General features: G+C 36.9%; 3 protein-coding genes and 1 pseudogene across 5 annotated transcripts; 2 read left to right on the top strand and 2 right to left on the bottom strand.

Annotated features, from left to right (window-relative positions):
* Positions 1-968: 968 nt before the first annotated feature.
* Positions 969-2,010, top strand: LOC145596870 (uncharacterized; annotated as a pseudogene).
* A 1,230-nt stretch (positions 2,011-3,240) lies between these two features.
* On the bottom strand, positions 3,241-10,363 carry LOC145596869 (cation/H(+) antiporter 20-like). Its single transcript, XM_081653059.1, has 6 exons — positions 10,187-10,363; positions 9,032-10,060; positions 4,712-5,680; positions 4,159-4,253; positions 3,791-3,798; positions 3,241-3,509 (listed from the first exon to the last, which is right to left on the bottom strand). Exons 1-6 carry the CDS (start codon positions 10,361-10,363, stop codon positions 3,241-3,243), a joined length of 2,547 nt encoding a protein of 848 aa, XP_081509185.1.
* Positions 10,364-44,200: 33,837 nt separating this feature from the next.
* LOC145599012 (uncharacterized) lies at positions 44,201-57,290 on the top strand. Its single transcript, XM_081655423.1, has 8 exons — positions 44,201-44,646; positions 46,562-46,773; positions 47,203-47,484; positions 49,142-49,264; positions 51,254-51,404; positions 52,529-52,743; positions 55,514-55,550; positions 56,862-57,290. The coding sequence occupies exons 1-8, from the start codon at positions 44,277-44,279 to the stop codon at positions 56,975-56,977; spliced, it is 1,506 nt and encodes a 501-aa protein (XP_081511549.1). The 5' UTR covers positions 44,201-44,276; the 3' UTR covers positions 56,978-57,290.
* Positions 57,291-61,653: 4,363 nt separating this feature from the next.
* LOC145597617 (clathrin interactor EPSIN 2-like) lies at positions 61,654-71,470 on the bottom strand. 3 transcript variants are annotated; one of them, XM_081653824.1, is made up of 16 exons: positions 71,241-71,470; positions 70,985-71,020; positions 69,359-69,427; positions 68,973-69,024; positions 68,669-68,748; positions 68,493-68,571; positions 67,611-67,694; positions 67,347-67,492; positions 65,665-66,006; positions 65,545-65,583; positions 65,289-65,384; positions 64,988-65,208; positions 64,314-64,498; positions 62,996-63,347; positions 62,582-62,935; positions 61,654-62,485 (listed from the first exon to the last, which is right to left on the bottom strand). In XM_081653824.1, exons 3-16 carry the CDS (start codon positions 69,397-69,399, stop codon positions 62,049-62,051), a joined length of 2,508 nt encoding a protein of 835 aa, XP_081509950.1. In that variant the 5' UTR covers positions 69,400-69,427; positions 70,985-71,020; positions 71,241-71,470; the 3' UTR covers positions 61,654-62,048. The 3 variants fall into 3 exon arrangements, with proteins under 3 accessions (XP_081509950.1, XP_081509949.1, XP_081509951.1); XM_081653823.1 differs by having other exon boundaries at positions 62,582-63,347; XM_081653825.1 differs by lacking the exons at positions 68,669-68,748; positions 68,973-69,024; positions 69,359-69,427; positions 70,985-71,020; positions 71,241-71,470 and having other exon boundaries at positions 62,582-63,347; positions 67,611-67,684.
* Between the last annotated feature and the right edge of the window lie 619 nt (positions 71,471-72,089).

Below are 72,089 nucleotides of genomic sequence, written 5' to 3'. Positions count from 1 at the left end.
GGGTCGTCATTGTTTGGTGCTAGATATGACAAATGATTTTTGGGCTAGTTAAATAGTCCAAAACCCAATAATGGGTCTCTTACTTGTTTAACCCAATACCCTTGTTGTGTGACCTCATAGGATCCATTCTATTGGGCTTTGGACTATTTAACTGGCCCAAAGATCATTTGTCATATCTAGCACCAAACAGTGACGACCTAAAAGAACGAATTTATTATCTCCATAATAGTGATGCTCGATATATCTAGTAATTTGAGTGTTTGGAAAAATGGTGCTCAACCACTATGTGCTGAAGAGTATTTTAACATGAAGCATTCTCAAGCAAGAAATGTATGTCATAGAAAGATGTTTTGGATTGCTGAAAATGAGGTGGGGTATTCTACGAAACACAACTTGGTATCGTCGTATGTAGGATTATTTTGGGTTGTTTTGGTACATAACTTCATTCGAACCTATATGAATGTCGATCCTATGGAGCATTGGATTGAAATTATATGCAAGAAGATGTTGGTGAAAGTATTGAGGTTATGGAGACTAGCACAATATGGAATTCATTTAGACATGACCTAGCAACTAAGATGTATGCCTCTTGGTTGCAATCCAGGGCTGATTAAGTAGTTGTCTTGGTTTTAATAATCTTCCCTCGTACAACTTGTATTATGAATTTTTTTTTTTTTTTTTTTTTTTTTTTTTTTTTTTTTAAGAATACTATTACTATTAATTTTACCATGACATGATCATACCAGAGCATGGTCAATGTTGTGTACAATTTTATTAATTATATAGATATATATCTATATCTACTGTTTTTGTTTTTATGATATTTATTATTTTGAATGAGTTTTGCATACTTGCTAACTATGAAGTTATATATGTCATTACTTATTATATACTTAAAGATCACAAAAATTTTGTATATATGTCTCCTATAATATGTGTGCTGGCCTAGAGAGAGTACATGCTTTCAAATGAGTCAATGTACTAGTCAAGAGAGCTTCATGAAAAGTGTTGGAAGCAACTCTACCAGAAACTTGTCGAGATGGTCATTACATGAGGATAGTGCACTTGTTAATGCCCTGAATGATCTAGTCGATCTTGGTGGACGGAAAACTGACAACAATCAATTTAAAAATGGTGCTTATGCTAAGCTTGAAGCTCTTATGAAAGGAAAATTCCTTGGTTGTGACAAAAAATCTAAGCCTTATATTGAGTCTCGAGTTAAGCTTTTGAGAAAGCAATACGATGCTAATACTAAAATGCTTAGCCCTAGTGCAAGTGGATTTGGGTGGAATGATGAGGGAAAGTTTGTCACATGCTCGCAAACTGTTTGGGATGAATGGATTAAGGTAATTATTAAAACTATTGTCCTATATTATTTGTCTAATATCATTAAAAAAAAAAACGTGATGACTGAACTTTGTTATATCTTTCTACTTGGCAGAGCCATAAGAATGCTGCAGGGTTACACAACAAACCTTTTCCATTTTATGATGACCTAGGAAAGATTTTTGGCGAAGACAGAGCAGTGGGAAATGAAGCTGAAAGTGTGTTTGATGTGCTTGAGGAGATGGCCTTGAGCAAGAAGAGAGAGGTGGAGAAGAACAAGAAGTCCATTGTAATGAAGAGGAATCTAGTCCAACTTCTGAATATAGTACTACTGGAACTCCACCATCAGCAACGCGATCTACTACCAAGACAAAGAGAGCAAGGACATAAACTATTGAAGCCTTATAAGACTTTTCGACCAAGCTTGCAATAATTAGTGACGTGATAGAAGGTGCAAGTGTACATATTGGTCGTCTTGCTAGTTGTTTTTAACATGAATCTAATTTTGTAGAGAGAAGAATGAAAGTGACAAGTGAAATTATGAAAATATAGGGATTATCTCCAAATGGTGTACTTACGGTCTCAAAGAAGATTGCTTTTAATCCTCTAGAAGTGGATTTCTTTTTCAGCCTTCTAGACGACTACAAATATGCTTATGTCCAAGGTTTGTTGATTCCCGATTAAAAGGTATTTTTGCAAGTATACTATGAAGAAGAGACTGGTACCTAAGCTAAAAGGATCATATGAGCTGCTCTTCAAGTCTCTTAATTAGCAGGACTACTATTGTTACTTTTTGTGATGATACACTAAAATACGACACCAATATATATATGTGTCGGTTAATTAACTATTGTTGCTTTGCCGATTATTATAATATTTTGTGCAGCTTACTGTGATTTAAAATAGCAAGGTTAAATGTAAATTTTTGTAATGCTCGTAACCTGACATTTTATGGCTTTCATGAGATTAACTCTTTTGTAAAGTATAGTGTATCTTTTGTAAGGGGAGGAAGGAAGAAACAATACTTCATGGCTCATCTTTTTAATTTGATACTAATGCATGCAAGTTAAAAAGTGATGTTTATTTTTACGCTTATGTGGACTAGTAGAGCATGTAGTTTCCATATGATTGAGCTTTGATACAGTGGATTAGATTAGTGGAGCATGAAACTGCCATGAATGAATGTAAAAAAAAAATAAAAAAAAAATAATAATAATAAAAAATAAAAAAAAAGGTAGTTAAACTCTTGTTAAAGAAAAAATTAAGAGTTCATTGTTTGTGGCAAGTTTCAAAAAAAAAAGGAATGTATTATAACTTTGATAAAAGGTAGTTAAGGTTGTTAAAATACATGGGAAATGTAGCAAGTGAACCAAACAAGATATGGGAAGCAAAATCCTAGGAAGTTAAAATTCCCAAGTATCAACCAAACAACTTTAAGCTAATTCCTAGGAATTTCATGTAGTAATTAAATTCTCATGTATTACAAATTCATTTGGGAAATAACTTCCCATTGCAACATAGTATATTTCATACTTCTTCCGTTTTTTACCATTTGACTTTTACACTATTCACATACTACACTTTGACTCGCTTTTGTGATTTATAGATACGATAAAATATAATCATGTGAGATCTTGTTTGGATCATCTTTATGTATATTTTATTATATCCACTTTTTGTAATTTTATAATGTTCATAATTAAAGTCATTAAGTGTTAAAAACATGTGTTGGCAAGAATGATAATAGAAAGGTGTCAACTAAAAAAAAAAACAGAGGAACTATTATAATTATTATATTTAAAAATACATGAAGTGAACAAACACATATTTTGTACAATGCACAGTACAACACTTAACCGTATTACAAAATCTATTTACCATGTTGTAGAGTGAAGACTTTGTGCAAAAAGATCATCAAACTTGGTTAGCAGCATCTTGGTCATTAGCATCACCATCAATTACTTTATCAACAGGCATCTCTTCTACATGTGCCGAAGCATGTTGTTGGATTACCAACACAGATGACACAATGCCATTGTTAGTTGATGATAAGATGTCCCCTATAGGCCCTAACTCGGCATGCTCCGCTTGGCGGTCTGCTAATTCAGCCACCATTGTCGAAGGAAAACGACCTTTGCCTACAACTATAAGGTCGTACTCACCACTCCGACCTAGTGTCAACACTAGGGATGTCAGTGGGGCGGGTCAAGTAGGAGACCCGCCCCATCCCCGCCCCAGTGGGGCGGGGATGGGTCTCGGTTTGGCGGGTGGTGGGGCGGGGATGGGGATAAAAACCATACCCGCCATGGGTGATGGGGCGGGGGTGGATTTTAAGTTGTACCCGCCCCATCCCCGCCCCGCCCCACCCGCCCCACTTCATACCCGCCCCATCCCCACCTCATACCCACAACTATATATCTTTTAAAGCAAAATTACATACTTTTATACTATTATAAATAATTACTTGAAATACTAGTACAATATTAATCTACTTTGTATGACACTTATATTATAACACAAAAATGTGTGTAGAATGTTTTATTTTATAATTCGTATTAATTATGTAAGATTTTTTATTTGAGATACGGAGATTAGGTGGATCTTGGGTGGGGATTAGGCGGGTCTTTGGTGGGGATAAGGTGGGGATGGATATCCAAGTGGGGGGTGGGGCGGGGATGGTTTTGGAGTTGTACCCGGTGGGGCGGGGATGGGGATGAAAATTGGACCCGCCGTGGGGATGGGGATGGGGATGGGGATGAAAATATTAGGTGGGGATGGGGATGGGAAGGCCAACATCCGCCCCGCCCCGCCCCATTGACATCCCTAGTCAACACTGCTTCCTCTATGTTGGTAGCTTGTTTTTGTATAAATTCCATTGTTTCACCCCATTTGTTGCGGAAATTTTCCACCATTGTCTCATCGAGTGCCTACATCACATAATCAAAACTGTCAAAATATTTAAATGAACTTATCCGTTCAATATCATTGCTAGTTTCCCATTTTTGGTTTATGTTTTCAAATCATATAATTTTATATATAGGGCGTTTTATGTGAGGGCTAGTCATGCGTTGTGGCCAACTAACACACACCAAAACCCTGACTGATCGAGTAACCCTTAATCAAGTAACCCCTGATCGATCGAGTAAACCCTGCCTGATTGAGAGATCCTTTAATTTAATAACCTAACACACACATATGAAACTTAGTGTTTTACTTGTATTTTAAACATAAATTAGTTATGCTTGTACTGATCATGTTACTTTCAAAATCTGATAGCTGAAAAGTGAAAACTGTTTGACTCCAACATAGTTCTGCTTGAAGTTAGTTTCAAAAGAGCTGAAAATTGAAAACAAAAAACGGTAACAAAAGAGATTAGGAAGCTCACCATCTCTTCGGTTCGATTCATGGCAGCAACAGAGAATGTATAATTACTATCACTACACTTTTCAGGGGATGGCATTAGCTTGACATTGCTAGCATCCATTTCTTGGCTCTCAACAAACCTTATAATCGTAACTCGAATTTCAGGATGGTCCATCATTCTAGCCCCAAGCTCCAAAGCCTCTCGATCATCAGCCCCTCCAAAGAATATAACACAAACTCTAAGCTGCCTTTGCGATGTTGAATCATCCTGAACTCCACGACCCGCCCCAAAACCCCGGTCCACGAAAACCGAAACCGTGCAAGGAGCATTCTTCAGCAACCTTTGGTTAACACCTCTCCACCCATGCCCTAAATTCTCCACCAATTTCATCTCTCCACTTTCTTCATCCTTCCTCCACATCTTATGAAACGGCATTATGATCATCATCACTCTCTTTCCTTCTGCTACATGGCGAATATCTTCGTGCATCGTCGAAATGGCTGATATATTTGTCACAGGGCGAACCATAACCCGGCCTAACTGAGCGTAGGTCTCAAAAGCCGAAGCAACACGGTCATGTACCTCAACTTGACTACGACGTCGAGTTGGGTCAATGAATGGGAAACCATTACGACGAAGGCGGTGGACCATGAGAATCGAAGAGGAACGTTCAGTGAGCTCTATAAGGTGCATAATGTAGAGTTTAAGATTGTTCTTTGAGGCCGTGCTTCGGGTTGATTCGATGAGGTTGATGAGGCCGGATACGTTCCCTGGACCATGAGCGCAGGCCAAGACTCTGAACTGTTCTTTCAAAGCCGAGGTTGCCGGTGTAGTGCTAGAGTCCATGTGTACAGAGGCATCAGGTTGAAGCTTCCTCTTTTGGGTTCCGAAACTGTCTGGCTTGAATATTGCCATTACTATTGGTGTTGTTATAAAGGTTGTGAAGAGTGCCATTAGAACTAAAATTGCAAACATCTCATCATTGAGAACCTGAAGTCACAGGAAAAAAATAAATAAATGGAGTAATTATTAGTTGGTAATAATAGCATAAAAAAAAAATAATAAACTAAAAATAAAAATTAAAGAAAAAAAAAAGAGAGAAAAAATTGTCATATTATTAGAGTATGATTTATAATAGCTGGTAATAGTAGCAAAAAACCTACAAAAATGAGAGAAAAAAATGTCTTATTATTAGAGTATGATCTTATTAGAGTATGATCTTAAAGTAAATTTGAATGATAATAGATGTTACTTATGTTATATGTATAAGTTTCACCATGAAAAAAAATAAATAAATAAACAACAACAACAACATCATTTTATAATTGATGTACCATGTTTAGTATTGGTTATGTAAGAATTTTCATTCTTCTATTCTTCTATAGTTATTCTAAATATGAACGTTACTTCTTACCTAATGTATTAGGGTCTGTTCACATTTATTTAATTTCAGTTCAGCTCCAATGAGTTCAGTTCAGTTCAGTTCAGTAAATGTGAACAGGCCCTTACTTTGTACTGAAAATTAATACTTTCTACCTTTGTTTACTATATTCAATTTTAATCATAAGTATAACATTATGCAATTCATCTCAAAATTTATACATTATGAGAAAATCTATGTTAAGAAGGAAGTAATTAATTATTGTTTGAATTGAGAGTTGACTACATGGTTAAAGCTAAGACATTTAACCATGTATATATATGTCACTATTATACTTAATGTAATTTAGTTTATAATACTTCCTCCATTTGGCTAAAATTTAAACACTTGTCAAGCCATAATCACAACATCACTCCTCTGGGGTGTCAAATCACAAGGAAGATTTGTTAGTGTTGTGAACTCCACTTCTAGGCAAATAATACTACATTGAATCTATAGTATTTAACCAACCATATACATACTCAGATCCCTTAGCTTCACAATGAAATTAAATATCACATTAGATTATTAAGTTTGACTTTGAATATTTTAAAATCATCCTTTGATATTTCTATTAATAGAAAGTACATGTACAAGTCTACAATGTGACATAACCGGCCATTATGTAGATAAATAAATAAATAGTTGCTTATTACTTGGAAATGAGGAAATGTACTAAACAATTTTTAAATAGTTCAACTTGGATGCTTAAACTAGGATTCTTAACCTATTATTTATTGCAAATTGCTAAGTCATTAGATTATCATTGTTAATGTTATTTGCATCAATTATTGGATGTATTATAAGACGCCAGTGGCTGCATCAGACTAATAAGATAGCAACTTTCAAGATTATTCTTACTAATATTAGGATTAAAAATTGATCTATGAACGTTAAAACGTTAGAGGACAATGTCAATGAAAAATACAACGTTAACGTAAGCCATTAATAAAAGAAACAAACTATTTTAATTTAAAGTGAAGATCATAAGGATCTTTTGAGCTTATGATTCATTACGTGTCAAATATTAACTCGTGAAAAAGTTAGGATGTTTTCCGTCATCGTAAATTGTATCCACATCTTCTAGTTTAAATGGCACTCAATAATTTGCTAGCTTGTCGTTAATTTATTTATCAAACATGTAATGTTTACCAATTCAAAGTTGTAATTATGAAGTACTTGAATTACTTATTTAACAGTCTAAACTTTAAAATAATCTAAGCAACGATTCTCTAATACTATCCTATCATACATATATTTCAATTTCTAATAAGGTCCAAATATGAAAAAATGTGAAAGATTATAAGTTTTTTATTTTTTTATTTTAATATATATATTTTTTTTTTCGAAAGAAATTCTCAGCGAGCAAGATTATAAGTTGGATTCAAAAATGGTTTATTTTTAGCCAAATGGCATAATATAATCTTTTGAAAAGGACAAAGCAATAACTATCTTACGAAAAGAAACTAGTGAGTAGCTCGCGCGTTGCACCGCATTGCTATTGTTGTAATCGTGTAATCGATAAAATTTTATTAAAGGCTTTTTAAAATTGTAATTGTCGTTGTCAAACTATATTGTTTTTTTTATAGTATATTTTATTTTAATTGAACTTCGCGGTTTGCACTTATATACTTCATCCGTTAACTATTTTTGCATCATATACTATAAATGGATGCTAACTATTATGTGCAACAAATGTTTTTTTTTCCTTTTTAGGTTATCATTTCTCTCTATCCCTCTCCTCGGCACATGCACCCAACTTTTTCTCTCTCCATTTTACACTCACAAACAAATTTTGCCTAGGAATCCGCAAACACTCCCTTTGTTGCAAATAATAGTTAACGGACAAAGTATTTTGTACATATTAATAATTTAACATACTTGATAATTTGGCGAAATTGTTATCTTTGTTATAGGGGGTTGAGGGTTCGCTTTTCCTTATCCTTATATTGGGAAGGTGACGTGGTGCAACAAAAAAGAAAATACGTGGCACATCGACGTTTTTAGGAACGCCTTTTATTATATATTATAGATATAATGTACATAACTACATATATAGTAAATATTCTTAGCAAAATTTGAAATTTTTTTTTTGTAATTAATACACTTTTACGCTAATTAATGCATTATTTTAAACACTTATATACTACTCCGTATTATTAACAATTACAAGTAGTAAATATAAAAATACAAAGTATATTATAAATCAAGATGAATGTAAAATAATCACACATACTAGCTAGTATAATTTTTGTTAAATAAAAATTATTGGAATTAGTCATCAACGTATCATGTGTAATAGAGATAATTATTAAAAGTCAATCAAAATGTTCCTAGCTTAGTAGTTGACGCAAATTTGGTTTATGGTTCCATAATTTTAAACTTATACTACGTATAAAACAGAGGTATTATATGTTACATTGGATATAAAAGTGATCAATATCATGCTGGTTTTGTCACCCATTAGATGAGTACAGTAATTCTCAAGCAAGTTGCTAGAATACAACCTTATTATTAGCATTGCTTACTCAACTATATACATCATACATGTGAGCAAAGATACCAAATTGAAGTAATAATTTCTATAATATTTCCTGTTGTCCATTTTATTAGCTTAACTTATAAATTAATGAAGGTGGGAAATAATAAAATGCTAACATTTATGAACATTCTACGGAGTAATTTCTAAGCTTAATTAGGTTGGCATCATGGCATGCAAACATAAACTCAATTGAACGTGCAAATTAAAGAAAATTGATTAAACACTACTGTACTAAAATTGCAATAATAAACAATATACTACCTCCGTTACATATTATTTGCAGCGATTTGACATAAAGTAGAGAGGGAAAGTGTCTAATCGTTGCAAATAATATGTAACGGATGTAGTATTAAATTAGTAGAGTAAGGTACAAACTAACCTTTTTTTCTTTCCCGATATTGAGGACAATGAGCTCCACCAGACCTTTTGTGTTCATCAACACACCAAGGACTAACGCATCCCTAGCCTTCATTTTACAAAACTTAGCCACCACGAAGGTCCCAAAAATCTTGCCGAAGCACGCGACCGCGATCACCAACACGAGTAACCCCCACGCGACGGCCCCTTGGATCTTTGTGACGTCGGTCTTTAGACCGCTAGAGGCAAAATATAGTGGCAACAATAAGCCTGAAACAAAATCCTCAATTCTCTCTAGTAGTTTCTCGGCAAAATCACCTTCTTTAGGGATAATCAAACCGAAAATGAATGCTCCAAATATGGAATGAATGCCTATAAAGTCGGTCATAAACCCGGCCACGAGTACACCGGCTAGGGTTATAGTGATATAAAGCTCGTCCACCACACCCTGCTCTGCGGAGCAACGTCGGACCATCCAGGCCATTAGTGGCTTAATAGCCAAGAACATAAATGCTACGAACCCAACCCCGGCTAGCAACACCCACAACGAGACCAACGGGCTGCTTTTATGGCCACCTGCCTCGCCGTTGCCTGCTAGAGCAACAGCAAGAGCAAGGAGGATCCATGCAGCTACATCGTTAAAAGCTGCCGCTGCCATAGCTGTTTCCCCTACCTTGGTTGTCAAGAGTTTGAGTTCAGCCAAAATACGGGCTAACACTGGAAAGGCGGTGATAGAGAGTGAAACTCCCATGAACACAAGGAACGGACCATAACCAGCTCGGTCAGCTCCTTCGATGGTGCGGCGGAGTATAACAGCTACCGCCGCACCACCGATAAACGGTAGGCTTATTCCGGCTAGAGCAATGGTGAAGGCCTCACGGCCGCTACGGCGAATAGAGCCTAGGTCCAACTCAAGGCCTACTAGGAATAGGAAGAAAAGAAGACCAATGCTAGCAACTGATTCTAAAATTGGTGTGCTCCATTTTGGAAAGATTTTATCCATGTATTGTTGGTTCCTACCAAATGCTGATGGTCCCAGCAATATACCTCCCTATTTAATGTTAAATAAATCATTATTAAACAAAAATAAAATAATTAAAAACATTTTATACAACAAACATATGAATCTTAATAGATAATCATTTGAGGCATTGTATGATTTATTCCGAGTACATACCACAATTTCAGCAATGACTTTGGGTTGACGGAGAGGCTTGAAGGCGAAGGCGAGAAGGCGGGTTACAACGAGGATTAACGTGGTTTGTATAATGAGTAAGGGAAAGGCAGTTTGAAGGGCGTTATCACCTTGCAAAATGCCATCAGAGGCAGTTTTGATGGCTGTTATGTTTAGCATTGTTGCTTTAATTTGATTGCTAAAAGACTATGTAGGAAAAGTTTGATGTATTAAATATGATCTTTAGACATTCAATACTTCGTGTATATATAAGGTTTTGTGCTTCTCTGGGACTTTGAAATCACAATCACGCTAGAATATGTCACTCTCTCCGTCCATAGGACTTCTAAATTTAGGAAATGGAGCAAAGTTGCAATTGAATACGATAAAAAATACTCGTAATTATTTATAACTAGGTTAGATCCCGTGCACGGTAATTTCAATATTTATTATTAGTTTAATACAATTATTTTACTATAAAAAATAATATCAAACTCTAAAATAGGATGAAAGTTCGGTAATTACAATTTTTTTGAATCTTTAAAGAAAACAGAGGAAGAAATGCATGCACGACTAATAAAAATAATCATGGATTACATTACAAAGTTATAGATAATATTACATTATTGTATTATATGACTTTATATGACTTTGTTTCCGTCATAAAATAAATAAATATATAAATCTTTGTTGAATGTGTAAAAATGAATATACTTGCCAAATAGAAAAGAAATATTATTGTAAAGTAAGTACTACATTAAATACTTCTCTAAAAAGCTTTGAAAAAAAAAAAAAAAGAACTTTTGGAGGGAAAATTTTTAACCAGGTTATGACAAGTGTCATTTCTGGTTTCGCCTTTAGTATAGGTATATATTGATAATTAATATAATGTGAGAATTATTCATTTTTTTTAACATAAAACAGACAAATATACTAACCTCCATCATTTTTTTTAGTTGACACGTATTTCTTTTTAGCAAGTTTGTTTTTAGTTGATACGTTTCCCGTCTCTTTTGGGTAAACTTTCCTCCTTGTTTTTTTTAGTGTACTCTATTTGCTTTATCACTCTCTGACGTCTCTCTCCTCTTCTTAATATGTGTGCTTAAAATTTTCCTTTTGGGTAAATTTTCTACTTAGCTTGATTTTTTTAGTGTACTAGCTCCATTTGCTTTATCATTCTCTCTCATCTCTCTCCTTTCCTTAATATGTGTGCTTAAATTGAATGCGTCAATTAAATAAAAACGGGAAAAGTATTAATTAAAGGCTATAGCATCAAACATCAAGCTATCTACAAACTGATCGAAAATTGATGTAGTATATATATATATATATATATATATATATATATATATATATATATATTAAATTTAGAACATGTGAGTAAAAATTTAGAACATATGAGTAAGAATTTAGAACATATCATAAAATTTCAGAACACATGATTTAAAATTTTGAACACGTGAGTAATAATTTAGAACTTCTACGTGAGTAATAATTTAGAACATTTGATTTTGGATTTACAATGCGTGATTAAAAATTTGAAAAGCTTGATTTGAAATTTAGAAAATTTGAATAAATTTTAGAACATCTGATTTAAGATTTAGAACATGTGAATAAAAATTAAGAACATCAGATTTCAAATTTAAAACATATGAGTAACATTTAGAACATGTGAGTAAAAGTTTGGAACATACTAGTAATACTTCAGAACATATGATTAAAAAATTTAGAACATACGAAGTATAAAGTTAAAATTTAGAACAAATAATTTAAGATTTAGAACATGTGAGTAATGATTCAAAACATCTGATTTAACTCATTTAAGATTTAGAACACGTATATTAAAATTTAGAACATCTAGTTTAAAATTTAGAACATACGAGTAAAAATTTAGAACATTATAAAGGGATGCGTTCCTTGGATGGTTTTAATGGTCAGTATGTTTTCTGTATTTTGTGACAATTATTCATTGACTAATAAATTTAGATCTTTGTTAATAATTTCTTTTGCATTTTAATTTTAATATTGAGTTTAATTTGACTACGGAGTACTATTTTTACTGCTCCAAAACATACTACTACAAAACATATAAAATATTAAGTATATATAGATGTTCAGATTGGTTTCGAAATATATAAATATATATATAGATGTTAAGACATGTAAAATATATACTCTATCTTACAAATTTTGAATAAAAGTGTAGTCATCCGTATACATTTTTACTACTCCAAATTTATACTCTACCTACATATATGTTATCCACTTATCTATCTTACAAAGTTTGAATAAAAGTGTAGGAAAAATGATGTAGAGTGCATATATTTTAAATTCCAGAGTAATTTTTGTATACATCCGATATACAGTAATTGGGGGTCATTTTTATCAAATTTAGGATCACTTTACAAATTTTTAGGTAACTTTTATCAATAAATTAAAGTATAAATAATTCGTCACTTTTATTTATGTCAGAGTAACCTTTATTTATATTAGGGTAACTTTTGCTCATTTTAGGGTAACTGTATAACGGATATGCAATATTTATTGTACATATCACATATGATTATTTAAAAGTTTATGTTAATTGATAAGTATGTAAAGTCTTCTTATCTTAATCAACTAAATTAATGTCATCCGTACATTTCTTAAATCGTTGTACTATGATTCAAGGAATATATATATATATACAATATATAATAATGATAATAGTCTTAAGTATGTATATGATGACTAATTGATGATCAATATCATTCATCATAATCAATTCATTATGCATGATGCATACAATATACAAGTACTATCTTCTTTACAAGCTAAATAAACTAATGGTTGCGTACTTATTTACTTATTAGTTGATGGTTATAATTGTTATAAGACATAGTTTAAGTAATAAGTTCCCGTCAAAAAAAAAAAAAGTAATAAGTTGTTTAGTTATCAATTTATTTTATCAGAATAGTGTGAAATTTATATAGGTTTTTATCATTTTGTTATTGAAAATTAGATGTGTAGAAAAATTGAGTGAAGGCCCTAACTTTTTTATTGGTTGTGAAGGAAATTAATAAAGAGGCCGGCTTAGGGCCTGTTCTCTTACGTTAAAGAGGCCGGCTTAGGGCCTGTTCTCTTACATTGAAATTCAGTTCAATTCAGTTCAGCTTAGTTCAGTTCAGTTCATTTCAGTTCAGTTCAGTTCACTTCAGTTCAGCTCCTAATTTATTTCTCTTATAAAATATTCAGTTCAGTTCAGTTCAACTCAGTTCAGTTCAATTCAGTTCAATTGAGTTCAGTCAATGAGTACAGACCCTTAGCCTAATGTTATAGAATTTAATTATGTATATATACATATATATATATATATATATATATATATATATATATAAAGGAGAGTTTTTTTCCGAGTTTTTTGAGAACCACGTAGGATCTAATTTTTTTAGCGCGCCAAGTAAGATAATAAATTTTAGTGTTAGTCAATTAAATAAGAGATTATTAATTTCTTTTAGAATTAAATAATTCAAATACCACGTAAGCAAAATTGACGAATGAGATTTTTAAGTTTAAATTAATTATACAAGTATATAAAATATGATCTTTTGATAGTAGGAATTTTATCTAAACATATAACAAATTTTAGCACATAACTACAAAAAAACAAACATATTTTTATAAAAAAATCAAGTAAACTGTGCATCGCACGGGCTTCATCTAGTAAAACTTAATTAGATGATATGAGGATTATTAAGGTATAAATTATATATTGTACATTCTTTCAAAAAACTTCAAATTACAAGTATATAACTTATTGTTTCCCTCAAAAAAAAAAAGTATACTTACTTACAGTAACATAACTTTAGAGGATAAAGGGTTTTTTTTTCATATCTTTAATACAGGAAAGATACAAGAAAATGTTGCATGTCAATTTATTTAATTTGTGAGGCATAAAAGAGGAAATAGGTGGAAAAAGAAATGTAACAAAATATTACGTAGAATACTTTAAAGCAAAAGGTGCAATAACTAACAAACATTAAAGGAAAAACAAACAAACAAACAAACATTAAAGAATGAATTTTGGGGTGGGAATACCCTTATCTTTCTCCCTACACTAAAATTAATGGACCTAATCGCTAATACTGATTAGGTTGACCTTTTAAAGATTTCAACTATGTCCGATCGTTCTTGTTACCTAAAAAAAAAATAGGAAAGAATCCTTAACAATAGAAAAAGCCCTACATATAATTTGAGTAATTGATTTTTTGTAATTTTGGTTTAGTCTAAATTTCACCAACCATTTACTGCTTGCATTGCTTCATATTCTTTAGATTCTATTCCACTTAAATGATAAGTAGTACAACAATACATAATTGATAATTCAACCAATCTAATTAGTTGACATGCATTGATTTTGACATAATTCAAATAAGTTACTATTATTTTGACTTTTTGTTATGATTAAGATTATGCTTAAGAAATATATACTTATGTTGGATTTTGTTGATATATCTCAATGTAATATTTTCATGTACCAACTCATTTTACTATTTTGATTATTCTTGTTAATTAAAGCTAATCTTAGGCAATGTATTGATAATTGAAATGGCACATTAACAAACATCATAAAGAATTAAGAACGATGTGTAAACTTTTTGTTTACATCAGGTTCATTTGTAATTTACTCACTTTCTTGGGTTAAAGATGCCTCAACAATGCAAGTATGACTCACTTTTGGGTTAAAGATGTTTCAACAAGTAATCCCCATATTACTTATACCTCTACTAATTAATTTATCTATTACACTCACCCAACTTTTTACATATTACTTAGCTTTCTGAGAAAAAAGGTTAGCTTTCTAACAAAAAAACGAGTATATGACAATTGTGTCAAACTTTCAAAAACAGAGGAAACTTACATTCCGAAACAAAGTCAACAACTCAATAATGTCTTTCATAATCGTGTTTGTATCTACTTATAAGTGCAATTAACAGATGGAAAATAAAGAATAAGAAAGTAGCAAAGACAACTTCCATATAAATATGCATGAGGGTATTTTAGTCATGCACTAATCTATCTTTTAATCATACAACGTAACAATCATTTTCAGACAGCATAATCATACGATAATATGAAAATTTTGTATGGGATGATATCTAGGCAGGACCGATATCTTGTAGAAGCACGTGACCAAACCCTGAGTAATTGTGAAAAGGCGCCGATATGAACCAGAAAGCAGACATATCGGCCTGTCGGAATTCGGCACGTGGCAGCAGAAGCTTGACACTTGGCGCAGGAGGCTTTGCATGGATGAGAGCCACCTGTCAAGTTGGATCATTATAAATAGTAGGTAAGACCTCATTAATGAGGACATTAATAACTCTCTCTCTCTCTACTTTTTCTCTCATACTTATCTTCTCAAACACTTTCTGACTTTATCATCGGAGTGGTTATCCCCGGATCACCCCGGGGTTAGCTAACTTCTTCTCATTGTGTAGGTTCTCAGCTTGCCGATAGGAGTATCAGGATCTCAAGTCCGAGTTCTTGGGGAATCAAATCCAGACAGAAACAGTTTGGCGCTAGAAGAAGGGTGCTTTGATCACTTCTATCGCCTAAGAACCTCACACACAGAAAAAAAAATATAAATATAACAATAACAATCATGGCCGGAAACAATGAAACACCAGTGACAAGAAAAGTAGTAAATCAATCAGTAGAACAGCCTCAGGTGGAGATAGTGGATGAAACCCATACCTTAGAGGGTAACCAGTTTCACATGCCGATAACCTCCCCTACAGGTGGAGGGGAGGCAGAGGATCCCATGGCGGCATTCACACCAGATGAATTGGAGACAGCAGCAAGGGTGATGAGTGCAATGAGTAGGAAGAGAAAGGAGGCTGAGGCGGCACAGGCTGAAAGGGGGGCCGCTCAGGCCGATAGAGGAACACCGCACCGTAACCAGGAAGAGCAACATAATCAGTTGATGAACTCGCCTAGGAGATCCCGATATGAGTCGCCAATAAGATCGCACACAATGTCACGGCGGGTTGAACAATCCTCAAGTCACATCGTAAGTACGAGAACCCAACAGCAGAGAAGTTCGCAAGTAGATGGGCAGGCAGTGCGAACAGTGGTGCAATTAAGGGCATCTCCTTTTGCCCAGCATATTTTGGAACAGCCGATGGAAAAGGTGAAAATGCCGACTTGTAGGTATGATGGAAAAGGGGATCCGGCAAGATTTATAACGTCCTATGAGGGGCACATGATGTTGTATACCAACTCAGATGCAGTCTGGTGTAAGGTCTTTCCGACTACTTTGATTGGGGCCGCAGCCGATTGGTTCAACAACCTTGAAGTTGGGTCAGTAGATAGTTTTGAAAGATTGACCGAGATGTTTGTGGGTCAGTATGTCAGCAATAGTGTGAGGCAGAGAACCTCTGGAGAATTGATGGCCGTAGAGCAGAAACCGGATGAATCCTTGAGGGATTACATTAGGCGATTTAACAATGAGGCAAACACAATTCCGAATTTGCAACAAGAAATAGCTGTAATGGCTTTGATGAATGGCTTGGTTGATTCTGATTTCAAGCGTTACCTCACAAGGAAAAATCTGCCGACATTAGCAGCGGCGTTTAGCAAGGCTTATGATTATATTAAGAGTGAAGAGTTGATGAAGACAAGTAGTAGGCATGTCGTTGCCGGAAGAGGGCAAAGTCAGCATGAAGGGACATCATCTGGAGGAGGTAGGCCGAGAGCTCCTGCCCTAGGAAGGGGAGGAGGAAGTCGGCAAGATTCAAGAACAACAAGGCTGCCAATGAGATACAGCACTTACACTCCCCTGAATACACCAAGGGCAGCAATCTACTCAGTGAACCAGAATAGAGAAGATTGGTCAAGGCCGATTCCCATGAAGGCAAGACCGAGGGATGTGAAGAAGTATTGTATGTTCCATAGGGATGTGGGACATTACACAGAGGAGTGTACGCAGTTGAAGGATAACATTGAGGAGCTGATCAGAAAAGGGCATTTGACACAATACCGGTGAACACAGGCAGGAATCAACAACCGGCACAAACAGTTGAGAGGCAACGGATGGAAGCACGGCCTGAAAGGGCGCAAGGGGGAATAGTCCGACAAGGGGATGTAGGAATACCGCTGTTATCTACTGGAAGGGTAGATGTGATAACGGGGGGGCCGATTCATGGAGGAACGATTAGTGGAGCAAAGAAGCATTTGGCTGAGCACCGTCATCTAGTCTGTGCCCTGGATGTGGACAATCATCCTCGGCCAGCTGCGATACCTGAGGTGGTGTTCACAGAAGAAGATGCAAGGGGTGTAGTGTTCCCACATGATGACCCGTTGGTTTTGATAACTAAAATAAACGGGGCTGACATCAAAAGAGTGCTGGTGGACGGAGGCAGTTCAGCAAATGTGTTGTTTGTGCAAGCTTTTAATGAGATGAATATAGGTAGGCAATACCTGAAGCCGGTATCATATCCTGTAATCGGGTTCAATGGGTCAACTGTAAGGCCAGAAGGAAGCATAATGTTACCAGTTAGGCTGGGTGATGGGCCACAGGCAAGAGATGTGTTACCAGTCCGCCTACAATGCAATTATCGGCAGGCCGATAATACATGATATGCAGGCAGTTGTATCAACTTATCATTTGGCAATAGCTTATGTGTCGAATTTAGGAGCTGTGGAAAAGGTGTATGGAGGTCAGGTGATGTCAAAAGCTTGTTATGTGACAGCTTTAAAGAACCCAATTGGCAGTGCTCCGATACCATGCAACCCGATGAAAGAAGGTGAGCCAACAGTTCAAGACTTGGCTATGAAAAACTTTGATACCAGGCCCGAGGAGACTCCAAGGCCGTTACCGGGGGGAGAAACTATCCAGGTTGAGTTGCAACCGGGTGATCCGAGTAGAACAGTGAAGGTTGGGGCTGATATGGATATAGATACAAGGTGTCATCTGATAAGCCTGTTGCGTGAGAATGCAGATGTCTTTGCGTTTTCAGCAAGTGAGATGCCAGGAATACATCCAGAGGTGATGGAGCATAAATTGAATGTTGATAGAAAGTTCAGACCGATAAGGCAAAAGAAGCGCAATTTCTCAACTGAAAAGATAGAAGCAATTCAGGCTGAGGTAAATAAGCTTTTAGCGGCAGAGTTCATTGAGCCTTGCACGTATCCAGAATGGTTGGCAAATGTGGTGATGGTGAGAAAGCCGACAGGGAAGTGGCGAATGTGTGTAGATTTTACAAATCTGAATAAGGCTTGCCCTAAGGATTGCTACCCATTACCCCGGATAGATAGGCTAGTAGACTCAACCTCTGGTCATGCTATGCTCAGTTTCCTGGATGCATTTTCGGGCTATCATCAAGTCAGCATGCATAAGGCTGATAGGAATAAAACAGCTTTTATAACAGATGCCGGTGTGTACTGTTATAAGGCAATGTCGTTTGGGTTGAAAAATGCAGGGGCAACGTATCAAAAGTTGGTAGACAAGATATTTGAGAAGCAGAAAGGCCGGAATGTTGAGGTGTATGTGGATGATACGATAGTAAAGAGTAAGGAGAAAGAGGACCATATAGCGGATCTGAAGGAAACATTTGAGACGTTAAGGAGATATCAGATGAAGTTGAATCCGGAAAAGTGTGTGTTTTGGGTCAGATCAGGGAAATTTTTGGGCTTTATGGTCAGTGAACGGGGAATAGATGCAAATCCAGATAAGGTGGTGAATGCGGTACTCCAAATGAAACAACCAAAAACTATTCGTGATATACAGAGATTGACTGGTGGGATGGCAGGATTGACTAGATTTATCAGCAAGTCAGCTGACAAGGCGCTTCCATTTTTCATGGTGCTAAGAAAGAACAAGGCATTCGAGTGGGGAAAGGAACAAAGTGATGTTCTGGAAGTAGTAAGGAATCATCTCAGATCTCTTCCCACGATTGCCAGGCCCGAGAAGGGAGAGGTGTTGCAGTTGTATATTTCGGCATCGCCAAAAACGGTAGCAGCCGTTTTGCTGGTGGAAAGGAAGAAGCAGCAGAAGCCGATATACTTTGTCAGTCATGTACTTAATGCGGCAGAACACAGATATCTAGTGATAGAAAAGATGGCGTTAGCAGTAGTGGTGGCGGCTAGAAAGTTGAGACCTTATTTTGATGCACATCCGATAGAGGTGTTAACCAATCACCCTTTGGAGAAATCATTGCACAAAATGGATACATCTGGCAGATTACTGACATGGGTAGTTGAGTTATCGAAATATGAAATAAGCTACAGGCCTAGAACGTCAATTAAGGCTCAAGCTTTGTCGGATTTCATTGTTGAGACCACATACACCGATGAAGAAGAAGAATTGGGCACATGGCAGGTATCAGTTGATGGTTCAGCTACAACAACGGCAGCAGGGGCTGGAATTGTGATAACGGCTCCAGACGGGAAAATGTTTGAGTATGCCATGAAGTTTAAATTCAAGGCAACAAATAATGAAGCCGAGTACGAAGCTGCAATAGCCGGAATGCAGTTGTCGATAGCAGTAGAAGCAAAACGGTTGGTTTTGACAACTGATTCCCAGCTGGTATCAAGTCAATATAGTGGAGAGTATGAAACTCGAGAGCCGGCAATGGTGAAGTATTTGGAGAAGATGAAACAGTTAGCAGCGCAATTGCAATATTTTGAGATAAAACTGGTTCCAAGACTGAAAAATACTCAAGCAGATGCGTTGGCAAGATTGGCAAGTTCGAGTTTTAATGACTTAGAAAGGACGGTTATGGTGGAAGTTTTAAAGCAGAGAAGCGTAGACGAGATGTCGGCAGAGGTGCTATGTACAGACATCGGGAACCAGTGGTATGATAAAATATTGGCATATCTCGTTCATGGTGCAGTGCCGACGGATAAGGGGGAGTTGAAAAAATTAAGAAAAGATAGTGTATGGTTTGTCATGTATCAAGGTCAGTTATACAAAAGGGGATTTTTACTGCCGTTACAGAGGTGTATAACGGACTTTGAGTCAGCAAGATTGATAGAAGAGTTGCATGAGGGTAGTTGTGGTAATCATCTCGGAGCAAGAGCCTTATCCAGAGAAGCGATGAGAAGGGGGTATTACTGGCCGACGATGAATGCAGATGCAGTGGCTTATGTTAAAAGATGTGAGAAATGCCAAAAGTTTGCCCCAGTTATTAACTTGCCTCCTAATGATCTGACACCGATGTTGAATCCAATCCCTTTTATGCAATGGGGGATGGATATAGTTGGCCCATTCCCATCGGCCACGGGTGGAAGAAAATTTCTGATAGTGGGGATAGATTATTTCACAAAATGGATTGAGGCAGAACCAGTAGCGAAGATAACGGCACCAGAGGTGAAGAAGTTTATATGGAAGAATATCTTTACAAGATTTGGGTTGCCGATGGCAATGGTTTTTGATCACGGAACCCAATTTGACTGTAAGCCAGTCAAAGATCTCTTAATGATGTACAAAGTGAAATTACACTCCCCTGAATACACCAAGGGCAGCAATCTACTCAGTGAACCAGAATAGAGAAGATTGGTCAAGGCCGATTCCCATGAAGGCAAGACCGAGGGATGTGAAGAAGTATTGTATGTTCCATAGGGATGTGGGACATTACACAGAGGAGTGTACGCAGTTGAAGGATAACATTGAGGAGCTGATCAGAAAAGGGCATTTGACACAATACCGGTTGAACACAGGCAAGAATCAACAACCGGCACAAACAGTTGAGAGACAACGGATGGAAGCTGACTTATACGCCTTCAACTCGAATTAAAACTTATCAAGGCGTATAAATCTGACAAGGCTTTATGGTTTAATAAATAAAAACATAAATATTATTGGTGAGCAAAAGAATATAGAGCTTAAAAGAATATAGAAGCAAATTTTCTCAGCAAAAGATGCAAGTCTCTAAGGTATCCCTAAACTTCATCCGCTGCAGTGTTTGAGTATAAGCCAAATGGGTATAACGAACTGGAGCAACAGCAGGCAGCAGTAAAGTTTCATTGATGCACAGTGCTTGACAGAGTGCAAGAAACGTTGTCATATGAAAATTCCAAAATGAGGTAAAATTTGAAGAATGAGAAGTGGAACCCAAAGTTTGTTTAGTTAGGTTAAGTTTGTCGGCTACATTAAATGAGAACGATGATGTGTGATCATGCGTCCTCACTTGGGGGGCTAATTGTATGGGATGATATCTAGGCAAGACCGATATCTTGTAGAAGCACGTGACCAAACCCTGAGTAATTGTGAAAATACGCCGATATGAACCAGAAAGCAGACATATCGGCCTGTCGGAATTCGGCCGTTGCAGCAGAAGCTTGACACTTGGCGCAGGAGGCTTTGCATGGATGAGGGCCACCTGTCAAGTTGGATCATTATAAATAGTAGGTAAGACCTCATTAATGAGGACATTAATAACTCTCTCTCTCTCTCTACTTTCTCTCTCATACTTATCTTCTCAAACACTTTCTGACTTTATCATCGGAGTGGTTATCCCCGGATCACCCCGGGGTTAGCTAACTTCTTCTCATTGTGTAGGTTCTCAGCTTGCCGATAGGAGTATCAGGATCTCAAGTCCGAGTTCTTGGGGAATCAGATCCAGACATAAACAAATTTCATTTGAGGTTAAAACGTTGAAGATGACAGCAAAAGAATTTTAATGGGTCTAATGCATCTGAATTTTGATTGCTTTATTATTGAATTTTATATGTTTTAGCTTAATAGTAAGATAAAGTTTGATGATTAACAAAAATAATATTAATTACACGTATACACTAAGTTGACCACCAATATTAAAGAAACATATATTTCAGAAATAATGCACTTATAAAGTCATAGTTCTAAGAAGTCGGCACGAGCAATAATTCTATATTAAAATTTAAATTATTGAATTTCAATTGGTTTAATTAAATAATACTACGTATAATTCAATCTTGTACCCGACTATATTCTTTATACTTATGAATATGTTATTATGACGGTGTTGTGTTTGACAAAAAGTGCATGACAATGACTTGGTGATACCAAGAATTTACATGATGTTTACTTCTGTCTTAAAATTAATAATTTCGTTTATTATAGATAATTCAAAATTTTGTTAACCCAATTTTTAAATCAGTTCCTACATGATACCCGTATAGTATGTGTTAGTTTCACTTTTTGTAGTCTCTTTCGCCACATTCTTACGACTCGCAATATGTTGTCTTTCCACTTTGTTGTGTCTTGTGAAATTCAAGAAAGTTAAACAATTTTACCAAAACAATATTTGTAAGCTATAAATGATGCTAATTGATAAAAAATTGTGTACAATTTGAGTCAATTAAATGATAAATGCGCTTTCAATCTCCTATTAGCATTGGGAACAACGCTTGGGTAAGGACATGTATGTACAACTCATCAAGGCTGCCCAAAACAAGGTTTGATATTGCAAGGCTGAACTAGAGAGAACCAGACCGATGATTGAAAAAAATATCAAATTTAAATTGTCGTACACAATACTTTAGCATGACTAAATTTTGAAATTAACCCAATCCAATCTGATTTGACCTAACCTTATTGAACCCAACTCAGATGCTTGAATTGACACCTCTAAACTGGACATAATATATTTTACATAAGGTAAATTAAAAGGAGAACATATGAGAAATTATAATCATATATCGTGAAAGTATCTCTACCCCTAATGACGTTCTTGATGTGCCACTGCCACTATTGATCCAATTAATGCATTTTTAAAATTTAGGGAAAAAAAAAAGTGAAAACATAATATTACAATGTATTTACATAAATAAATAAATAAAAAGAATAATGTCAGAAAAAGTAATATAACATCTTTTTTTTTGGAAAAGTACTGTGTAGAATAGACTCACGTCAGTCCAATATCATACAAAAAAAAAAAAAAAAAAAAAAAAAAAAAAAAAAAAAACTAATCGTTAGAAATTAGATAATAATGGTCAGAGATTTAGATAATAAGTATCAGAAATTTGATAATAAGTGTCAAAAATTAGATAATATTAGTCAGTTATTAAATAATAAGTATCAGAAATTAGATAATAGGTCAGATGTTAAATAATAGGTATCAAAAATTGATAATAAGTGTCAGAAATTAAATAATATTGATCAGGAATAAAATAATAAGTATCAGAAATTACATAATATTGGTCAGATATTAGATTATACTGATCAGGTATTACATAATTTTCGTCAGGTATATGAATGTGGTCAAGTTTTATAGCTTCAAGCTGAAGACATATCACGTGATTAACTTTATGTTGCTTTGGATGATCCCAAAACATGTATTCCATAGATATTTTTTGATAATTAATATAAGCCTATTATAAGTGTAAGATGGTTCTGAATTTTTTTTTTTTATTTTTTAATTTTTTTTTTATTTTAATATTTTTTTTTTTTTTTTTTTTGAAACCAAGATGGTTTTGATTTTTCGATAAAATATATCTAATCTGTTTAATTCTTGGTTCTTTGATGGATGCGGAAAATGAAACATCTGCATGTATTTAATTAGCTGGTAAGTACTTGGCATTATGTTAGCAGGATATGATTTCACAATAATCAATCAATTGGTTGCGAAGAGGCTGGTATCAGCGGTGGCAGTAGTCGTCGAGGTTTGCGTTCAATAGAGTCCGCCATTGAAGAAGAAGAAGAAGAAGAAGGAAGATTCTACGATGAGGTAAGGATCCGAATGAGGAGGAGAGAGAAAATGTGAAAAAAAAAATGATGATTATGAAGGATTGTAAAAATGGATCGGAGGAGAGAGAAAATGGAGGTGATGTGTTTGAAGGTTATAAACTGGACTCACGTGAGTCCGTTCTATGCAAAACCTTTTTTTTTTTTTTTTGGTGTTTAGAGAGCCACAAAGACGGGTAATGGGAATCGATCCCAAAACATCAGGAGGGGATCTCTAACCACTTGAGTTATTCCTCACTCTTAATATAACAATATTTTATATTTATACTTTTTACATAATCAAATGATCTGATTGAGATCAGAACTTGCATATAATTAGAGCATATAGTAAGAAATACTCCGACAAGATTGAAGATAACTTAGTAAAAAGAGAAAAAAAAATAAAAATTACAAGCAATTATTAATAATAGGTCAAATAAATCATAAATTAAACAAAAACTATCGATCAAATTATAGCCGCATCTACAAATTGAAAGTACGTTTTCAGTGTCAAAAGAGCTAATTGCAAATTTAATATATAAAAAAGAAAGAGTAGATCAAATAATTGAGGACAAATAATGATAAAATATTCTATTATACGATATTCTATTACTATTGTAATATGGGAGAAAATTATGGTGGATTAGGTGCAAATGTTCAATTGCTTAGTTGACTCGATTATACTACGTCGTATTTCATTGGGAAATAGAATAATAATAATAATATTCCCATACAATACCTTTATTTGAATTGCAAGTTACCAATAAGCTTTAAACAGATTCCACATTATATTCAAATTTTTAAATGAAAAATATTATATCTAGTATCATAATGTAATAAGTTTCGAATGAATAGGCCGGTTTTGTACAAATTATATTATATCAGAGTTTTTTTTTTTTTTTTTTTTTTAACTTTTATTTTTTTATTTGGTGTTCCATCCGATTCACTGTTTGGACTAATTCGGATTTGAGGATCAGTTATGGGTAGTTAGGTTCCAGTCCCCTCCCAATTGTTGTTGCGGGGGATCGAACACGATCCTCCCTATCAAGTGTAGTTCCAATCACCACTACATCAACAGTCAATTGGTAAATTATATCAAGTCTTTGCCTCAAAAAAATTGTTTAGGGGATTTTTACCCTAGACACTTGGACCAATGAGGGGCCGCCACGTGTCACAGGCTGGCAGGTCACCTCTGACCTATCCCCAGCTGACACGTGGCCTCCCCAGATATGTTCCCAGAATTGCGGCCTTCAGAGGCCCAATTCCCCAAAACGCATTGATTGCGGCGCAGCCCACCTGCCCTAGGTTAGATGACCTAGGGGAGGGCACTTTTCCCCATGACCCTATAAATAGGGAGATATTCCCCCATTTTGGGGGCATTCACAATCATTTATTACACCCTACTTTCTCTCTCATCAGAGAACTCATGAGCTTGGAATCCAAGCAGATCCCACCTTAAATTCCGCACTTTTTACTCTCCTCCAAGTTACTAACTTGAGCGTTGGAGGCGGAGCACCACCCAACCGGTGTCTTCGTTGATTTTGCAGGTACAGAGCCAGTAGGACCAGCCTTCGAGCTGTAACTCTCCCAAGGGACAAAAACACCCAAAACATTTGGCGCCGTCTGTGGGGAGAGTACCTCAAGATGGTTCAAGATTCTGTACCAATTCTTAACTCTACTTCTCTGCGTCTGGTTACTCAGGCGGGTAACCAAGAGGACCTGCAACCGGTTATTCAACCGGAAGGCTTTGAAATCCTTCAACCTCCGCCTCAGCCTCAGCCAGAGGTATTCACTGAGGAGGAGGAAGAAGAAGACAATGATGTGGAGACCTACATAACCAAAGATGGCTCCCTCATCTCTAAATCCATTCGTTCTAGAGATCAACTGGAGCGAAATCTAGACCAGGCGGGTCCAAGCAGTCGGCCCCCTGGGAGGTTAGACGGGGAAACCCGGAAGACCGGAGGAGAGGCTCCAATCACCCGGAATGAGCTTATGAAATTCATGAACTCCTTCAAGGGTGAAATCAAAGAAATGATCAACAACAAGGCTGGCTCTAGCAAGAGTCCGCCGGCTAAAAAGACTTCTAATGATGGGAAGAAGAAGAAACCGGTCAAGGACAGGCAGCCAACTCCTCATCCAAAGGAGAAGGCAGCCGCAAAACTTGACTGGACTAAGATTTTGATGCCCCAGAGGCAGCCCCGGCAACCCCAGCCGGAGGCCAAAAAGGCGTCTACCTTCGATGCTAGACATGTCATTAATCGAAGGAGACAGCAGCAGTCTGAGTCAGCTTCTACCTCAAGCTTTCCAGACAGCTTCAAGGAAGCTTCTGCAAGGAACTCCATGTCCTTGCATGAGAGTCGGACAGGTGGTAAATCCGTCAACAACGAACCTCAGCTCATGATAGGGTCTATGTCATACGCACCCCAGGCGCAGTATGGGCAATATGGCCTCCAGTTTATGCAGCCACCCCCATTCGAAGGTCAGGCGACATATAACAATGTCCATCCACTGGACTGGCAGCTGCGGCTAATGAGGCTAGGCGAACAGCCGTCTGCCTTTGCAGCCAATATAACCGAGGTGGCCCAGCCGGCCAAGGTTAAAAATGTTTTGGTTGGTGCTTATGATGGCACCACCAACCTAGAAGACCACCTGATGGCATATACCAACCTAATGTGCTTATAAGGTTGGGACGATGCCACCTGGTGTCGTTGTTTCCCAGCTACATTGAAGGGCATTGCCCAACAATGGTTTGGCAACTTGCCAGCCGGGTCTATTGATTGCTTCAAGAAGCTAGCCTTCTTGTTTGCAACCAACTTCTCAATGAACATCCCTGCTAAGAAAACAAGTTTAGACTTAAGCACCATTAAGCAGGGAGAGAGAGAAGGGCTACGCTCATATGTCAGGAGGTTCAACTTGGTCAGGATTCAGATCCAGGGGCTGTCTGACGAGGTAGCATTTACAGACTTCTTCAAGGGTCTGAAGACGGGTCGACTTTTAAGTTCGACCTTCTCAAAAAAGGGGCATTTACGCTATAAGCGGCCTTGAGGGAAGCGGAAAGCTATATTCAAGCAACCGACCTCTGCACGCCTGGTAGCCAGTCGGACTCCAAAAAGTCTGACAAGCAAAAAGAGAGCCGGTCTGCTCAGCCGGCAAAGAAAAAAGAAGAGAGCAAGAAAAGAAAAGAAGTCTGGGCGGTTAGTGATTCTGAGCAGCCGTCCTAGAAAAAGAAAAAAGAGTTTAAACTGTACGTTCCCTGGTACGAGTTTAACAAAGACTGTAACTCCATCCTCATGTAGGTAAAGGACCGGCTGTCCATTGAGAAGCCGAATCCAATAAAGAGTTTCGTCCAGTCACGGAACAAAAATAAATTTTGCCAGTTCAATGAGGAGGTTGGCCATGACACCAACGACTGCTTCAATCTACAGCGGACGTTGGACCGTCTGGCTGACAAAGGGCTTCTAAAGTCCTACATTTCTAAGTCCCCAGCCGGGGAAAAAAAGAAAAACAAGGGTCAGCCCTCCAAGGCTACCCCCCAGCCTACTAGTAGTTCGGATACCGACAGGGATCCGGTCTACACCATAGCAGGCGGATTCTCTTGTGGTGGCCCTACCATCCGGGGTACCAAAAGCCATCTTCGAAAGATGGATAAGGATGATGATGAGCAGGCGTCTGCCAGCTCCACCTTTCCGGATGTCCTCATTACTGAGAAGGACAGGGGTAGCATCCGCCGCCCGCATGACGACCCGGTTGTCATTGAATGCAAGGTCGCCAACCAGTTAGTTGGGCGCATCCTTATTGACACCGGCAGCTCGTCAAACATCATCAGCCTCCGGTGCTTGCAGAAGCTGAAATACAACTCCAGCAGCATGCATCCGGTCACCCACCCCTTGGTTGGTTTTAGGGGTGGGATGGTCTACCCAGCCGGGAGAATTGACTTACCCATCCGGCTGGGAGAAAAGGGCCAGGGACGACATATTGTCGTCAGATTCTTGGTCGTTGAGGAGTTGACTGCCTATAACATTATTCTTGGAAGGCCAACCCTCAACGAAGCCAAGGCGGTGATAATCCCGTCTCTTATGCTCATCAAGTATGAGAGGGATGATGGCTCTGTTGGTTCCCTGAACGGGGATCAGAAGACGGCTCGGGAGTGCTATCTCTCAGTCGTCAAAGATACTGTGGCCGCAGACGGCCAAGGGAAGGAACCAATAGACCTTGACAATGTCAAGGATGCCAATTCACCCCTACCAGCAGCCGGAAAAAAGAGAAAAGCTGTAGAGCTGGTGGAGGTGAAAAAAGAAAAGAAATAGCAATCACTGACCGGTGAACGGTCAGAGGAGCTCCGTCCACAACCGGCTGGTGAAAGTATTGATCTTGTTCTGGACGACAGCCGTCCAGAGAGAACTGTTAAGGTTGGGACGGTTGCTAATGCTGTTCTGGGTGCAGACTTGCACCTTTTGTTGAAAGAATTCAAAGATGTGTTTGCCTTTGAAGTGGAAGAGATGCCAGACATCAGCCCGGATCTCGCTGTCCACAAACTCGCCGTGGATCCAAAAATGAAGCCCATCCGACAAAAGAAGAGGAACCACGGTGAGGAAAGAAGTCAGGCGGCAGCTGCCGAAGTAAAAAAGCGTTGGATGCCAGGTTCATTCGGCCTTGTAATTTCCCCGACTGGGTGGCAAACGTTGTGCTTGTAAAGAAGCCGAATGGTACCTGGCGGATGTGTGTAGACTACACAAACCTCAACAAGGCATGCCCAAAGGATAGTTATCCACTTCCAAAAATTGACAGCTTGGTTGACTCAACAGCCGGTCATGCCTTGATGAGTTTCATGCATGCCTATTCCGGCTTCCATCAGATACCCCTGTGGAAAAAAGATCAAGAAAAGACGGCCTTCGTCACTGATCAGGGGCTATTCTGTTATACTGTGATGCCGTTTGGCTTGAAGAATGCGCCGGCTACGTTCCAACGGATGATTAATACAGTCTTCATTAGTCAAATTGGGAGGAACGTAGAGGCTTATATTGATGACATGATAGTCAAATCCAAGCAGCAGGCGGATCACCTTGCTGATCTCCGAGAAACCTTCACCACACTCAGGCGGCATAAGGTTATGTTAAATCCTAAGAAATGCGTCTTTGGTGTTGAGTCTGGGAAGTTTCTCGGATTCCTGATTGATCAAAGGGGGATAGAGGCTAACCTTGAGAAGATACAGGCGGTAATTGACATGAAGTCACCCCGCACTGTTAAGGAAGTACATAGACTCACCGGTTGCCTGGCCGCATTGGGAAGATTCCTCGGCCGGTCAGGTGACAAATGCCTTTACTTCTTCCCAGCAATCAGGAAGAAGACTAGATTTGAATGGGGGGGATGATGCTGAGGCGGCCTTCCAAAAATTGATAGAACACTTACACTCTTTGCCAAGGCTTGTCAGTCCTTTGCCTAGAGAGAAGTTGTACATGTACTTAGCCGTCTCAGACCATGCCCTCAGTGCCGTTCTCCTTGCTGAACGAGACGGTACTCAGCTCCCGGTATATTTCATTAGCCATGTGTTAAAAAATGTTGAACTTCGGTACCTCATGGTAAAAAAATTTGGTCTTGCTTTATATATGGCTTTCAAAAAGCTGAAGCCATACTTTCTGGTACATCCGGTTGTAATTTACACCGACCAGCCCCTCAAGCGGCCAATGTCTACTCTAGAGTCATCCGGAAGAATGTTGAAGTGGGCTATTGAAATGCAAAGTCTTGAAATCACCTACGAACCAAGGAAAGCAGTGAAAGGTCAGGCATTTGCCGACTTCATTGTTGAAATGACTCGTCCGGTCCTTCCGGATAATATTGATCAGGTTTGGAAGGTGTATGTAGATGGGAGCTCTACAAAGAACGGCTGTGGTGCAGGCATTGTTTGTGAATCTCTAGTAGGAGATAAGTATGAGTATGCACTACGGTTCAAGTTTCAGGCCTCAAACAACGAGGCAGAGTATGAAGCCCTGCTAGCCGGAATCCGCATGTGTAAGGCGACAGGAGCAAAAAAGATTGACGCCCATTCTGATTCTCAGTTGGTTGTTAGCCAGTATGAGGGCACTTATGAAGCAACTCATCCGGCTATGATCAAATATCTTCAGGCTGTCAAAGAAGAGGCTGAGACACTTGAGGAATTCAGATTGAATGAAGTGCCCCGGTCAGATAACCACCCGGCGGATGCATTGTCAAAATTGACATCTTCCGCCTGCCATGATACACCTCGGTTAGTCTTTTGGGAAGTTCTTGAAAAAAGAAGTATTTATGAAGAGCCCATTGGAATTCTGGATCGAAGTTCTACTTGGATGGATGGCATCCGGGCGTATCTTGCAGACAGTACGCTCCCTGATTCACCTCAGGAGGCAGCCGTCATGAAAAAGAGAGCAGCTAACTTCGAGTTGAGAAACGGAGAACTCTTCAAGGCTGGATTTCTCAAGCCCTTGTTGAAGTGTGTTACCCTAGAGAAGGGGAAAGAGGTACTCGAAGAGCTGCATGCGGGATTTTGCGCCTCCCATATAGGCGGCAAGTCCCTAGCCGTCAGAGCCAGGCGGCACTATTTTTTGCCTACCCTTGAGGCAGATGCCAAAGAGTTTGTGAAGAAATGTGATAAATGCCAAAGGTTTGGCAAGCTAATACATCGTCCGGCTACTGATCTGACGGCAATCCACAGCCCAGTCCCGTTTGCTAAATGGGGCATGGACATTTTAGGTCCTTATACACCTGCTCCAGGCGAAAAACGCTACATCTTGGTGGCTGTGGACTATTTCACCAAATGGGTAGAGGCGGAGGCAGTTAAGAATATCAAGACAAAGGATGTCATCTCTTTCATCTGGAAGAACATCATCACCCGGTTTGGGGTACCTATGTCTATGGTATTTGACAACGGCCCTCAGTTTGAAACGCCTCAGCTCAAGACTTGGTTAGGAGATCAAGGTATCTCAAGTTACTTTGCCTCAGTCGGTCGTCCGCAAGCAAATGGTCAGGTTGAGGCATTCAACAAACTCATCTCAGACGGCATCAAAAAGAAAATTGAAAGAGCCGGTGGTTTGTGGGCTGAAGAGTTAATTCATGTCCTATGGGCCATCCGGACAACCGCCAAGGGGTCAACCGGAGAAACCCCATTTCTCATGGTATATGGCGCTGAAGCCGTTTTGCCCATTGAACACTATGAGCCTACGCTCAGAGTGATGCTCTATGATGAAGAGGCAAATTGGGAGGCCATGCAGCTGGCATTGGACTCCCTCCCGGAACGCAGGGGCAATGCTTTCCTGCGACATGAGATATACCGTCTGAGAATGACAAGAGCCTACAACAAAAGAGTACACAAACTTCCTTTGAAAGTTGACGATTTTGTGTTACGAAAAATGGAGGCAACCGGTAGGGGCAATGAACTTGGAAAGCTAACTCCTAATTGGGAAGGCCCCTACCGGATTTATGAAGAAGTTAGGGATGGCATATACCGCCTGGAAACCCCAGACGGTAGACGCCTGCCTAGAACTTGGAATGTAAATAACTTAAAAAAGTACTACTTCTGAGTATTGTAAAGTTTTTTGTAACAAGAAGTGTTAATGAGAAATGCTTTTGTTTCATTTATTGTCTTTTTATTTCCGTCTAGGTTTACCCACACTAGTATTGCAAGTTTAGTAGCAAATTCAATATGTGAATAACTTGAGGCCAATGGCCAGATAAAAACTAAGTTTGATACTTAGTGTTTAAAATTAAAGTCCATAGTAACACGAGGCCAATGGCCAGATCCTTAAGCTAGGCACAAAACCGCCTAGTGGCTATGCAACCGGTCTCCAACTAGACCTGAGGCCAAGGGCCAGATGGTTGTCTTTTTTACAAATTCGTCTATCTCAACATGGATATTGGCGTCCGGCGACACCCCTCCGGGTGCAATCGTCGCAGAGAACAGCCTACCTGCTCGTTCTATGTACCCATGCAGGCGGCAAAGATTGAACGGCTAAATTAGCCAACTCGTAGCCGTCTGACTCTAACTTTTCCTAAGAATGCTTTGAGACTGTGAAACTCCGGATGTCCTCAGACATCAGCCGGAGAATTATCACAACTTGTACTTGGGATTGTTTCACTTTTAAGTTGCGCACTCCTCCTATTGGGGCAAAACTCTATTGCGTAATGGCTAAAATTAAAGTACCCAGGCGGTTTAATACCGACTGGGGCAAAGGTTGTATGCCTGTTATTTGACCGGCTGTGTACTTGGTTTGGGGCAATCACCATTGTGATTCATTGCCTTACAAACATCTCATGCTCTTTTAAGTATGAGAAGTTTCCAAGGCAATCAATCCTCGTTTTATAGGATTAAACCAACCACACAGCCGTCCAGGGGCAAGGACAGCAGGATTTTGTACCTGCTGCATGCTTCTTATAAAATAGGCAAAATCACAAGTATATATATCAAGTATATATGCAAAAGTGAAAAAATTAAAAAATTGTGCGAGTATAAGAAAAACCGACTGAGTCGGTATACTTCATAAATAGAAATTGGCTCAAAGGCCAAAATAATTGTTACCTGGAATCACATCCGGTAAAGAAATCATTGTTACCCGACCCCATGGTCGGTAAAGGATACATCAGTTACTCGGCACACAGGCCGGAAAGGCAAAAGAAAATTAAAAAGAAAGTTGGTTGGTTGGCATACTGCTGCTGAATCCAAGAGCTTGATCACTCTTGGGGAGGTTGTTGTTCTAGCTGCTGCTGCTGCTCCGGCTGGTCCTGCACCGGGGGGAGGTCTTCTTCAGTATTCACAGCCTCTTTAGGCTGGTTCTCTTGACCTTCTTCCTGCTCCCCCACCTGCTCAGCTTCATCATCAGAGACCTCATATCCCTGCTCTTCAGCCCAAACCTTGAAGCGAGGCGGTGCTTCCTCTCCCAGAACTTGAGCATCATACACTGCTGTGGCGTAATCATACCTCAGCTTGTAGTATTCAAAATCTACTACTGGGTTGAGGAGGTTCCAGGCTAACCTCAGGCGGGCTTCAGTATCTTTTTCCTTTTCCTCGACCAGCCGGGTCTACTCCTTAGCAATTTCCTCCTGATGCTGAGTCTTTAGGTTGGCCAGCTCCACCCCCAACGGGAATTATCAGCCCGGAGTTGGGCATTTTCTTTATCAGCACCTTCCAACGCCTTGAGATCAGATTCAGCATTCTTCAGTTTTAGCTCAAGGTCGTTGGCCCGGTTGTTCGCCGCCTCATTAGCAGTCGTCAGAGTCTGAACCAGCTCCTCTTGTTTCAACTCCAGTGCTTTAATCTCAAGATCAAACATATTATATGCATGTTCAGCAGAGTTGAGATTTTCAATTGCCCTTCTTTTGGCGTCATTTACCTCTTCCTGCTTCCGCCTGAAGGGCACTCGGAGCCCGTCCACTCTCAGCATAACCTGAATGAGTCAGCCGGGAAAGTCAGTACTCAATACAATAAAATGAAAACACAAGTCTAAAAGTTAAGACAGCTTACCTCCGCCAGTTGGCCCATTATCCGGTCAAAGTCCACTACCTGCAGATCAGGTACTGAGCTTTTCTCCGTCCGGGTGAGGGTCCTCACCATCCGTTTGGCAAAATCCGGGAAGTCAGGTGCCCCGGAGGTAGCATCTGCACCAAAAGAAGTACTTGGTGAGAGGGAAGCAGCATATGCAGCATTCATTCGTCCCCAGCTACTCACTAAGCCACCGAATGGGTCAACCTTAGTCTTGACTCTCATAAAGTCAAGTGGGTAAGGGATTTCAATGGTAGCCTTACCTTGAGTTCTGGGCTGCGGAGTTGAACCCTCCCCAGCCGCTCGAGTGGCACGCCACTCTTCGATGCCTCCTCTGAGGCATCCGACATTTTTTCTCCCGTCTGATTTGAGCTCTCGCTCAAAGCCTTCACTTTTGAAGGGGATTTGCCACCAGTCGTGGGACGATCTGGTTTGGCAGTTGAGGTTGTTTGGGAAGGGGTCCGTCTGGGGACCTTGGCAGCCGGAGTTTTGTGGAGCTCTTCTCCAGTTCTTTTTACGTGTTTGGAGAAGGAGCGAGGAATGACTTTGCCAGTGCCCTGCAAAGAGGAAAGTAAAACATTAGTAGCCGGCAAAAGTACTTAAACAAATTTATCGAAAAAACATTGGGGCAGGCGGTCTTACCCCGCCTTTCTTTGCATCCTTGGCCTCCAAGGACGGTTTTTTGGCCATCAGCTGTTCCTTGCGCAGCTGGGCAGCAGGTTTAGCCGGTGTCTTTGCCGGGTCCACCATTCTTCTAGCTTCAGCTACAAGGTCAGACGAAACATCAGTCAAAGAAACATTTAATAATTATTGAAAGCAAGGAAAAATTCTTCAAGTATAGGGATTTACCCTGAGGAAACATTGTGCTAAGTCCACAGGCGGACAGGAACCTCTCATCCTTGAAAAAGTCCGGATGGGGGATCCAGTTTTTTGGTACAATGATCTGAGTCCCATCATCCATGGGCTCAGTTGTGGTTTCAAAGAAACAAGGATCCATAATCTGCCGGCGAGCTCGTGCAGAAAGCTCCGGGAGAGCGCATTTTCTGCCAAGGAGTGCCGGCTCCTTATTATACCGGCGCAGTGTCCGGTTGTGGTCGAGAGATGGGGAGGAAATCAAATAAAACCTGTCCCTCCATCCAGCCCATTTGGACACCTTGTCCAAAGTTATTTGATATTGGGGCAAGGTAGTGAGAGTGTACCAAGCCCCATGACCGCCTGGGGCCCTGCTCAGATAATGCATATGAGCAAAGGCCGAGAAACTAGGCTCAATATTTTGAAATTCACAGGCGGCAATATAGCTGAGTATATTCCCCCATGAATTTGGAGTTAACTGCCAAACCCCCAGGTCATACCCTTGGAGGATCTTCCTGATCCCAGAATGGAGGGGGAACCGGAGGCCGGCTTCTATGACCGCCTCGAAGCAGACGAAATAGTTGTCCGCATTTTCAATGTCATCCTTCCAGGCCATGACGGCATCCGCAGGCAGAACCATAATATACCACCCGTTCCCAAACGGGTGCTTTTGTTTGAAGGTTTTAAAGCTGCTCTTCAGCAAGGCCCTATCAGCCGGCAGCATCCTTATCTTTCTGGGGTCAGGCTTGTCTGCAGTCTTTGCCGGCACCTGATAGTCAGCCGCAAAGTTCTCTTGTTCAGAGCCAGAAGCTTCTGACTCTGATCTCTCGGTAGCCTCATCGCCGCCTGGCCCTTCTTCCCTCTCAGAGGAGGAGGCGGCTTCTTCGCCGCCTGACTCCCTCACTTCCTCTTGGGAGGGGGCACCACTTTCAGAGCTCTCCTGCTCATCCGGACTCTCATAGTCCTCCTCCCTTGTAACATCTTCAGCGCGCACCGGTGCCTAGGCTTAATAGCCGTTTGTTTAACTCTGGCCATTGTGTCCTGCACAGACATAGAGAGGGAGGGATTCGGGGATGAGCAAAGAAGATCTGATTGTCTGGAAAAGGCACCCCCGGTTCTAGACTCAACCGTACCAGGAGACCGGCTGAGCGTCCTAGGCCGTGCCGTGTGTGTGGATGAAGAGTCCATTTATTTTGTTTTGGAAAACGAATGTATACAGGCGGAAAAAGAATGTATACAAGTTAAAAGAAAATTGAAGGAAGGAAACGGATAGTTACCTTACTTTGAAAAGTTCTGAAAAATCTGAAAACAGCTACAGCCGGTGATCGGGTGTTCTTGAACGAGCACGCGGAAATCTTGAAATGGCAAGTACGCAACCGGGATCAGAGTACCTCTCTCTAAAAACTTCTCTTTCTCTCTCTAGAAAATGAAAATTATGAATGAAGTGAGAGGAGAGAAGGGGGGGTAAACTCATATTTATAGGCAGGTTAAACGGAAAAAATGACCGTTAACCCTAGCCGTTTTACTGTTCACCTCTCACGGGCTGACACGTGTCACAGGCACCAGGCGGCCTGCCACGTGCCACCTGTGAGGGGCAAATGTTTAGGGGATTTTTATCCTAGACACTTGGACCAATGAGGGGCCGCCACGTGTTAGAGGCTGGCAGGTCACCTCTGACCAATCCCTAGCTGACAGGTGGCCTCCCTAGATATGTTCCCAGAATTGCGGCCTTCAGAGGCCCAATTCCCCAAAACGCATTGACTGCGGCGCAGCCCACCTGTCCTAGGTCAGATGACCAAGGGGAGGGCACTTTTCCCCATGACCCTATAAATAGGGAGATATTCCCCCATTTTGGGGGCATTCACAATCATTTATTACACCCTACTTTCTCTCTCATCAGAGAACTCCTGAGCTTGGAATCCAAGCAGATCCCCACCTTAAATTCCGCACTTTTTACTCTCCTTCAAGTTACTAACTTGAGCGTTGGAGGCGGAGCACCACCCAACCGGTGTCTTCGTTGATTTTGCAGGTACAGAGCCAGCAGGACCAGTCTTCGAGCTATAACTCTCCCAAGGGACAAAAACACCCAAAAAAAAAATTATATCAAGTCTTACTAATTACAGTAGAATTGTAAGTGATTATTTTAAGAGAAGTTATTGTGTCAGTCCGGACTAACAAAATGTGGAATTTTAATATCCCTAATTGGCAGGATAATATTCTCTATTGGCTGGATAATATTCTCTATTAGCTAGATGATATCCTCTACTAACTAGATGATATCCTCTATTAACTGGATGATATCCTCTACTAATTAGATGATATCCTTTATTGGCTATAGGAAATCCTATTGGCTGAATGATGTTTCTAATGATGGATGATATCCTCTATTGGCTGTGTGGTATCCTTTATTAGCTGAATGAAATAGCTAGAAGATGTTGGATGATATCCTCTATTCCATATTATATCATGGCTAGATGATATCATATTCATATAGCCGATAGAGGATATAATCCATCCAACCATCATAGACACAATCATAAATTATATCATATAGCTAAGAGAGGATATCATCTAACCATGATATCATATAGCCAATCCAATAGAGGATATCATCTAGCCAATAAAGGATATGTATAACTTGTTTAAGGATAAGAGTAATTTGTTTGATAATATGTATAACAATGGCGGAACCTCCATAGAAGAGCTCGTACTAATTAAAGGTCATGGATATAACATAACTTGCTCATTTCTCAACCAAAATACATGTATATGTTATCAAAATGCTCACAATTAAACATACAATCATATGGAACAATCAATTTCAAAAATTATACATCACTAAAGAAAGTCCCAATTCGATTTTTGGGCATTTTTAGAAAAATCAGAGAATTTCAAGCTTTCTATCTCTTCCGCCATGGATGACTTCGCTGCTATCCTTCGCCGTAACAACCACCAACTTGTCATCGAGTAGAAACTTGTTCTTCATCGCAAGAAGATGACGATGATCTGATACTTCCTTGAGTCTCGACTGACGAAACATTGGATGCGGCTTGCCGCACCCAATACTTTGTGTTATTTCAATAAACGTTTAATAAAACTTCCCACCACTTTGACCATCCCCTAAAATTAAAATGGGGTCATCCTTGCTAATTCCCTATGTTTTCTTTCTTCTTCTCTCGATTCACTTCCCTCTTCTTTCACTTCCATCTAAATTGAGGCATAGCTTGAAATCAAATTACTAGAAACAAATTTAGGTTATATATATAATTTATTTTGCTTCATCGCTCCAATGATTCCACGAAAAATGTATGTTTGCTTAATTACTAGGTTTAGGTACTTAATTTGGGGGTTTTCAATTGAATTAACAGTTTAGAGTTTTCACTTTGAGAATTTAATTACCGTTTTAGGGGTTTTTGGTTCGTTTCGCCATCCTTACCAATGAATCGTTAGGATTCATTTATAATTGAGTCATGAAAATATAGATTGAAATAAACTTCTATTTATAGGCCTTGGAGGCGCTGTTTTTAATTTGGGAATTTAATTTCTGATTTAGGGGTTGGCCGGTTGGGATTAATTTGGGGGCTTTCGATTGCATTGAATTTAGGGTTTTCAATTAGATTATAATTAAACGAAAAATGATTAAACCCTAATTTCAATTGATTGATTTCAACAACATAATCAAGTTCCCAAATTGATTAAATAGTTATATCAATTTAAAAACTCCTAAATTAATTCATTCAGAATATGGAATTTACAGACATACCTTTTTTCATAACCACATTAGAGATTCAAAGCAAAAACAATGAATTTTGAAACCTTAAATTTTAATTATTTTAGCAATTTGATTTTAGTATTTGTGCAAAATTAAAAAGGAGATGAAGTAGAAAGACTGAATATCAAAAGAGGAAGGAAGGAAAAGGAGGGAAAGTAAGGGGAAGACCATTTGTGGGCCCCACCATGATGTCGTCTTTCAAAATGGTGGGAAGTTTTATCATTTTCATAAAATGTAGTTGGAAATTTTAATAAAAAAAATTGTAGGTGGTAGTTCTTAAAACAACAACATACAATTGTCGGTGATAATTGTCAAAAAATTCTTAAGTTAATGCCCAATAATTGCCTAACTGGAAAACAAATTAGTTATTTGCTATGCAACTTATCAATTTACCCTATATTCTAGTTATAATAATATTAATATTTGTAACTTTTTTTTTGGAAAATAGCTTAAGCAAAACAACAGCAAATAGAAACTACACAACATAATTAAAGGAAGACAATTACTGTTTGTTGTTATGGCAAGCACGTGTGCTCTCTCCACTGCTGCTCCTTTTACCTTGTGAACGCTACACTACACAAATTGTTGTTGATGCGTCGAATACATATGATTTATCGTCCATAGATGGAAGTATCCGAATCATGATGTGCATCCCAAACATTGTTATTAAAATCCGGATTTAAATCTTAAAATCTTATACTTTTATGATTCATGTATGTCACACAATTCAATTTATATTTCTATTTGTAGACACCTATTTGTGTCTCCTCAAAACCAAACCCAGTGATGAGTGTCTTTCACGTCAAACTATAATTGAATGAGGTGAAAGTGTGGAAAAGTCAAGTGTTGCGGTTTAGTTTTATTTAAATTCTCTTCTCTCTGTTTTTGAAAACAACTCTATTTATTAAAGATAGTCAATCCAGTTTAGTTTGGTCCGTAATAAGGGTTCAATAATAGTGTAGTTGGATGGGGCTCGAAAAGACCTTTCCAACGATATATTATAAGCCCAATTCCAATGAAAATTGAGGAAATTATGACCAAAATACTAAATTGGGCCCGGTTAATTATTTACATACGGCCCAATGATCTAGAGGAGGGCCCAATGTTAATTATTATTCCTAAAATTATTAGGATTAATTATAACTTTCTAAAAGTTTCTAGAAGGTTCTTTTTAATTCTAATATTATTAGATTTAATAATTATTTTAAGATGGACTTTTATTTGGAATAAAATATTATTATTTTTTTTATTATATTATTATCTTTAAAGGATACGTTTTATCTTCTGTAAGGATTCCGTAGATCAATTTGGTTAAAGATCGGATTCCGCGTGGAAAAGCGCGTGCAAGTCAGACTGTCGCTTCGTGACAGACCTTGTCGCCTCGCAACATCGCGTATTTCTGGCGACAGCGTGTAGTTTTATTCCTAATCAAATTCTATACTTTTTCGGACTATTTTTCTTATAAATAAGGTCCTCGACCTCTGTTTTTATTCATCAACAATCATTCAGAATCACCCAATTCTCTCTATTATCTCTTCAAGCAATATAGCTTAATTCTTTCTCTCTCTTTCTAAACCAACCTTTTAAACACAATTCCGCATACACAAGATTTAGAATCATCTAGCCAAGTTCGAAGTTGCCTTCGCCCTAGACGTGCAAGGTTTAATATTTTCTGAGGGTTTGGTCCAAATCTAGTCAAAACTTTATTTAATTTGATTTTCTAATTTAATTCCTTTATTCTTTATTATTTTCATTGAAGTTTACTAACTTGTGTATTTTGTTATTAGAAAGAGGTACGAGGCTTCAAAGTAAGTAGTTAGCTTACTCCCTATTTTAATTCACAATGTAGAAAGCATGTTTAGATTTGTTTAATTCCTAGTATCATGTTAGGATGTTTTTATTGCTTTCTAGTGTCATGTTTAGGATGCCTTTTATTATTTCTAATAACATGTTAGTACCATGTTAGGTTTAAAAGCTTTGATCTTTATTGCTTAGTGACATGCTAGGGTTTGTTATTAATCTTGTTAGTATCATGCCTAGGATCTTGCTATTATATTTAAGCTTTATTATTAACATGCTCTTGATTATGATGATTATTATCATGTTGCTTGATTTATTGTTATTGCTTGATCACACCTTTTATGCATGTTAAAGGGAATTTGTACTTGAAATCACGCTTAATAAGATAATTAATAATTTGATTTAGGCTAATATGATTTTAACTCAAGTGATCGCCAATAATAGTTTTATTTGTGCATTAATATTCAACCAACATAGATAAACAGGTTTAGGGTTAACCTACCTAATGTTTGCATGTTAGTCAAAAAGCGCACATGAATACGAGTAGAACAAAGTAGAGGCCTATTTTATAGGGCGGGTCCTTTCTTTTGTAGATTGGATTCGTACCCTCATCCCCGAACCCTATTTGGTTCCTGACCTTATGGAGTTGACGATCTCCTGGATCATTTTGGGTTTACAAGTTCCTAAAACTTGTTGGCGACTCTTTTGCTCTCTTTTTTTTTCCCTTCGAAACGCTACCATACTTTAGTGTATGATCACAGTGGGGTTCAAGCTTGGGGTTATAGTGCTTGAAATATTCCCTACACTATCCGATTTTACAAATTTCTCTCAAATAGTGAAATCCTTGCAAGTTTAAAACTTGCATATATAGTTATTTATATAAATATGAATTATCAATTATTGGTTTTGCTTAATGGGCAAACAATTATTTTCTATCAATATAATAATCAGGTTTCAGACTCATCATTTAAATATATTTAATGAAATTTAGATATGACGTCTTGATTATGCATGTCGGTAGGATCTTACGTTTCTATGATTCGATTTTACGATTCGATTCTGATTGCCCCTTCCAATTCAAAGTAGAATCCCGATTTTAATAACTTTGATCGATCCCAAAGGAACTGGAACATCGTTATAGAATATGTTAAATAGTAACCGCAAGAATCGACCTTGTGACCGCCCATTGTAGCCTTGCCTAACAAGCATCCAACTCTGCGTGCAGAAGCAACTAAGCAAGCCCAAAAGAAGCCCCTCCTAACCACCCATGTATCCTATACTCTTGGAATTTTGGGCAACAACTCATCCATCCCTAATCGATCGGTTAGTGCGTTTATTTCACGAGACATAAACAAGAATAACTGTTGGCACCAGTGAGTTACTCGAGTCTAAATCTTGTAATACAGCCCGCAAAACCCTGGTGGATAATAAAATGCTTGTTTAGGTGGTGCAGTGCGCGAAGATCACCTTCCTTCTTATTAGCAAATTACCTGGTTTTCAAAGACCCTCTAAGATAATTGTCGGTGTTGACAAAGCAGCGGCTACAAAAGTTTTGAAAATTCTGTTATTGCACGAAATCCATATCCACCCAAAGAGTTGCAATTAATAAAAAGGTTATCTTATGAGGACCATCATAACCATCATAGCTTAGGAACAGTTGGATATAGTTAGGGATGTCAATGGGGCGGGACAGATGTTGGCCTTCCCATCCCCACCCCCCCCCTAAAATTTTCATCCCCATCCCCGCGACTGGTCCAAAATTCATCCCCATCCCTGCCCCGGCGGGTATAATTCCAAAACCACCCCACCCTCAGTCATGGTTTCTTACTGCCGCTCGTGTTTGTGCTCGGTGCTACCTCAGATCACCACCAGTTCACCGTCGCGACGCCGCTCGTGTTCGCGTTGGATTAAAGGCCCAATTATTTAAGTCCAAACAACAACTTAAAAAAATTCAATTTGGATTGGATTCATTTCTCAAATCGAATTATCTCGGTGTGGATTGGATTGAATCCAAATTCGGTTTGGATTCGATTTCAAAATTCCAAACCGAAATAATTCGGTTTGGATTTGGTTTAGGGTAAAATCCAAACTGAATACCGAACTTTTACCCCTATATGCACGCATGGGTCAAACAATCACTTGGAAGTCATTGCAACATTTTAGTCAAGGAGTGATTAAACATTTTGAAGCTCACTACCTAATAAGTCCAACAGATGAAGATTTAAGAAAAATCGTTCACCAAAATGCATGAAATGCGTGGATTCTCAGGCTTGATTGGTAGCATCGATTGCATGCATTGGGAGTGAAAGAATTGTCTCATGGCTTGTAAAGCACAATATGCAAGTTGTAGCAAGAATGCAACCCTCATTCTAGAAGCTGTGCAGATTAAGATTTATGGCTTTGGCATGCATTCTTTGGGATTCCCAGCTCTTGTAATGACCTGAATATCATTTATTGGTCTTCAGTATTTGATGATGTTCTGCAAGGTCAATCATCTTTAATTAATTTTTCAGTGAAGTTTCATAAGTATAACTTAGGTTACTACCTAAAAGATGGTATATATACCCAAATTGGACTACTTTCATCCAAGGTATAAGTCTGTGACATTGATCGGGCGTTCGGAGTTCTACAGTCTAGGTTTGTTATAGTACGACAACCCTCACTTGCATTTGATGAAGACATTTTGTGTGACATAATGAAATCTTATATTACTATGCACAGTATGGTTGTCGAGGATGAACGGCACAATTACACTCGCACCGAAGTCTTGTGAAGGTAATATGAAGAAGATCACCCTCAACGTACAACAATAAGATCGAAACGATTACAAGTACTACGGTGAATAACAATGACCCTTTCCAATTTAGTGTTGGTTGTCCACCCAATGTTGATATTGGCGCGCATACTCAGAGAAGAATAGCTCTGCGTAATAGCGAAAACCCAATTTTCTCCTAAAAAAGATTAGTTGAGCATATTTGGCGGTCCTAATAATGAATAAGCAATTATGTTGTCGTAATTTAATGTAGTTAGCTAGTATGATGATGTTTGATGTAGTCATACAACTTTTGAGCTCAATGTAATTTAATTTCAATACAATGAATCAATCTAAGTTAGTTCAATATTTTTTGTAAGTCATCGACTCAATACTTAACAACAAATAGGCCTACAATGTAATTAATTTGTTGTTAAGTAATGAAATGAAAAAAATTATTAATTTTAAATGTGAACAATCAATTATAGTTTAATCATTAAAGATGCATAATTATAGTTTAATCAATAAAAATATATTGGTACAAGTATAATAATGTTATTAAACATAAAGTATTTATAAATATATGAATGCGTAGTAGAGAGAAAATTTGGTGGGATATTATAGGGAAAAGTAGGAGAGAGAATGGTGAGAACTATTTTTTTGACCATTGGTGGGGACAAAAACTGACCACCAAAATGATGGTGAAATAAATTAGGTAAGAGGGGTGAGAAAGTGGGTAAAAAGAGAATAAGAAAACTATTTTTTTCCTCACTAGTGGCAATATGCTCATAGAACAAGTTTAGGGGTCGTTTGGTTTGTACAAGGTAAAAGGAATGGAATGAAGAATGGGAATGAAAGAGAATGGAATGAAAAACCATTCCATTTGCTATGTTGTTAGTTTACAAAAAAACAAAGAAAATCCAACCACCATTCTAAACACCACATCACCACCCCACCACTACGAACACAACACCTTCCCCTTTTTCACTTTTCCAGCCACCACCCTTTCGCTGCTCCTCTCCCACCCCTCGCCGCCCCTCCCCGACCGCTTACCGCTCTCTCTCCCCCTAAAACCCATCTTCTTTCTCGAAAACCCTCCCCCACCAACGAAAAAAAACCCTAAAAGCCCCTCCACCCCCGTGGAAAAAATTGTCGGGCACCCCTCCCCCAACCCTCGAAACAGTCAAACTCAATCTAACTAGGAAATAACTAAAATTACTATAAATTAAAGGTAATTGCTAAATCCATGAAAATTTGCACAACCCTTTATCAAGGAAAATTTTAGCAAAAACCTTCCACATCATCTCCTCGCTGTGAAACACACATCTTCAAATGTCACGCTCGAAGCCGAACACCCACCGTCAGATGACTGGAAGCCTTTGCCAAAGACCGGCAACACGAGGCCTTCCAAGCAAATGTTTATTAACGAGGAATTTCCATCGGTCACACCGCTAACAAGAGCTGCTAAGTTGAACAAACAAATTTGATTAACGGTTCACTTCATCACGTGCTACTTTGTACTTTCACACACAGTTAGCAAAGGGACTCACTACAATGTCCAACTAATTGCAAAAATGCCATCCACACTCCTCGTTTTTCAATTGAGAAATTGGGGCATCCTCCAAAAAAAAAAAAAAAAAAAAAAAAAAAAAATTAGAAAGAAATCACCAGCAGTCTCAGCCCCCAAACACAGGAGTCATACCAAAGAATTGCAAAACAACGATGCAGCAGGTCTCAGTAATTAGAGACTGCAATGTCCGACCTCTATTTACACCATCCACCATAACCCCATCACCTTCTGCTGCAACTTCTTCCAATCTATGTAATTCAATCAACCCCACCTTCTTCTGCACTACAAAAAGATCAGTTGCAGCAAAAACACGGTGTTCAAAAAGGTTTGCACCGGTTGTTTCCGCCATTAATACCGCATCTTCCGAAGGAGGAGGAAGGGAAAGATTGAGCTCTGAATCACCTGCGAAGGCGCTTCGAGGATTGCTCAATTCTGCTGGCCTTCATCAAGGCCCCGCCTGCTTTGATGCTCTTAGTGCTAAGCTTGTACAGGATGCTGGGTTTGATTTTTGTTTTACTAGTGGTCAGTTTTCTTTGTTTGATTGTACCCCTTTTTATTGTTTTATGATATTTGAATGAAATTCAGAAATTGCATGGTATTTTTTATTTTTTGTATTTAGTGTTTTTAGTTTGATTAGGGGCATTTGGTTCACGAAATATAGGTATGAGGTATGGGTTTAGAATGATTAAAACCCATACCATATGTTTGGTTGACAAAAATATGAATTTCAAACCCATACCTCAAACCCATGAGGTATGGGGTTTAGAAACCTTGGGGGGAGGTGGGTTTGGCTCATTCCATTCCCTTAGGTATCAAATAAAAGGAGAGAATAATGAGTTATTCCATTCCAGAATTAAACCAAACACATGGTATTAAGTATCAAGTTCCAACCCGATACCACCTTAACCCCATTCCTGATTCCAACCCCATACCACTTTGTGAACCAAACGCCCCCTTAATCTCTTTCATTTTGTTATTGGTGATTGGGGTTTTTGTAGTTTCATTGATTTCTGTAAGGAAGATTAATTATGGAGTATAATGATTAATTATAATTTAGGGAAAAAAAATGGTTGAAGTATTCATTTTGTGATTTTATTGAAGGATAAACTATGAATCGTTGTTAGGAATGTAGAAATTTGCAACTTGGAAGTAAGCGAAAATAAGGGAAAGGACATTGGACGGTGTTTAAGGAATTGGAATGAGTATTGCAATGTTTGGGATTGAGGATGTACAAATTCAGGGGTTCTCAGTTACAAGCTCAGTTGTTTCTCTGTATGTATGCTCACGATGATGTAAGGCATGTTGATAGATTATCTTTGAGCTATTAAGGGCTTGTTTGATTGCAATGTTAATTAACTTCCCATGGTAAATTGCAATTCATGGGAAATTATTTCCCTCCTCGAATTCGTTTGTTTGATTGGCATTAAGGATATTACAATTCCTAGGAAAAATCACCTTGGGGAAGGTAGTTAAATGAAATCCCACATTATGAAGGAAATTTGCACTTTTTTTGGTTAATCAAACAACACACCATTAGTGTATTTCCTAGGAAATTTGTGTGCCTGCATAAATTTGGTGCAACCAAACGAGCCCTCCTCTGTCGTGTAACATCGTTGGGATTAGCTGATGCTGTGCGTCTTTGGTGGTGAGCTGGTGACTTGCACTGTCTTATGCTTCAGGGCTTTTTCTTTAATTCTGGAGAAGAGCAGGAATATTGGATTCTGTCAGTTCTGGGAGACTGGACTCTCTTGCTTATGTACTGTACGCCTGTACCCCCTTGTTTTTATATGCATGTCAATATGTCATACGGTAGCAAGTTAACAACTCGCAGTCAAACCAAGGCTCTTAGCTGCATCCATTTTATTGGATAATTTGGTATGTGGGTGCTAATAAACCATCATTACATTCACTGCTTGCAAACTCTTACCCTTAATGGCATGCTTGGAATTCAAGTAAAAAATAAGCTGTATAAATTAGCGAAGAATTAGTTTCAAGGGGATTTGATGGAGAACTTTCTATAAGTTTGGGAATCTTACTAGAACAATCTGTTTCCACTGATGTCTTCATACAAGAACTAAAAATAAATATGTTTTTTTAGAGCTACTCTGTCTCCACGGTCCTCCCTTTGTTCCCAATTTCTCAGGCCAAGCCCGATGACGATAGACATTAAGCAACAAAATGAGTTGAAGCATAATTTTTTTTCGAAGGGTAAAAGTTACCCAGGGGGAGGGGTGGGTAATTTTTACCCTCAATTGGGGGGGTAATATTTTACACCATGTAATAATCTCCCCCATTCCACCCGGTTAGAAACTTCAGAATTTTTAGCCCTTTAAACTTTTCCCCTCCTATACATCTCAGTCTAGGCATGGAGTAAGAATTTTCATATTTGATTTGATTTCGCTATGCTAATTTCTATTTGTCTTCCCTACTTTCCTAGGATTTTCAGTGTCGGCTGCTAGATTGGGATTGCCTGATGTTGGCCTTATATCCTATGGAGAAATGGTGGATCAAGGGCATAAAATAACAGAAGCTGTGTCAATACCTGTGATTGGTGATGGTGATAATGGATATGGGAATGCAATGAATGTGAAGAGGACTGTGAAAGGATACATCAAGGCTGGCTTTGCAGGAATCATCCTAGAAGACCAAGTTTGTTCTGCTGCTTTGGTTTCTGAATCTATGTTTGGATCATTGTGTTCAAGTATCTTTTTAGTATCCTTCTATTTGGTTGTTACATTGTATTCAACGTTTTTTTCCCCAAACTAATTTTTTTCTCTTTTATCAGTTTTCATTTTCCCCTTACTATTATTTGTCCGGAATTCATAGGATTGTTGTGAAATGCAAATTTATAAATAGAACTATATGTTTGGCACTTTTTAACTTATTTTTAAGTGAATTGTGTGAAAGAAGACTTAGACCCTGTTCTATTCATCTGATATTTACTTAATTTTTTTTTCTAGAACTTAAATTACTTTTTGCCGAAGAGAACAGGGCATTTACTTGAGACTTGCTCTTTAATTTTCTTCTAGGCATCAATCTTAAAAATTTCTATAGCTTATAAGTTTCAGTGATTACCAGGTGTCTCCTAAAGCTTGCGGTCATACACAAGGCAGGAAAGTAACCTCTATAGAAGAAGCAGTAATGCGGATAACAGCAGCTATTGATGCTCGAAGAGAAAGTGGTTCAGATATTGTCATTGTGGCAAGGACTGATTCCCGTCAAGCTGTGTCCTTTGAAGAATCATTGCGGAGATCACAGGCCTTTGCTGATGCTGGAGCTGATGTTCTGTTTATAGATGCACTAGCTTCAAGAGATGAGATGAAATCCTTCTGTGAAATATCACCTTCAGTTCCTAAAATGGTGAGATATCGTTGTTTGTATCTAATTGAATAGTCTTAATTACTAACTTTCTTCTGTACGTTTATTTGTCTATTTTCATGCTATGGATGCCAAATCGCTTCTTTAACATTGTCACCTGCAACATGGGACATTAGGGCTTTACAAAAACTTACCACTTATTGATGGTTCAATGGGATCAAAGTTATATTTTACTGAGTTACCAACTGTGCTAGTTTACCGTGAACCGGAGAGCTCCTTTTCATGAAGAAAAATATGTGGTTTATGAATAGTCATGTTAGAAGAAATAACTAGCATCTTATGCAAAAATTTTAAGCTTGTCTTGACAGCTCTTGCAATGGTAGTTATAGGCACTGCAATCTGTTTGAGTATTCATCTACCTAACAAATATTGTTTCTGTGTATATGAATAAAAAAATAGTAACTTAAGATCCTTTTTAACAGGGACAGTTCTTCAACGTTTAGCAGATGTGAAGCACATTAAAATTTTATTGATCAAACCGCTAGATTACCCCTTACATTAAAAAGTAACTCAAATTGCTACCGACCTTAACATCATATGAGATAGAGGATTAGAGATCCTTTTTGCAAAAAAAGACACCCATGATCAATGCAAAAAGTTACAAGGAACTACTGTAAGCTCAATGGCATACTGTTATTTGCCATCTCAAAATGATTATCTCCACCAACCTGTTTGATTAATGACTTGCAAAGAAGAAGTAAATGTAGACGATGGAAATAAAAAGAGAAGGGACACAATATGGTAACGTGGAAAACGCCAATGAATGTAGGTAAAAACTGCAAGTTGCTATGAGTCCATTAATCCACTATAATGCAGGCTTTATACCCATTATCGATACAAGTACATTGAATATATGGACATCAAAGGCCTTAGTAAAAAATGCATAAGAACGAGAGATTGAATACACAGTATAGCTATTGAGAGGATATGTATATGTTGAATTGATCATCGTGGCTTGTGGGACAATCAAAAGAGAAACGCCGTCCTTAGGATCATGGTACGAGCGCTGTGATATGCCTTTTGATGATGGATTTTGTAACGTATTATATTTGGATATTGTATGTATGGAATATGCTCTGCGTTTGTTGCCTGCTGTTGTTCACCTTTTATAGGCGTTCAAGTAGTAGTAGTCGGTTAGAGAAGAAGATATGCCTGAGTTCCTTTGGTCAAATTAGCTTTCAAAATAAATAAGCCAAATACTAATAGCTACTGTAATATTATTATCTTCAAGTTGATAGCTAACTTGCAAGAGGGTCCAATAAATGCGGCCCCTGATAGGCCTTGTTTATAGATATTGAAGTCAAATATGGACTGTTCTAAAAGCCTTATCAATACTTTAGTTGTTCGGTCACTTTAGCTTGTAATTGCTTATGTTAGTATCTGCAGGGCATTGTGGGACTTTGTCAGATATATTTGGAGAAGTGGGCTATATGACTGTTCTCTTGAGTTTCCTGATACTGTCTATGGTGCTTACTTATTTTATTTCTGTGTATGGAAGCATGTAAACCTCTTATGCTTATACTATAATTACTGTTTGAGTCATTGTTTACCTCTTCTTAGAATAGGGTTTCTGTTACAGAGATGGTTGGTATTGTTAATCAACACTAGTTATTAATAGAAGTGCTTATCTTTTTTGAAGGCCAACATGCTTGAAGGAGGAGGGAAAACACCTATTCTCACTCCTATGGAACTTGAAGACATTGGATACAAAATTGTTGCTTACCCACTTTCTTTGATAGGGGTCTCTATCCAAGCAATGCAGGTAACTAGTCTCAACTTGAAAGTGGAACTAAATTTTCAGTACTATGTTCTCTCATTGCTTATAGGCATGCTTTTTAATGGAGGAAATGTAGAGATAAGTTTGAGTGTGGATGAATGTAGGACTCATCATTAGCAGAAAAAAATAAAATAAAATAAAAAATAAATAAAAAAAAATAATAAAAAAAAAAAAAAAAAGAAGAAGAAGAAGAAGAAGAAAAAAAAAATAGGAAAAAAAAAAAAAAAAAAGAAAACAAAGAATAGGGTATTATGCATAAATTTGAACATAATATAGGTCCAATCCACGATAAGCTTTTAAAGGTTTATTGACTTTACCAAACTGGAGACTGGAATGTTATACTTCTTGACCTGTAGACCAGACCAATCGGTCCAATCAGGTCCATTTTCTGATTTGATTGGTTTTTGAACACCCCTTCTAAGATTTGTTGTGTGATTACTCCCTATCATTGTGGCCTGAATCTTCCAATGATTGAATCGTCCATGGAACTCTGGTGTGATTGGAATTGTTCTTCCAATTGATCCACTTGTTACCCAATAGCATAGATCGTACCGCTCTGATAGTAATTTCAGGTGCATTTCCAGGAACTTAGAATTTAAATTTTGAGTATAAGCTATTATAGGAGAGTTTTTCCATCATATTCTTAAAAAATGAAATTAAAAGAAGAATAATTGATAATTTGCTTTCAAGAGGTCGATTCTCTTCTTAAACATCTTTCCCTTACCATAGTTACAATGCCTCATATATTACCCTTCTCCTGTATATGACTACACACTCTCCTCACATCATACCTTTGAGACTCATTTCCAAACTGGCTTTGGACCACTCCATAAATAACTTTCTTGATGACATGCTTATTCGTTGCATAAGGATAGGTTTAGGTTTGTAATAAATTATTAATAAAATATGAAAATCAATATTTCATATGTTTTGCTATTATTGCACCGGACATTTTCAATCTTAATTTTTTTTGAAAGAAATCCTAAGTCCTAACGGATACTAATTTTCATTATTTCAAATCATACCACATCTACAATTAATAATTAATCAGAAATAATAGATTTAACAAAATCAAACAGGAATTTAATGGGAAGGGCTTATAATCCAAATACATAGATATAACAATTCGACACATTCTCGATTCGTTGTCTCATACAATTTTTTAATTGGATCCGTTCAACCATTGTCGCTTTGTAATTATGGAAGGAAGAGAATTTTTGTGGTAACTTTGTAGCCAGAGCAATCAACATCAATTGTAGCCCTACATAACTTGAGGCTATACCACGCACAAAGAATACCTTGTCTTTCGAAGGAGGTTGAAAAACCCTGTCTTTTGACGGAGATCGAATAAACCTTGTCTTTTGAAGGAGATCACAAACTCTTTCTTTCGAGAGGGACGAGTTTCTTTCAAACGGAGTAACTATTATTCCTCTATGAGTCACAAAGTGTCACTACGAACCACCTAAGAGCTTTATTCCATTTTCTTTTGCATGCCTCCAACTGGAATGATAAATAACTGTGGAATCTGTAGTGATAGCAGCTACAAATGATTTGTGTGTCAGAATAATAGTCCATAAGAGGTAACAAGATTTTGGGTATGGTCCACCTTATGTCTCACAGGCTGTAAAATGAAGATCTATATGACATATACTAGCCAAGATAACTCCTTTAAAAAGGGCTAGTTGTGACTTTCATATTGGTTTTAGCTTCCAGTGTGTGTGTATATATGATGCAGCCTCCCAATTAGTCATGACACTATCAATAGCTTACTAAATCTAACATTGGTTGTGCTATAAGAATGTCTGGACACTGTAGTGTACTCAAAACTCATTTAGGCTTCTAAGTACTAACTCTAGTGCTAGATAGCTTATAACCGGTTTGTTGCAGTTTTTTACCAATAGAATGTGATAATGTTCGGTGGACTTTCTAGGGGTGATGTACATTCTTTCTGACCATGTTCATTAACTTCTGCAGGATGCCCTAAAGGCCATCCGTAGAGGACATATTCCTTCCCCAGGAAGTATGCCTTCTTTTGAGGAAATCAAAGATATTTTAGGTTTTAAAGATTATTATGAAGAGGAGAAGCGGTATGCCTTAATCACGACTCCACCACCTTCGCCTCGAGGTTAGTTAATGTATTATTTGCATTGAAAGAAGCTCTTTATCTCAAGATGTGGGTACTGTTTTTACATATTCTCAGATTACTTTTTTGTAAATGTTGTTACCAGAGCAGTTGTTTAAGAGTGAACAACACATAAATTGCTAGTTCAACAGTTTGCCCAATGTGCACAGTAGCATTGCCTAAACTACATACATTGTGATGTATCTTGGTAGCTGGTAGTTGATGATAGGAGGTTAAGGTGCTATACCTCTGCTAAAGAGAAAAATGGCTTTTAAAAGGAATTTATTTCTTAGAAGGAAAAAGGGTATCTTAGATGACAAGAGTATTTTATTGACTTTATAACTGAAGAAGAACTTAATTTACATCCGTTAGTGGAAAGATCTTTTATTAGTTTTATTGATGTTTAACAAAAGAATTACAAAAACTGAAGATAGATGCAGAGAAATGGATTATCAATTACATATGGAAATATATATAGACTGAATGTTGATAAAAAAAACACTGTTGTCTAAGAAGAATCAATTAATTGTGACAGATATGGGCTACCGGATCAAAGTTACAGGTTTATTTTTCCTTATTATTGCTTATCAACCTAGGAAATATATGTTGTATATGTCAGTGCTTTAATGCCTAAAGAGTCAAAATCATCTAGGTGATGGTACTCCATATGTAACTACATGATGAACTTGAACCATAGTGGAAATACACGTATGGGCTATAGCAGGCATCGAAGGGGATTTTGTCTAACCTTTAGGGGCCGTTTGGTTGGAATGGAAACTTTGTTTTTATTTATTTATTTATTTATATATTTTTCTCTGTTAGTAGATCTTTTTTTCTTTTTGTAAAAACATGTAGCTTTACTCACCTTTTTTCAAACTCTTTTAAATGATGGTTTTGTTATGTCAGTTTCTTTATATTGTACGATTCCTTATGACGATTTATGTTAGCCAACCCCAAATCATTTTGGGACTAAGGCTTTGTTGTTGTTGCTGTGAAAGCATGTAGCTTCCTTACTGTAAATGCCTTCAACTTATAGAAATGCCGGATACACATCTATGCCTATTTTCTTTTTCTGAAACACGGCTACCTTCTTACTGATACATGCTTATAATGGTGGTTATCTTCAGCTGTTGATAGTGGTTACGAACTCATACAGAGTAAACAAGATAGCTTGAATGAGAGTGAACAATCTCCACAAGATCATCCCATTGAAGTGATAACACCTGAAGTCTATACTGGTGCAGATGGCTCAAGGGGAGCTTTTGGCAATCTCTGGTCTCGAACATTAAGAATCAAAATTACAGGAAGGGATGGTAAAGATAAACTGGATGTCAGGGTTCCTGTAAGTCACATGCTAAGCCTTTATTTTATCTTGGTTCACTAAACTACTCTTCTTGCCATGTATACGAGCTTGTCAATGGTAGCATTGATGAAAAAAAAACAAGACAAAAAAAAAAGTCTAAAAGATGAAGATTTGAAATTTTGAATTACAAACTCAGTTGCTAACACTTTAGAAAGTAAATCATATAAGATTAGATCCTAGATGTATTATTAGTGTGTTAGTTTAACATTGAAAATCTCGGTGAGATATATGTAAACTCGGACGATGATCTCTTCTTGCTGATCCATCCTTCTCCTCTTGTTGATCCTTGTGTATGTGCATGTCCTTATGGACAATTGAGTATCTCACTTTGCTTTCATTCTTTGTTTATAAATCTTATACCACTTCCCCTAGGTGAATCATTGGCTCCGACATCTTTGTCTCGATCAAGATCACAATTGATCCTACAATTTTGTTAAATGGTAGATAATGTAGAAATATGAGGAGTCATGCATAGGGATGGCAGTGGATCTGGCCCCAGCCCGGATCCGTGGATTCTAATCCGTGAAAAAAGGATCTGGGTCTTCAAATTTTGGACCCGACGGATTCGGGCCCTTCTGAAAAAAAAACGAATCTGGGCCCAGACTCGGATCCAGATCCGTTTACCCGTTTTTTACTTTTCCTATTAAAAAAAAAACTATAATTGTTTGTTTCCCTATTAAAAATGTTGACGATGTTAGTAGTGATAAAGATTAGCCCTTTCAAGAGATGAATTTTGGATGCCTCATATCAAATACACTAGCTCATTTGTAAAATCGTACTTTTTCAGTTATGCATCACATCCATTTATGTCTTGGTCCTACTAAGGTAATTGGTTGCAGGATTATGAAATTGGGTTAATGTTTGCATTAAAAAAATTTGGAACAGCAAGTGAAAGCCATAAAAATTATAAATTCCAAGTTCAGCATTTTCATTCTCTCATGCATTTTAGTTTGGTTATTGTTATTTTGGATACTTGCACAAAATTCGTTTGTGAAGAAGAAAAAATTAACTATCATTTTCGCAGGAATGTAAGAGTAGATAAATTGCACTTCCTCTATTTTTTTTTATTGTTTTGCTAGTAACCAAGTGCGTTGGAACAAAAGCCTAGGAAAAGTAGACGTGTAGTCAAAATGACAAATTTACCCACAAGTCTACCATCTCTCTGCTTTTTAACAGCCCCATCAAACAACAATCAACCATTTTTTCTACCAACCCACCACCCACGAAAGCTAGCTCGAACACCAGTCCGCCACCATTCGCCATGCCAAAATCACCAAACCCACCACCATTAGAAATAATTTTAGGGCGGCGTTGTAGTTTCAGCCCTTTCAGGGTAGGTTAGGTGGTTTTGGTGTGGGTGGGATGGTTTTCGAGGTTGGTTAAGGTTGTTTTGGGGTGGGTTAGGTGGTTATGGCCTGGGTAGGGTGGAATTCGAGAGTGGGTGGGATGGTTTTTGAGGGTGGTCTGGGCTGTTTCGGAGTGGGTTGGGTGGTTTTTGGGGCGGGTGAGGTGGTTTTTGGGGTAAGTGGGGTAAATTTCGGGATTGTGGTGGATTGTGGGAGTCGAGGGGGCAACAAGGTGGTGCTTGGTGGTTGGGAAGACTGGAAGGGGAGTTCAGACTCAAAGGGAAGGGTTGTGGGAAGAGAGTGGTAGTAGGGACAGTATCCAAGTAAGGTTATTATCGGAATAGTTCCATATCAAAATTATAAAAAAATGAAGGAAGTAGATATATGGTTAATGGCTAAATATAGATTCATGAAGCCTCCAAAGAATCTTGTAAACAAGCTTGTTCAAAGGGAAGGGTTGTGAGGAGAGATTGGTAGTAGGGACAATGTCCAAGTAAGGTTATTATTGGAATAGTTCCATATCAAAATTATAAAAAAATGGAGGAAGTAGATATATGGTTAATGGCTAAATATAGCTTCATGAAGCCTCCAAAGAATCTTGTAAACAAGCTTGTTCATAGGCCACCACTTGTCCTTCAGTTGGCTCCGTCCCAATTTAATTGTCACACTTTTCTTTTGTGTTCATCCCAAATCAGTTGTCACACTTATTTTTGCAGCATGGATGTCCCCCCCCCCCCCCCCCCAAACTAACAAAAGTTAAGGGCACACATCCTCACATTCAATTAAAAATTTCCTCTACTATCACCCATCACATCCATTATTTATAATATAAATATTATAAATAAGCCAACAAATTATCGCATAAAAGTTCATGCAAATCTTGGCATGACAATCAAATTGGGATGAAGGGACTATTTTCTTACCTTGAATGCCAGGCTAATGAGCTCTTTTTGTTCAATCTCTTGAAATATTAGCATTACTGCAATCCAAATCATTTTTGGTGCTTGAATATTGTACTGAGTTAAAAGAGAACTGCTTTGTTTGAGGCATCCATTGATTTTGTTTTTTTTTTTTTTTTTTTTTTATTTTTTATTGACAGCTGTAAAGGTCAATGAACATAGTTTAGGAATTTTTTTAAGGATAGTTTGGATTTTGACCTTGGTCATTTCAATAGCCCCTTTGTTATAGGCCTTATAGCCTGGGAACTATGACTCCATTTTTCAAAGATGTAGGCTTTTTTTTTTTATTTTTTATTTTTAAGCTTGGGAGGTGAGGGAGCTTTTGTATGTTTTATACTTATTTTAAATTTGCAGGGAGGGTAGGAGGTTTTGCATGTGTTACATAATTTTCTACATTATCTGCCTACAAGTAGTTTTTCCTTAATTTATCCATTTCTCTTGCAGGCTGGATTCTTGGATGGTATCACAAATATAGTTCCAGGTATTAGTTCATAATAACTTGTTCAGTGCTTTGGTCTGCTTTGGCTTATTGTTTACTGATTTGTGTTCAATTTATAAAAAAATAAAATAAAATAAAATATGACCACGATACACCTCCGTAGAAAAGGGAAACAGCACCAACAACAGTCATAGCCTCATTCCCAAAACGGTGGGGTTAGCTGCTAGTACTAAGAGTCTATCTCATATGTTCATACTTAAAAAAACCTCTTTCTTCTTTCGCTGCTGTGACTCTATGAGTGCTATCTAATTATACATAACTTTGTTATGCCCATTTCTTTACATGGCCTTTTTAACTGTATCCAAGTCATCATTGGTACTTCTTATACTATGGTTGAGATTTTTCATTATGACTTATCTTTCGACCGACGTCTCACATGCCCAAACCACCATAACCAATTCTCCCTTTTCTTTTTGTAACTTTCCTCCAAATAAATACATTTGTAATTCTATCTCTCGATGTATTCTCACATATCCATCTCAACATATACATCTTTGTTACACTCATAATTTTAATGTGCTTCTTACTAAACGCCCAACATTCTGACCCGCATAATAATGTTAGTCTAATTTCCATCCTATAGAATTTCCCTTATAACCTTAAAGGTACACTACGATCACAAAATTATCCATATAAGAGGAAAAAAATTAATTATATGTAATCTTATTGTGTCCAACTTATGGCTATCCTTGTTGGGGACTGTTCTCGTTGCATATAATCTTCTATCTATTGAAAAAGGTTTTGGTCTTCCCTTTTGTTTTCGTTAACATTCTTCAGTTGTTTTGAAAATTGCTGTAGTGTTCAAAGTATTATACTATAGATATCAACGGGGCGTATAATTTGACCTTACTTCCATGTAATTTATCAAGTAATTATGACTTACAACTATATCAGAGATACTATAACTCAGAATTGCCATAATAATTGGAGCCAAGGCTAGTAACTTCTAGTGTGTCTTTGTCCTTAATTATATGGTAAAAAACATGAACCTCGGTGTTATTAGTGTTGTTTTATTATTTATTAGTGTTGTTTTATTATTGCTAGTTCTTTATTTTGCTTTTAATTGTAATGCATCGTATCTATTACCAAGTGACTTGGTAAACAATATTATGTATTTGTATTCTTTACCTCTTTGATGAACAAATGACCCACTTCTTATACACTATCAACTGTGTTATCATGTTTATCAAAAAAAAAAAAAAAAATTGTGTTATCATTAATGTTGGTACCTTGGCGTTTTAGACTTGGGACAAGTCATTTCAAGATCTTAAGTGTTTATATTGTGTTGAACAGCCTTGGTGGGTGTAAACCTTAAGGAACTGTTAGACAATGCTTCTGATGGGATGCAAGGGACACTGCTAGATTTTAATGACACACTCGGAGATAGGATACAAGTCTTTTTGGAGTAAGATAATGAAGTTTGTTGTGAGTAGTAAGCAAGAGGTAAATACTTTAATAAACAGTATGATAGACATTGTTTTAGAAGCTGATATCATACCATAATCTGTAAGCAGACTTTGCATATAAACATTGTTTATGAAGTACTTGTATTTGGATAAATTTAGCCCGAGATGAGTGTCCTTATCTACCTGTAGAATGTAGCAGTCACTTAAAGCCCGAGATGAAGTTTTGCTGTCCTTATCTACCTGTTGAATGTATCAGTCACATTATTTTCCATTCTGATGTTGTTAGGATGGTATGTGAAGCAACAGATTTTCAACATTTTTAGTTTTTTATAAAATTTATCAAACTTAAATTGTTGTCACTTCAAAATGTAACTATACTGTATCTTGTTAATCCCATGCAGCCCCGTTGCTGAGATTTTGGTGGCCTATGGGCAAATTTATGATTTGGGGCCCTAATTAAAAAGTGATGTTAAAAATTTCAAATTTCAAGGGTATGCAAAAACCCAAAAAAAAAAATGAATATTTTTAAGTTACAAGACTTACAACAAAAATAATGTTGAGTAACTTAATTTCTGAAATTTTTCATATAATTTTTTTTTAAAAAAAAAAATTATTCATTTCTTTTCTAATTTAATCAGCGTCCACCATATATAGTACGGAGTATATAATATATACATCAAAAGACATAACTTAAATCAAGATAAAATTATTTCAAAAAAAAAATTAATCAAGATGAAATTCAAAACATTCTACATGCGACTAAACTTAATACTCCTACTAGCAACACCCTCCAAATTTCTTGGCAAAAAGCTAGCTTATAAAAAATCACAGTATAACAGATTTGTGAAATTTAAATACATCAAAAATATAAAAAAAATCACAAAAAATTGAACCTTTAAGATGAAGAGGTCATCATGAATAACTTAAAGCTTTTCAATGGAAATCATCATCTGCTAACGATCTACTCAATCCCTTTTCATCATTCTCGTCAACATTCTTTATCTCTTTAAGCCTTAGCCACCAATGTTTGTACTCCTATAGAGAACCACCATCGTTCTCTTTCCCTCTTTAATAAATTTAATTTTTTTTTCCCGTATTTTCATTATGAGTGACTGTGTGTTTTACAGGGAGGAATATTAAACATTAATTAAGGGCTTTAATTTCATTTATTTTAATTAAACCAAACTCTGGTTTTAACAAATTTGGGCTTCCCAATCTGGGGCCCTGGGCGGCTGCCCCGGCTATACAAATTTTTGCCTAGACTCAGGGGTAGGCAGTACAAATTTTTGCCTAGACTCAGGGGTAGGCAGAGCTGCCTACACCCCCACTCCTTCCTAATGACGTCATATTGATTGTTTTTTCAGTTCCGAATTACCTATAAAATGTTCATTTTCATCATTGCAAATGTTCACTTTTGTATTATTAAATGTTCAATTCTATAGAATAATTATTAAATGTTTAGTTATGATAGTACGATACGAAATATTCAAATTATTATATTTTTGTAATTGTGTTTCTAGATGACTATTTATAATAGTACTCAAGGGGGAAAAAAATTCATTTCCTTCTTAATAAGCAAATGAAATTGTATACCACCAAAAAGTTGAACGATTGGATATTAAATTAATGTACAATACAATTCCACCACATATATTAATTATTATTAAACACAATAAACTTCTTGATCCAAATCAAAAAATTCAATCTGGTGATATTGGTTCATGTTGCTTGGCGACTCCATGTCTTCATGGTTTCCTTCTTTTTGCCATCTACCTTTTTTCCTTGCTATTGTGCGGTCGAACTCACTTTATGCACGATTCTCGTATAACTAATAAAAACATATTGTATTGGATTTGAGCAAAATTAAATGTTGAAAATGAACCATATGAATATAAACATGGATGAATATAAAATATGGTCGATATGAAAATTAACATCTATTAGAATATAAATGAACATATATTAATTAATATATAAATGAACATATATTAGTGTGGAAATGATCATTAATATGAAAATGAACAACTATTAATACAAAAATAAACATATTTACCTAATTCAACATGGATATGAACATCTATTGATATATACATGAACATATATTAGTTTGAAAATGACCTTGAAAGATCATAATCGATGAACATATATGCATAGAATATATAGTAAATAAACACCCTTGAAGCTATGAATATGTGATTGACCATATGTCCACATGAGAAAAGACATTTATTGAAATTCAAAATTGAAACGAACATGGAATATTTGAAGAAGATGACAAAAACATGAACATGCATTTATCAAAATTTTAATAATTGTATGCTAGTAGGTGAAATTGTGAATGACCATATACTATTATGTAATTGAACATCTAGCAAAATAAAAATAAACATTTATCAAATATTTTCCCACTCCAAACTATGATAAAGAATGAATGTTATTACATGAATGACTATGTACTAATATATGAATGAACATTTCTACATAAATGAACTTTTATATATATATAAAAGAACATTTATATACATTATCTATCTATTTAATATGTTAATGACTATATACTAATATACAAATGAACATTTATCAAAATTGAAATGAACAAAAATAAAATAAAATAAAATAAATAAAAAAAATCACTACAATTTAAATTTATTAATACTTGCATTTCTCCAAAATCTTTGTTTTTCTTCTTTGAAACTGTTTCCTTTGTTTTCCAAATAAATAAATAAATAATGAATGTATTGGTTTAATTTAATGGTTTTTTTACTAGAACTATATTATTATACTTACCTTGATACATTTTCCATGGTTGATTTTTCAATTATATTCTTGAAATACGATCGCAACAAAAAATTAGTAAACCTAAGGTTTATACTTTTTTTCGTTCCAAACTTGAACAAAATAACTTACTCTTTTTAAATTTCGCCTTTGTTTTGATGAATTTCGAAGTGATTGAACAAATTCTTGTGATAATTTTGTAACAATTTTGCCATTAAAGCTTTTGATGAGAGAAAAATGATTGAGAAATCAGGAATGGGTGAGGAGAGAGAAGATGGTAAATGGGTGAGGAGAGAGAAAATGCAAAAGGAGGTTTTGATTTTTTTTTTTTTTCTTTGTATGTATACGGGTAAAATCAGTTTGTATGTAGTGGGTACGGAGATAGGATGATTAAGGGCCTGTTCTCTTCCGTTGAAATTCAGTTCAGTTCAGTTCAGTTCAGTTCAGTTCAGCTCAGTTCAGTTCAGTTCAGTTCAGTTCAGTTCAGTTCAGCTCTTATGTCTAATGATATTGCTAATGATATAAAGCCAAATTTCATTCTTTTAAGCTCTTATTACAACGACGCAACAAATAATAATAATAATAATAATAATAATAATCATGAATAAATAATAATAATAATAATAATAACAATAATACTAATAATAATAATCAATAATTAATTATAATAATAATAATAACAATAATTAATATTAATAATAATAATAATAATATCGATACAATTCATTGTTCAAATGGTTCTATTTTTTTGATACACATTTCTATTGTTAATCTTATTGAGAAAATTAGAGTACTACACAACTTAAACTAATTTTCATAGTCAGTTAGTTCTTCGTCTTCTTCTTGTCCACCAAGCTCCTCCATTACCTCGGCATTCCTCTAAACTGACTCCCATATCTGATCAGTTATTTCTTGTCGGACAATATCCATAGCTGCTTTTCTGCTACATGTAAGTGTTTTGTGTTCTTTTGTCATAATACTATTTTATTTTAAAATTAAATAGTATATGTGTTTAAAATATTTAGAGGTTTCAAGTTTTTAATATATTTTCCATAAATTTATAATTATATTATAAATTTTATAATTATGTCATATGAAATAGTACATTTGTATATACACATAGGTATAGTAATATATAATCAAAGACCACTAATCCGTAGTTAAAAATCACTAATTAATAAGTTCAGTTCAGTTCAGCTCAGCTCAGTTCAGTTCAGTTGATTTCAGTCAATCAGAACAGGCCCTAAGTGTAATGTTTTGATAGGGGGTGTAGGTAGAGCTCCCTACTCTAAGGAGTAGGGATAGATAATTACATAATTGCAGTACAAAATTACAGTTTTAAGAATGAAAGATGCATAACCTATGATAATTTACAATTAAGTTTGATTAGAGTTAAAATCCAAAAATTAAAACCTTTTTTTTTGTGTTTGTACACATACACATGAATGCAATTTTTATAATTGTCAACTAAATTATTAAAAGTTTTGGAAAATAATACCAACACTGGAGTCAAATTCGTATGCATCAATACTGTGGTTCTTTCTTTTTCTTTTTTTATTTTGTTTTTTGAAAAATGATACCAAAACTAGAATCAAATTCATAAAGGAGTATTTGCACCACAAAAGAATTTTATGATAGAAGCCAATGAGCATGTTGCTACTTAAAATTACAGTTAGTAATTAGACTTCCCCACTCCTTTCATTAATATGCATCTTGCAAATTTGAAGTTATAAACATTAATTTGTAACTATTAATCTTACTAATTAAACATTAGGAGGAACAATTCTCCCTCAAAAAAAAAGGTTTCTTGATTTTTCACCTTGAGGGAGGATTTGTCTTTCGAATGCTCTTTTTAACACTCACTATACTCACCTCTGTGGTTCAAAATACCGATTCAGGCAATGTGCAATGAAATAATTCTCTTCATTAATACTTTTATTGTCTGACGGACAAACCACATCTCAATTCTATGTGATCCAAGAATATAACAAATATAGTGAAGCCTGAGGTAGGCTAACTCTCATCATACAAAAATAATAATAATAATAACAAAACTCAATCAAACTGAATTTTACTTCCCTCTGTATTCGAATAGTGTATAACAAGGGGGATCCTTGATGCCATCACAGGAAATTGGGTTCAGTTGTTGCCGGCATCAAAAGAGATCATGTATGGAGATAGGAATAAAGAGTTCTCATGTCTATATGCTTGCTCACCAGCTATTGTTACAGGTACTGCATGTATCACCAGAATACCCAATTACTTCAGAAATGCAGATATACGTAGGGAAAGACTACAATCATCGATATGCACCACCATATGGTTGCTGTGGGTAGCTACCTCTTCCCATCATGGGATTATAATTGTTCATGTTTGATCCAGGGGCTAAACCATTGGGTTGTTGCATTCCTTGCCCCATACCCATGTTCATGCCTGCTCCCATACCCATGCCACCCATGCCCATGCCCATGCCCATTGGTTGTTGATTCATAGACCCGTAACTTCCCATACCCATACCAACACCAGGTCCACCACCCATGCCAGGACCCATCATTGGGTTTGCCGAAGGCCTCAACCCACCCCCACCAGCACGACCCATTCCAGAACCAGATCCCATGGCCTTGCCCATGGAAACATTGGATGTTGCTGGAGTTGCACTAGGTTTTTCCATCCTCTTTTCCTTGCGGTTAAGGGATTCAAAATCAATTCCTATGTCTGACAATGGATTGATACTAGCTGCAAGAGCAGGCAAATATTGTTCAGTACATGGAAAAAATACATATAGATGAAATAATAAACATAAAAAATCAAGTGCATGAACAATGTACTTACGTCCAGAAATGTTCAGGTTAACTAAACCTTTGCTCAATGTATCGGCCCATACAGCTGACTTAGGCTCAAACTTCTTAGCAGGTTGCTGGGGAACAAGGGCCAAAGCATTTGCAGAACTTGAGGGAGCTGACTGTGAAGATGAGGGAATGTTTGCACCAGATTGTGGAAGAAAATCACCCATGAAATTATTGTTTTGATGACTTAATGCTCCAGCTGGTGTCTGAGGTGCCAAATTTGAACTCATAGCAGTAGGAGGAGCAGAATAGGGATGTGAGTAATGGTGGCTGGGTGGCACACCCGAGTTCTGAGCAGGGACTTGGGAATATGGTCCAGCTTGGGTCATGAAACCAGTTCCTGCTGAATTGTGAGAAGTTGGAGGAAAAGCTGCTTGTGAAGCAGTTGAAGGAAGCATACCTGATGAAGTGGGATAAGATCCAACAGAAGCCGATGGGGGAAGAGGTCCAGAAGGAGGTAAAATACCAGCAAGTATATCATTATCGTGCATGGTTTGTGGCTCTTCAGGCAAAAACTGTTGAATTGGTGGAGTTTGTACATTGGTAGCAGTATGTGGATTAAAAGTTAAGCCTGAGAAAGTGTCTGCAAACTCCAGATTGGGAGTCTCCACCTTCTGCGCTGCAGGATGTGAATGCTCTGAATTCACAGCAGGCTGAAACGGCGATGGGGAAGCAAAATTCTGGAATTGAGTTGGTGCCTCATCTGACGGGATGGCCTTGAAAGGTGAATCGCCAAATGGATCTTCAAAAGACTGTCATCATAATGGTAATGTTAAAAATTGATACAATCAATTAACTAAAATGTGAAGATCATTATAGAGTTGTGATATGTTGTACAAATTTGAAGTGTATTGAAAAATAAAAAGAAAAAGAAATCAACCAAAGAGAGAATATAGATTGATGGAGGAAGAGAAAAATGATAAAAGTGAAGCAAAATGTTCTTTTTGGGACAACCCAAAATAGAAAGTGTGAAGTTGAGTAGGTAAAAAAAAAAAAAAAGATAAATTTACAAGAACCATTGTTCAGAATAAAAAGGTTTCTGAGATATATAAGCTATATAGTGGAATTGATATACAATCACAGTGAACATCACCAACTAAAAGGTTGCATATATCAAATTTCAAGCTAGATATGTAGGTCCTATAGGGTAGGCCTATTCACGGATCGGATATCCAAATACTCTAATATCAAAAATTGATATCCAAATCCGATTTGAAATTTTCGGATATCCGATATTCAGATATCCAATATTTTCAGATCGGATACTTCGGATATCCATTATCCAATATTAAGTAAAATTGATTACATTACTTTCTAAATTTCACTTATTTTACCGCTTTTATATCACTAAGTTGTACAACATATTCTAACAAAATAGTAGTCCTTTTGCAATAAATAATATCATAAATGTATTAAGAATATTATAAATTTATAATAAGTTAATAATACAATGTCGGTTTTATATGAACAATTTAAAAAATTTATATATATTTCACTATCTTAGGCTTTATATTTCGGATATCGGATATCCGAAATTTTGAAAATCAATACCCAAATCCGCACCCGATATCCGCTTTTTCGGATCAGATTTCCGATCCGAAATGAAAACTCGAATCGGATATCCAAAAATCCGGATCGGTTGCGGATCGGATTAGCGGATTTTCGGATAGTTTTGTACAGGCCTACTGTAGGATATTAATTTCTTGTTGAATCTCTACCTGGTTAGGAACATTAGTCCCTGAAGCTGCAGTAAATGAGGGGTTAGAAGCAGTGTTCCCAGAATCAGATTGAAAGTCTGAAACATCTGATGGAGCTGGCATGATAGCTAACGGACTGGGTGCAAATGCATCTGAAAGAGACCCAAACAAGTCCATTTCAACAGTGTTCGACGTAGTTGGTGCAGCTGTTTGCAAAATAGAAAAGAATATATCAAACTCAATTATTCTAAGACCAACCAAAAACAATTGATGTCGATATGAGTGGACTTTAGCTGATGGAAAACGGGAATTCTGCGAGCACGAGAACTCCATATAGCAATTTCTACAAGCAGGACATTCGACACATACAGCACAGAGCTAATTTATGCTTCTTTTATTAAAAACTGTTGTATAGACTTTGAAGATAGGGTAAATTGCTGTATTATATTCCAATAAATTATGGCATTTATTGTTCACATGCATTTTGTTTATGCACAACTTGAGTGACATTTAGCCATATTCGGGAAGTCAGGGATGGCTAAAAAATTAAATTTTGTGTCATATTTCAGACTGAGGGAAAAAGGGAATGCATTGTTATAAGGACAATGTCATTAGCACTAATAGAAATATCAGAATATAACAGTAAGGTATCGATAACGCATCAACCCATTGTAGTTGTTAACTTTGTTACGCACCTGAAACAGAACCGCGAGGGTCAAATTCATCAAAGGTATCAGCTTCCAAATTATGATGAGATTGAACACCATTCTCAGGATTTGCTTGACTTGGATTAACACTATTATCAGGAGATGATGATTGAGGGGCAATATTAGCAACTGGAGATGATGACTGAGCAGCAGCATTTACAATGGGAGGAGATGGTTGATGGGTTGATGCAGCTGGTGCTTCTCCATCCCTACAAGTAGAGTAAAAATTAAATAAATAAATAAAAGATAATTATGTACATGTTGCACCAAAATTTGTGGCCTAAGATACCTGTCAATGTAAGTAGCACTTCTAATGACACCCACAGCTTCTTCATAGCTTGGAGGAGCACCAATATTTTGTTCAGAAAACTTGCGCTCAATTGGCCTGCAGAACAAACCAACGCACCCACAACACAAGGCGGGTGAAAAGGCACCAACAATTAGGGAAAAATTATAATACTGATTTCATAGCATTAGATGTTGAACAAAATACAAGTCAATACACAGTATGAAAGTAATACAGAACAGAAAAGGCAACTATATACCTTCCATCATTATGATCTTCTGCTTTGCCAGTACTTCCTCTGCAGCAGGGAAAGATTTAACTTAGCAATTTAAACAGGATGCTTCATATTGCTATCACATAACTATACAAATAAACATACCGAGCTGAATGCCGGTCCTCATCATCGTAAGCACGATCTCCATCTCTGTCAGAACTCCTACCCCTTGAGCCATACTGGTAGTCATCATCACTTCGAGCTCTTCCTCTGGAGTCGTCATCCCCATACCTATCTCTCCCATAATTTTCTTCAGAGTCTCTCCCATAACGATCTCCCTCTCTACTATAGGAATCCCCATACCGCCCATACCTTTCATCATCTCTAGAGCCCCATTCTCTCTCCCTTCCATAACCATTGCGTTCATCCTGGCCTTCATACCGATCATCGCCATATCCTCCTGAACCAGGTCGATACATTCCACCCACTGCAGATGTGCTGCGAAACCTGTTGAACAAATCAATTTAGCTATACACAAACATACTGAATTGCCCAAAAACAGCTAAGCAACAAATTCACCACATTTTAGAACAAACAAGTTTTCCACCAAATTGTGGACAATCAACCATGCACAAGAATTTAACTGTACATACCTATGCAATATACATGTCATTTTAACAACACATGAGACCTGGATCTACTGATATGGGAAAGAAAGAATAATATAATATACAATATTATTATTCACCAACCAATCATATCTTGGTATACGAAATTTCACAGTGAACATTTTACATTCACCAAGTACCTAAAAGCAGCCTGGTAAATAAAACAAAGACATGTTAATTGGATGTGGATGAAGAGAATTGTTGTAGTTAAGTTGAGAGTGGTGGGTAATTCAGATTTGTACAGTTTTAAGTGCCTGGCAACAATTTCCATCAAAACAAATAAAAGCCTCCAAGGGAGTCGAAACAATACAAGAATCTGAAGAATACAAGGAAGATGGAGGGGGAGGGTTTCACACAAACATCACGAGATAGCATGAACACAGTAAAGCCCCGACACTATTGACCTATAGTAAGACAATCTCAACAACAACTAAACCTGATAATATTTAGCACAGAGGTTTCTCCTTTATCCACAAATTCCTATGAAATATGTTTAATAAACACCAGATGACTATACAACAAGATATGCTTAGATAAAAAGGAAAAGCAAGTGTTCATCGTACGCCATTTATGTATCCAACAGATGAACTTTGTTCTCAACCCAAACCACAATGACTAGCCTCACATTGTCATAAGAAAATTGAGACTTAATTCACATGTCTGTATAAGGTGCTTATTTCTACTTTAGAAATAACAAAGAAAACTTGGAAGCCACAAGAACATGTCTTCCCAGGTAAATTTAACTTAGAGATTTTTCCACATTCAGATACCACTTAATTTGGTTAATGTTTGGCATAGAAGCATCATCTGTACAATTAGGTAAAATTATACAGCAGTACAAAATTTCTCAACATTTTCTACAGCATGATTCCAACATCGCGAGGTTTGATCATTCCAAGATTTTGAAAATTTTCAAACCTTTATATTTACATCAAAACAAAGAAAATCAGGCTTAATAGAGCAAAATTTCATTTGCAAAAAAAAATTTAAAAAAAAAATCCCTTGATAAATTAACATTCAAGGGGTAGCACAAAGCAGCAAGAATACCAAGCATCAAAGGCCATACAAAATACGAAGTATGAAATTTACGAAAGATTTATTAGGAACAGAGTAGACCATGAAGCTACATATACAAGTAGAAATTGACAAAATTAGATGACAATTGAAAATATAACTCACTTATCCCTATTAGAAGCAGCCTTTTGCCGAACTTCTATTATTCTTTCTTTGTCATTTACTAATTGCACAAGGCTCTGAGATTTCCTTCGCACATTGTTTCCTTGATCCCTCCCACTGGAGTCAATATATTGAAAGTCGGACAATGTCTACAGAGAAATAGATTAGACAATCACACACAAGTGAAGAGGGGCCCTCTAGTAGAAGTAAAAATGGAACGATAAAAAAATGGACATCAAAAGTAAGACTTGAAGATTGAATGTTTACTGATATTTGGTAAGAATGTTCTTTTATTTCATCTATAACACGCTCAGACCCATGTGCCACCAAGTACTCCAAAACTGTCAAAGCCTGAAAGCATTAATGCCATACATATACACAAAATTTAGATCAAGCAACAACAATTGAAAGATTAGAATTGTCTTTAATCTTTCATAGCCATCATTTTAATCTACAGCAAGAACCAGTATCTAAAAGCAATACTAAAAAATTGAATACGACAATCAAACCCCTGTTCATCAAGAAAGAAACTGGCATACTAAGCCATTGCAGTCTCACCTCCATTACCCACTTTCCCTTAGTACAATCAGCAATTTTAATGAGCTGAAATACACAGACACAACTCCCACCCCCACCCCATCCCTCTTCCTCTGTGCTAAGAATTTAAGTTAATAAAGTTCACAACCAGTGTTTCAAATCCCTGAATTTCGACCCTTACATGTCAACCTCTCCTCTTTGAATGAGGTAATCCAAAATCTGGTAACAAAATACAATAATAATAGTTGCAGAGAAGGTGAGTCATAACTCAAAATACCAATTTTAAGTGCTCCACTGCCTAAACAATCAACAGTAACACACAGTCCAATACTCCCTCCAATTTTTATTGTTTTCTACATTACTTGATTTTCACACTTGCCAATGCACAACTTGGATGATTAATAGAGTCTCAATAATCTACAAGTAAAATTATAAGTTGAGAACTGTCTAAAAAGAAAGTAAATTTTATACGTTGAGATGAATCTAAAAAAATACCACAAGTCTATACTTTTCCTTGCATATAAATCACCAAAGATGGTCAAAGTGCATACAAACAACAGGGAGTACGGAGTACATATCAAAAAAAAAGTTTGTATTGTTAAATTCCTCCACCTTATAAACATGCCGCCAGTTCTTGCCAGTATCATTCAATCTCCTCCATACTACTGACATGATCATTTGGTATTCATGACTGCGTAAGTGTGAAAAATTGACCAAAATTAGCATTTTTCAAGCTAAGACATTGAAAAAGAAATATAGGGATTTAATTGGGAGTCAATGTGACTTACTAATTTCTTGTAGCCAGAGCAATGTCTGCAAGAAGTGATCCATGAGGACCCCAGGGCTCATTGCTAGTAGCATCAAGAACCTGTAGAAGTCATAAGCCATTCAAATGATATCAAAGTTAAACATATGTACAAAAATTCCAGAGAACCAAAGACCCAAATTAGTAACACCAGTATCAGTTAGAAATCCATAGAAATGGACACAACTGAGATTCATCAAGCAAGATGAAACATACTGCACACCTGTATGACATTGATTACCAATGTATCAATTATAAAATCTCAATCAAAATTCAAGAGGGTTTACCTTCTGCTCTATTGAAGGAACTTTAAGAACTTTCTTGTTGACCTCCCTTTTTCTGCCAAGGCAAACAAAAGTATCTGATTATTCAGCACGTCCAACATGAAATTTATAACAATTATTAGCCATAAGCATAATCCCCAAATGTTGGCACAAAGAACATAGCAAAGACTCAAAAACAATGTTCCACACACCAACTAGCAATTAGTACTGCGCACATTTAGGATGTCTGGTATGTAGGGATACTATTAAAGTAAGAGACTAAGAGTTCAGTAATTTCTCTTCAAGGAGCATTTTTTTAAAAAAAAAGAAATAAAAAATAAATAAATAAAAAATAAATTAAAAATTAAAAAAAAAAGAGGGCATGGTAATCAGGTTTCGAAACAACTTACAAGTCCCGAATGGTTTGGTCGAATGCCTTCTTCATTGACATGCTCCGACTCTCTCCCCTTCAACAGGCACTGCACAGAATTTTTTTTTTAGGAAATGCAGTTTGATCAAAAAACTGATCACACAAACTGACCACTGAGATTGGTCAATACCACTGCTAGATGATACAGACTTGCAAAAGGAAAGATACTGGAATAACAGACAGCAAAAAGTATAGATGATAAAAATAATTACACAATTGTGTACAAAATTAATTAAACAAACTAATGTGGGGCATGAGAGTTGCACTGAGTTGCTACTTTAAAACAAAATGTTAGAGAAAAAAAAAAAAAAAAAAAGAGGAATTAAGATAATAACTCTCCATTGTCTAGGAATTGTTGAGGTCATTCCTCTTTATTCATTTTTACCGGGCTACATGATTATTTTTTATCCCTCTATGTGCTTACTTAAACATAAATATAAATTTATTTATGTTTATATAGAAAACAAAAATTACAATTAGCTAAGATGGCTAGAAGTGTGATCTTATATCTAGGAGGTATAGGGTTCGAATGACATAGAATAATTGTTGCAATGCTAGAGGTGACATGGCACATTGCTAGTTAAATGATGATGTGGCACAATGTGTTACAGATTTACATGATACATAAATGTTTTTAGGAATGCTTATTAATATATAACATATAGATGATATTAGAGATAGCAGACAGCTAATGAAGAAAATGGTGAGCTAAAAATTACATCTACATCTAAAATCTACGGTTTCATAGAGGAAATCCCTAAACAAACCACAACCCTAGACAATGAAGAATAATACAGAAAAATAGGAAAGAGAAAAGAGATTAGGAACTTAAGGGACCTCAACTTTAACGACAAGCTTCATAACAAAGGAAAGCAACATATAAATGCAGTTCAACGGGTTCGTGTCAGATTGCCTTTTTAAAGCAATGATTCAGTGTAAGACAAAAGGTTAAAATTAATAACCTCGTAGCTAAAACAGCATAACTCTTCTAGTCTTTGTAAGATAGAATTGTATAGCTATCATGAGATTCATGACATACCCTTTTAGCAAAGCTCAACTAAACCAAGCTGTATTTCCTTTGTAACACGAAACGTTTTTAGAACATCATGAATATTGCCTAGAGACATCTCTTACCAACAAAGAACTAAATTCCAAGCTAAAGCTAAAGTTGTATACCCAACAACATAATATAAACTGAATAAGAACCGCTACAGCAAATCATTGCTATCACGATCCTCACTAATGTTTGTTCATTGCCATACAAAATTACGCTTACAATTAAATTAAATGTGCATAAAACGAGTGGATCTTTGTGTAAGCCTCTTTCCCCCCCCCCCCCCTCTCTCTCTCTCTCTCTTTCTCTCTCTCTCTCTCTCTCTCTCTCTCAACCATAATTCAACACATCACAATTCGAATCATTCGAGCTCGAACCCTTAACTTAAAATTCGAAATTCTAGCACATAGTGGCTGACAAACAATCAAAATAACACCATTAAAATTAGGAAAATGATAATATTTATCAAAAACCCAATTCATAAATGACAAGAAGAATCAAATGCAACATAGATATAGCTGATCAAACAAAAATTAGGAAAAGAGAGTATACCGAAGCAGCAGATCAAGACCCAGCTGAATCCCAGCGCTGTATTAATAAGACCAATTCAAATTCAAATTCAAATATTTCAACAATAATCAAGAAATGGGGATCTAAAAAAATTCAAAAATACGAAGAAAAATCAGATATTTGAACTACATAGATCCCAAAAAAATGCTAAAAAAATCAAAAAAAAAATTAAAAAAAAAAAAAAAAAAAGAAGAAGAAAAAGAAGAAGAAAAAGCAAGAAATAGATGAAATGAAGAACCTGAAAGTTTGGTCAGATCTGACTGCTGAAGGTAGGAGAGAGAAAGAGGGGTTGAAAGAGTAATTGAATTGAATGTTGGTAAAATGAAAAAAATGAAAAAGAAATTTTAGGAAGAAAAAGAAGAAGAAAGAAACTCTGCCTTTTTTCTTCTATACGAGTTGAGTTGGGGATGAGAGAGAAAATGGACAGAGGAAGACAGCGCACCTTCAACGCACATTTTTTGGGAATTTATTCTTTCGGCTAACTTTTTATTTTGGAGTAGCTTCTTAGTTGTTAATGGTTTACAGAGCCACGGGGGTGAGTGTCTGAGTGATGAGCATCGATCCCGATATCACTTGAAATTGAGAGGAAAAATCTAAGAACTTGACTTATCCCTCACGTTAATGCATTTGTGATCTTGTGTGTACTGTATCATGTATATGGTACACCCGGTCAAATATGACAAGCTACATTTTATAAAATATGGGCATTAGTTTTCATCTTAAAAATTTAAAAAGCGAAAAGAACATTGCATTATAGGGTGAATTACACGAAAGCAAACAATCCAAAAAAAAAAAAAAAAATTTGTAATTTTTGCTTCAAATGAATCGCATGATCTAAAAAATGAAGAATGTTTTCAGCCTAACGTATTTGATGGGAGCTTACAAATCTCCCAATTTGATTATTACTAGCAGCAAGTTGGCTATGGCTAGGTTCTTTTTAGGTGGGTCATGATGGAGCAAAGAGGAAGATACATCGGAGAAGTTAAGATCCGATATGTAACCCAAAACTCTCAAGTAGCATGGGGTTTAAAGCTTTCTCGGTAATAAATGATATATTGTTGGGATGCCAAATTTGGAGACTTATACA

This window comes from Chenopodium album, chromosome 20, assembly GCF_948465745.1.
Source record: "Chenopodium album chromosome 20, dcCheAlbu1.1, whole genome shotgun sequence".
NCBI classification, from domain to species: domain Eukaryota; kingdom Viridiplantae; phylum Streptophyta; class Magnoliopsida; order Caryophyllales; family Amaranthaceae; genus Chenopodium; species Chenopodium album.
This window is presented reverse-complemented; position numbering and strand designations above follow the sequence as displayed.

Coding starts and splice junctions, on each gene's coding strand:
- LOC145596869 (XM_081653059.1), bottom strand. CDS start 10,363: ATGCTAAACATAACAGCCATCAAAACTGCCTCTGATGGCATTTTGCAA. Junction 10,061..10,186: donor AAGTCATTGCTGAAATTGTG/GTATGTACTCGG, acceptor AACATTAAATAG/GGAGGTATATTGCTGGGACC. Junction 5,681..9,031: donor ATATCGGGAAAGAAAAAAAG/GTTAGTTTGTAC, acceptor CTGTGACTTCAG/GTTCTCAATGATGAGATGTT.
- LOC145599012 (XM_081655423.1), top strand. CDS start 44,277: ATGCAGCAGGTCTCAGTAATTAGAGACTGCAATGTCCGACCTCTATTT. Junction 46,774..47,202: donor GAATCATCCTAGAAGACCAA/GTTTGTTCTGCT, acceptor AGTGATTACCAG/GTGTCTCCTAAAGCTTGCGG. Junction 51,405..52,528: donor TCCACCACCTTCGCCTCGAG/GTTAGTTAATGT, acceptor GGTTATCTTCAG/CTGTTGATAGTGGTTACGAA.
- LOC145597617 (XM_081653823.1), bottom strand. CDS start 69,399: ATGTCAATGAAGAAGGCATTCGACCAAACCATTCGGGACTT. Junction 67,493..67,610: donor AACATTCTTACCAAATATCA/GTAAACATTCAA, acceptor ATTTCTCTGTAG/ACATTGTCCGACTTTCAATA. Junction 62,486..62,581: donor TAACCTGAACATTTCTGGAC/GTAAGTACATTG, acceptor CTGCTCTTGCAG/CTAGTATCAATCCATTGTCA.